This window comes from Carcharhinus amblyrhynchos, unplaced genomic scaffold, assembly GCF_965287045.1.
Source record: "Carcharhinus amblyrhynchos unplaced genomic scaffold, sCarAmb.v2.hapA scaffold_928, whole genome shotgun sequence".
NCBI classification, from domain to species: Eukaryota; Metazoa; Chordata; class Chondrichthyes; order Carcharhiniformes; family Carcharhinidae; genus Carcharhinus; species Carcharhinus amblyrhynchos.
The window spans coordinates 1-53,110 of NW_027650668.1; the positions used below are offsets into that span (position 1 = coordinate 1).

Here is a 53,110-nt window from a genome sequence, read left to right on the forward strand (position 1 = left end):
CCTATCCCCATCTCCCCCCCCCAAATCCAGGCCCTATCCCCATCTCCCCCCCAAATCCAGGCCCTATCCCCATCTCCTCCCCCCCAATCCAGGCCCTATCCCCGCCACTGTCCCTCCCTCCACCGCATCCTCCCCACCCCCGCACAAATCCAGGCCCTATCCCTGTAACCCCATATATTTACCCCACTAATCCCCCTAAACCTACACATCCCAGGACCCCACGGATCAATTTTAGCACGGCCAATGCACCCTAACCCACACGTCTTTCAGACTGTGGGAGGAAACCGGAGCACCCGGAGGAAACCCACGCAGACACGGGGAGAATGTGCAGACGGTGACCCAAGCCGGGAATTGAACCCAGGTCCCTGGAACTGCGAGGCAGCAGTGCTAACCACTGCGCTACCGTGCCACTCCATATATATGTATATATATATATAAAGTCCCTATGGTGTATACAGTCCCTATGTGGTATTTGTGTCTCCTGGGTGGGGGGTGTCACCATTTCTTTCGGGTACTTGGGCCTCGCTGGCTGGACGCACGCAGTATTTTTCCCAGATCCTAATTGCCTTCAGCGATGGTGGCAAACTGCTGCAGTCGTGCTGTAGGTACAGGGACACATGGACTGTATACATCATATAGAGTAACTACCATGTATATGGTATCAAATGGGTGAACATAGAAACTCAAAGCAGGAGGAGGCCATTTGGCCCTTTCTGCCTGCTCCCCCATTCATTTTGATCATGACTGACTGTCAAATTCAATATCCTGATTTCCCACCACCCTCTGTCAGTCCCATATCCCTTTAGCCCCAAGAGCGATATCTAATTTCTTCTCTGCTGCAGTATAGGTGGTATACATTCTGTGTACTAGTGGGGCGCAGTGTGGGTGTGAGGAATGGAAGTGAACTGAATATAATGTGTAATTCGGAAATGGAGTCGGTAATGGGAATGTGAAACTATCTGTTGTGTGCAGGAGTGGGAGACAGAATGGAGGAAATTGCTGCCCTCAAGGTAAAAAGCATTATCATCGGCCCAATCCATAAGAACACTGCTGACAACATCAATGAGACCAACCTCACGGAAATCGACAGCAAACTGGGCAACCTGGAGCAGCTGGAGAAGCTTCTGGAAACGGCAAGGAGGAAAGGTAATCAGAACACCCACTGGCTAGAGTGCCTAAAAACACACACAGACAGGAGGCAGACACCTACCAGAACTCCCTGTCAAACTGTACACCATCCTCCTGTAACCCCGGGTGATGTGTGACTGTCCTGACACTGTAACCATCCTGTAACCCAGGGCACTATGTGAATAACCTCACACTGTAACCATCCTGTAACCCAGGGCACTATGTGAATAACCTCACATTGTAACCATCCTGTAACCCAGAGCACTGTCTGAATAACCTCGCACTGTAACCATCCTGTAACCCAGGGCACTGTGTGAATAACCTCACACTGTAACCATCCTGTAACCCAGGGTAATAACCTCACACTAACCATCCTGTAACCCAGGGCACTGTGTGAATAACCTCACACTGTAACCATCCTGTAACCCAGGGCACTATCTGAATAACCTCGCACTGTAACCATCCTGTAACCCAGGGCACTATGTGAATAACCTCACACTGTAACCATCCTGTAACCCAGGGTAATAACCTCACACTAACCATCCTGTAACCCAGGGCACTATGTGAATAACCTCACACTGTAACCATCCTGTAACCCAGGGTAATAACTTCACACTAACCATCCTGTAACCCAGGGCACTATGTGAATAACCTCGCACTGTAACCATCCTGTAACCCAGAGCACTATGTGAATAACCTCACACTGTAACCATCCTGTAACCCAGGGTAATAACCTCACACTAACCATCCTGTAACCCAGGGCACTGTGTGAATAACCTCGCACTGTAACCATCCTGTAACCCAGGGTAATAACCTCACACTGTAACCATCCTGTAACCCAGGGCACTGTGTGAATAACTTCACATTGTAACTATCCTGTAACCCAGGATAATAACCTCACATTGTAACTATCCTGTAACCCAGGGTAATAACCTCACACTGTAACCGTCCTGTAACCAAGCATTCCCAGCCTGTGAAACTCAGTCAGTCTTTGTGTCCGAACAGGTATCAAGGTTATTCTGGATCTGACTCCCAATTACAAAGGAAACCAGGAGTGGTTTGGAATTAACTTCAACACAACTGCTGGCAGTGTGGATTTGTTACAGGTATGTGGCCCTCTCTGTCTGCGCAGTGAGGGATTGTCTTCTGTGTCCCAAGTCCCACCCCCCCGTGCGAGTGGATAGGGGGTCGCCTCCCATCCCTCAGAACGGTCTTCCCAGCAGGAGGGAGTTACCTGCTGTTCCGTGACACCTCCGCTGGGAAAAGTGCGTGTGCGCGCGTGGGAGCGTCCGGCTGGATCCGATGGTGGGTGGGAGCCTCTGTGCGTCGAATAGTCCCCCACAGGGCATTTGCAGGCAGAGGCGAGGGTTGCAGGCCAGAAGTGGCTTGCTGAGGTGCTGTCTGTGACTGGAGACTCTAAATAAGACCCAGTTCAGAGAATATTGGAGCTGGAGTGGGCTGCTCAGGCCCCGCTCCGCCATTCAATAAGATCACGGCTGATCTTTTTGTGGACGGACGCAGCTCCACTCAGCCGCCTGCTCCCTTAATTCCTCTACTGTTCAAAAATTTATCTATCCCTTGCCTTAAAAACATTCAGCGAGGGAGCCTCAACTGGGCAGGAACCACATCCTCTCCACATCCACAGTCCCATTGAACATCTTTCCGCTGGCTGCTTTCATTGTCAAAATAGCAGGAATTGTGAGCGAGCGCTTTGACAGGAAGGGCCCGGATGGGATGGGATGGGCTGGGTTTCCTGTTGGAGTGGGGTGGAGGTGGGGAAATGGACAGGAATTAACCTGTGTGTGTGTGTGTGTGTTTGACAGGAGAAGGAAGCATTTCGTTACTGGCTGCAGAAGGGTCTGGATGGACTGCGCCTGCGGGGGATTGAGCAAGTCCTGACCTCTGTGAGTACCCCACACACGTCTCTCCTGATTCAGGGGGAGTGGGGGTCTCTCCCTCGGAACCCCCCCTCTCCCCTTTCTCTTTCCCCCTTCCCCCCCCTCTCTCTTTCCCCCTTCCCCCCCCTCTCCCCTTTCCCCCGGTGCCCGTTGCTCTAGCTGGGAGTGTAGTTGAGTGCCAGGCTGGGTGTGAGATGGGAGTCACTGACTCGGTGATTTGTTTGGCAGGCTCCTGGCCGGGTTGTAGAGTGGCAGAACCTCACCAAGAACTTCTCGGTGGACGAGAAACCAAGGTAAGTGGAAACTGTGCCAGTCTGGGCCAAATCCCCCGCCCCGTGATCACCTTCAACTGAATATTAACCCCCCCCCTCCCCTGTTAAGTATATTTATTAGTCACAACTAAGGCTGACATTAACACTGCAATGAAGTTACTGTGACGTTCCCCCTAGGGCCCTGGTCATTGCAACAGTGGAGAAGAAGAGTGAGGAAGTTCTGAGGCTGTTGAACCAATCGGACGCCGACCTTCTGTTCAGTTACTACCTGCGGGAGACGCTCCTCGCGTCCAACCCTCCGAACGCCACGATCGTGCGGCGGGGTGTGGAGAGCTACATCCAGAGCTGCGGCCAAACCTGGCCCAGCTGGGCGGTAAGTGGACCGGGCAACGCGCGTGGTCTCTCCCTCCCTCCCCCGTCCTGTTCGGATTGCCCCTCAGCTCAACCTGGGGGGTAGGGGAGTGGGGATGAGTGAGTGGGAGTGGGCCGATGGAGGGGGAATTGGAGAGGGGGGGGGGTGTTGTGCTGGGGGAGTCAGAGTTGGGGGGGGTGTTGTGCTGGGGGAGTCGGAGTTGGGGGGGGGGGTGTTGTGCTGGGGGAGTCGGAGTTGGGGGGGGTGTTGTGCTGGGGGAGTCGGAGTTGGGGGGGGTGTTGTGCTGGGGGAGTCGGAGTTGGGGGGGGTGTTGTGCTGGGGGAGTCGGGGGGGGGGTGTTGTGCTGGGGGAGTCGGGGGGGGGTGTTGTGCTGGGGGAGTCGGAGTTGGGGGGGGGTGTTGTGCTGGGGGAGTCGGAGTTGGGGGGGGGTGTTGTGCTGGGGGAGTCGGAGTTGGGGGGGGGTGTTGTGCTGGGGGAGTCGGAGTTGGGGGGGGTGTTGTGCTGGGGGAGTCGGAGTTGGGGGGGGTGTTGTGCTGGGGGAGTCGGAGTTGGGGGGGGGTGTTGTGCTGGGGGAGTTGGAGTTGGGGGGGGGTGTTGTGCTGGGGGAGTTGGAGTTGGGGGGGGGGTGTTGTGCTGGGGGAGTCGGGGAAGAGGCCAGAGGGGAGGTTAAGGGGGGAGTCAGGGGGCGGGTGGTGCAAGTTGGGGACGGTCGGCGAGGGGAGACGGGAGGGGTGCTAGACGGGAGGGGTAGACGGCGGGGGGGGAGGTGCGAGTCGGGGAGGGGTAGACGGCGGGGGGGGGAGGTGCGAGTCGGGGAGGGGTAGACGGCGGGGGGGGGAGGTGCGAGTCGGGGAGGGGTAGACGGGGGGGGGAGTTGCGAGTCGGGGAGGGGTAGACGGGGGGGGAGGTGTGAGTCGGGGAGGGGTAGACGGGGGGGGAGGTGCGAGTCGGGGAGGGGTAGACGGGGGGTGGGGCGAGTCGGGGAGGGGTAGACGGGGGGTGGGGCGAGTCGGGGAGGGGTAGACGGGGGGGGAGGTGCGAGTCGGGGAGGGGTAGACGGGGGGTGGGGCGAGTCGGGGAGGGGTAGACGGGGGGTGGGGCGAGTCGGGGAGGGGTAGACGGGGGGTGGGGCGAGTCGGGGAGGGGTAGACGGGGGGGAGGTGCGAGTCGGGGAGGGGTAGACGTTGGGGGGGGGGAGGTGCGAGTCGGGGAGGGGTAGACGGGGGGAGGTGCGAGTCGGGGAGGGGTAGACGGGGGGAGGTGCGAGTCGGGGAGGGGTAGACGGGGGGAGGTGCGAGTCGGGGAGGGGTAGACGGGGGGAGGTGCGAGTCGGGGAGGGGTAGACGGGGGGGAGGTGCGAGTCGGGGAGGGGTAGACGGGGGGAGGTGCGAGTCGGGGAGGGGTAGACGGGGGGAGGTGCGAGTCGGGGAGGGGTAGACGGAGGGTGGGGGAGGTGCGAGTCGGGGAGGGGTAGACGGAGGGGGTGGGGTAGACGGAGGGGGTGGGGTGAGTCGGGGAGGGGTAGACGGAGGGGGGGGTGGGGTGAGTCGGGGAGGGGTGTTGACTGAGTGAACACAGTCACTGACTCAGAGCTTTCCTCCCTCTGTCTGTAGCTGAGTGGCTATGAGGTTGGACACATAGCCTCATCGCTGGAGCCCCATCTACACGGCCTGGTACACGTGATGCTCTTCACACTCCCCGGAACACCTTTCATTTATTACGGAGATGAGATCGGACTGCAGGACACCCAGGTATGGCCACTGCTTCCTGGTGATCTCGGCTGGACGAGGCGGGGGGGCGGAGTGGGGGGGGGGGGGGGCGTGGTGGGGGGGGGGCGGGGTGGGGGGGTGGGGGCGGTGGTGGGGGAGCTCCCTGGAGGAGAAAACATACTCAGGACTGGAGTTAAAACTCCCCCTTGGAGCTGGAAGAGAATCCCCTCCAACGCACTCTGCAGCTCATTGGCTTTGCTGCTGCTGCTGCTGCCTTCAGCATTGACGCCAACTCAGGGTTCAATCCCAATCTGACACCCAGTCCACCCCCAGGGGGTGCCGCGCTGCGGGCGGGTCGGTGCCGAGGGGGTGCCGCACTGCGGGCGGGTTGGTGCCGAGGGGGTGCCGTGCTGCTGGGGAGGTGCTGTCTTTCAGGCTGAGATGTTAAACTCTGGGGAACCTGCATTCTTGGGGTGGGTGTAAAAGGTTTCACAGCTGCTATTGACAGACGGTGGACCCCCCCCCCCCCCGAGTTCCCAGGGCCAATATCTACCCCTCAAACCAGCGTTGCTGAACACAGATGATCTGGGTCTTTTAGAGCATTGCTGGGTGTGGGGCCAGGCTGGGTGTAAATTGGAGACAAGAGTCGATCTGTGTGTTAGGCTGTTAAAATTTAGCTGACGTCCTCTTGCCTTGTGTTCCCTCTGCAGCCATTGCATCTTAAAACACCATGGATGAAGTGGAACACTTCAGCTAATGGAGGCTTCACCTCAAGAGCCAGCCATCAACCTGCACCACGTCTAAATGAGACAGTGGAGGTCAGTGTACAGATCCCCACACACACACACACACACTGACTCTCACTGGGGTACGGGTCCCACACACACACTGACTCTCACTGGGGTACGGGTCCCACACACACACTGACTCTCACTGGGGTACGGGTCCCACACACACACTGACTCTCACTGGGGTACGGGTCCCACACACACACTGACTCTCACTGGGGTACGGGTCCCACACACACACTGACTCTCACTGGGGTACGGGTCCCACACACACACTGACTCTCACTGGGGTACGGGTCCCACACACACACTGACTCTCACTGGGGTACGGGTCCCACACACACACTGACTCTCACTGGGGTACGGGTCCCACACACACTGACTCTCACTGGGGTACGGGTCACACACACACACTGACTCTCACTGGGGTACGGGTCCCACACACACACTGACTCTCACTGGGGTACGGGTCCCACACACACACACACTGACTCTCACTGGGGTACGGGTCCCACACACACAGTGACTCTCACTGGGGTACGGGTCCCAAACACACACACTGACTCTCACTGGGGTACGGGTCCCACACACACACACTGACTCTCACTGGGGTACGGGTCCCACACACATACTGACTCTCACTGGGGTACGGGTCCCACACACACACTGACTCTCACTGGGGTACGGGTCCCACACACACACACACTGACTCTCACTGGGGTACGGGTCCCACACACACAGTGACTCTCACTGGGGTACGGGTCCCAAACACACACACTGACTCTCACTGGGGTACGGGTCCCACACACACACTGACTCTCACTGGGGTACGGGTCCCACACACACTGACTCTCACTGGGGTACGGGTCCCACACACACACTGACTCTCACTGGGGTACGGGTCCCACACACACACTGACTCTCACTGGGGTACGGGTCCCACACACACTGACTCTCACTGGGGTACGGGTCCCACACACACACTGACTCTCACTGGGGTACGGGTGCCCCACACACTCTGACTCTCACTGGGGTACGGGTCCCACACACACACTGACTCTCACTGGGGTACGGGTCCCACACACACACTGGACATCGCGGGAGTTTATCTTGATGAAAACGGCTGCCGTTTCTCCTATACCGGGACGGAATTTGTGCTTTTTAAGTTGATGAATTGGGAAGAGGCTGTGAATGGAGGGTTAGGGTATTGACTGTGTCTTTCCTTCCCCCTCGGTGTAGGGTCAGAGGTCTGCGCCATCTCTCCTGTCTCTGCTGAAGGAGCTCAGCTTGATGAAAATTAAAGAACGTTCCCTGCTGTACGGCGAATTTGAATCGGTGTACGGCAATGAAGAGGTGTACGTCTACACTCGCATATGGGACCAAAGCGACCGCTTTTTAGTGCTCCTGAACTTCAGTAAGCTTCCCCAGAAGGTCTTGCTGACAGACACGAACCTGCCAGCAGAAGCCACAGTGGAACTCAGCTCTTCGAACGAGAGGCAGAAGACAACAGTTAGCCTGGCCGAAATCCAGCTGGCCGGGGGGGAGGGATTAGTACTGAAATTCCGCTTTGTTGGTTGAGGAGCCGGGGATCCCCTTCCCCGGCCGACCCCTGACAGATACAGCGTGTTTCTGCCTGTCGAGAGTTCTGGCATCCGGTCGTTAGCTTTTCACATTCCGTCGTTCATTGGGTTAACAAGCCGTGCTTTGTCTCTAGTGGGATCATTGTCTTCTTTCTCTACGGTGACGCTCTCGCTGAGGTTGGGGGGGGGGAGGGTGCCTAAGGTGTCACAACGCTTCCAGGTTTCCTGGGGAGAATCTTGCTGGTGATTGCCGAGGGGCTGGGAGCCGCTTTGGGTGGGGTGGGGTGGGGGGGTTACTGAATCCGCTTTTCGAAGGAGTTGGTGGGGTCCGTGGGGATTGGGGAGGGGTGGTGAAATCTGGATAAGGTGTTCCACAGCTCTCCCCCCCAACCCCCCTGCCCCGCCACAGTTTGCCGAGTGTTTTTAGACTGGGGAATGGTGCTACTGAGGCCCAGTGGCCGTTACTCGGGCAGTGACTGTGGTGGGTCCCCCCAGAGTCCTGGGCAGTGACTGTGGTGGGACCCGTACCCTCTCCCCCAGAGTCCTGAGCAGTGACTGTGGTGGGACCCGTACCCTCTTCCCCCAGAGTCCTGAGCAGTGACTGTGGTGGGACCCGTACCCTCTCCCCCAGAGACCTGAGCAGTGACTGTGGTGGGACCCGTACCCTCTCCCCCAGAGTCCTGAGCAGTGACTGTGGTGGGACCCGTACCCTCTCCCCCAGAGTCCTGAGCAGTGACTGTGGTGGGACCCGTACCCCCTCCCCCAGAGTCCTGGGCAGTGACTGTGGTGGGACCCGTACCCCCTCCCCCAGAGTCCTGAGCAGTGACTGTGGTGGGACCCGTACCCTCTTCCCCCAGAGTCCTGAGCAGTGACTGTGGTGGGACCCCCACCCCTGGTACGTTTGCCCCCAGGTTGTCGGATCAGCTTCTGGCAGCACCCTGCGGCGCAGAAGGCATCTGAAATCTTTGCCGTCCTGCAAACTCTTTCACCAGCACCTCCCAAAATCGCTCCCGTTTCCTCTTTGTGTGCCATGATTAAGAACCACGATGTATTGTAACATTCTACTGGCAGTGTTGGGCAACTTGGGAATCCTCCACTCTGGCAGAGCTGTGAGTCAATGTGTATTAGGTCTGCTCGAATTCTCGCGTGGTGTTTTCTTTTTAACCAGATTTTCACAGTCCTTTTTAATCTTTTATTTCATTAAAAAAAACCATTTTGAAAGCAATTCCGTTTTTATTCTCCTCTTCTGAGTCTTGGTGTTGGGGGCCAGAGCTGAGAGACTAAAGGCGGTTAGGATTATATTCACTGGAGTTTAGAAGAGTGAGAGGGGATTTCAGAGAAACTTATAAAATTCTAACAGGGTTAGACAGGGTAGATTCAGAAAGAATGTTTCCGATGGTGGGGGAGTCCAGAACTAGGGGGTGATAGTTTGAGGATAAGGGGTAAACCTTTTAGAACTGAGGTGAGGAGAAATTTCTTCACCCAGAGAGCAGTGGAATTCACTCCCACAGAAAGTAGTTGAGGCCAAAACATTATCTAATTTCTTCCTGAAATCACACATCGCTCTTGGGGCTAAAAGGATACGAGGGGGAAGCGGGGGAATCAGGATGTTGAATTTGAATGATCAGCCATGATCAATATGAATGGACTTTGGAATCCATGTGCATAGATCCCTGAAAGTTGGCACCCAGGGTTGTTAAGAAGGCTTTTATTGGTAGAGGGATTGAACTTCAGAGCCGTGAGGTCATGTTGCAGCTGTACAAAACTCTGGTGTGGCCGCACTTGGGGTATTGTGTCCAGTTCTGGTCGCCGCATTGTAGGAAGGACGTGGAGGCGTTGGAAAGGGTGCAGAGGAGGTTTACCAGGATGTTGCCTGGTACGGTGGGAAGGTCCTATGAGGAAAGGCTGAGGGACTTGAGGCTGTTTTCCTTAGAGAGAAGGAGGTTAAAAGGTGACTTAGTCGAGGCATACAAGATGATCAGAGGGTTAGATAGGGTGGACAGTGAGAGCCTTTTTCCTCGGATGGAGATGGCAAGCATGAGGGAACATAGCTTTAAATTGAGGGGTGATAGATAGAGATGTCAGGGTAGGTTCTTTACTCAGTTGTAAGGGTGTGGAATGCCCTGCCTGCAACAGTAGTGGACTCGCCAACGTTAAGGGCATTTAAATGGTCATTCTATAAAGATATGGATGATATTGGAATAGTGTAGGTTAGATGGGCTTTAGATTGGTTTCACAGGTCGGCGCAACATCGAGGGGTCAAAGGACCTGTACTGCGCTGTAATGTTCTACGATCAAAATGAATGGTGGAACAGGCTCGAATGGCCACCTCCTGTTTCTATCACATCAGATCCATTATCTGGTCCCTTGCCTCCCTGCTGCTTGTGGGAGGAATTTACTTGTGTGCCCTACAATAACACTTCACACAGGTACTTCTGCTAAATCTAAAGTGCATTAGGACAGAGTTTGAACGTGGAATGATCTGCTCGAGCGTGTGTGTGTGTGTGGGGTGGAAGCGGATTAAATTGTGGTTTTTCGAGCTGACGTTGCATAAGCCAGTGTTGGGAGACGTTTGCCAGGGTTTACGCAAGTTCCTCGTGCGGAGATCAGGCCCTGTGACACAGCGCAAACAGCTCCCCCCCCCGTGCTGTGTAAGCGTTAGTTCGAAGAGCAGCAGTCCAACGTTCCCTGCAAATAGATTGCCGGATGCTGGTGACGTTCCAGGATATGGGGATCGTGCAGGAATATGGTGGATCGCTGGCCGTGGATCCAGCTGAGCTGGTTCGATCAGCCGCGTGGCTTTCTCCTGCTCCAAATGAACCTCTCAGTTAACAGGATGATGCAACGGGGAAATGACACAGCAAATGCCAAGTTACCCTTTTTTTGCAAGAGAGTTACGGTTGAGAGAAATGTTTGCAGCAATGTTACAGGCTTTGGATTATGGGGATGCTCTGCATGGTTTGGGGAGTCTTTACCTAAAGGATAGAACTTCCATGAGAGGGAGCACAGGCTGATTACTGGGGTGGGGGGGCTGTTCTGTCAGTAGAAGGGGTCCAGGGTTTAGAAGAATGGCGTGTAATCTGAGTGAGAGATTTAAAATTTGTCACTGCTACGATAAGATCCAAACTGCAGTCTTTGTAAACAGAACTGTGACAGGCTTTTATCTCGGTGAGAACCGGGGTTAAACCATAGTGCACCAACCCTTCTCCACTTGCCTTGCTGTGTATCTCATGTCAAAACTTCAACTCACAATGCCATCACTCCAACCTCAAGTCATTGAGCTTCAAGGTGGCCACGGTTTGAGTATTGGTTCTGGGACTGAGATCTGTGTCAACGCTCGGGAACAGGAGGAGGCCATTCAGCCCCTCAGGGCCACTCTGCTGTTCAATGAGACCACGGCCGATCTCCAAGAACCTGCCCTAGGCCCATATCCCTGCTCAATAAAAGGGGTGTCTCAGGCTTAAACCTAGCATTGGAACCAGCATCTGCTGTTGTCTGAGGAACAGAGTTCCACTCTCTGCGTGTGGGAGTATTTCTAACAACTCTCCTGAACGCTTGGCCTGAATTTTTACATCATGGGGCCCTGGTTCTAGAGCCTTCAGCTGATGAAAACATTTTATCCTTATCTACCCTGCCCTTCCCTGTAAATATCCTGTAGAGGATCATAGAACACTACAGTGCAGAAAGAGGCCCTTCAGCCCATTGAGTCTCCACCGACCCCATATCCCTACGTGTTTTACCCGCTAATCCCTCTAACCTACGCATCCTAGTACACTAAGGGGCAATTTTAGCGTAGCCAATCAACCTAACCCGCACATCTTTGGACTGTGGGAGGAAACTGGAGCACCTGAAGGAAACCCACGCAGACACGGGGAGAATGTGCAAACTCCACACAGACAGTGACCCGAGCTGGGAATGGAACCTGAGTCCCTGGAGCTGTGAGGCAGCAGTGCTAATCCACTATGCTATCTGTAGATTTCTATCAGATCACCCCTCTGAAACGTAGGGTCTTCCACTAAATATCTGGAGAATGAAATCTTCCCGTCAGCTCACAGCAAACTGCCTCCCTCATTGATTGAAGTGGACAGTGAAATCCTGGCAAACCTGAACCATTTTCCATATCTCGGAACCTCCTGATGGCATAAATAGGGCGACACAGTGGGTTAGCACTGCTGCTTCACAGCTCCGGGGACCCAGGTTCGATTCCTGGCTCAGGTCGCTGTCTGTGTGGAGTTTGCACATTCTCCTCGTGTCTGCGTGGGTTTCCTCCGGGTGCTCCGGTTTCCTCCCAAAGATTTGCTGGGTTAGGTTGATTGGCCATCCCAAAGATTGTCTCTTAGAGTCCCGAGATGCGTAGGTTAGAGGGATTAGCGGGTAAAATATGTAGGGATATGGGGGTAGGACCTGGGTGGGATTGCGGTCAGTGCAGACTCGATGGGCCGAATGGCCTCCTGCACTGTAGGGATTCTATGACAAAAACCCCCAGTGTGGCAGATCAGTCTTCGCCTAACTGAGGAAAAGTGTGTTTGAGCAGCAAGATTTAGGGTTATAATACTTGCCCAGTAGGCCTGTAAATTCCTGGAAGGTTCTGGAACCTCTGGGAAAGTTAAGCTGTGGATAACGGCAAATGCTGATGGTCCACAGTGATTACAGGAATAACTCTTTGCTTTTCATCTGCCACAATGTCAATAGCCCCCAAAAAAGTGACGTTTGCGTTCCACGTATTAGGCCGAGTCCTCCACAGGCGGTTTAGAAAAGTCTCATTTCCCAAACAGAGATGTGATACCTGACAATGGCCTAACCCCCCCAAGTTAAGCTGGCTGTTAGCAAGTTTCTTGGTGTCATTTTTTCCCTCGTTGCCACCGAAATAACTCCTCAGAAGTCAGCGTCCCTTCACCAGAGGTCATTAACCCACCTCCTGGTGGTTCACGCCCCTCACTCAGGTCAGTATGCCCCTCGCCGAGGTGATTACTCCCCTCACAGAGGTAATTACGCCACTCCCTGCGGTCATTATGCACCTCACTGAGGCCATTACACCCCTTGTTGAGGACATTACACGCCTTGCTAAGGTTATTACACCCCTCACTGGGGTCATTACGCACCTTGCTGGGGTCATTATAGTCCTCTCTGATTATGCCCGTTGTTCATGTTATTTCGGCCTTGGTGGGGTGATTACAACCTTGCTGAGGTGGTTACAGCCATTCTGGTGTCATTACACCCCTCACTGGGGTGATTAAACCTTCGCTGTGTCATTACACTCCTTATTGGGGCGATTACACCCTCACTGGGATCATTACACTCCTTATTGGGGTGATTACACCCTCACAGGGATCATTACACTCCTCACTGGGGTGATTACACCCTCACTGGGATCATTACACTCCTCATTGGTATGATTACCCTCGCTGGGGTAATTAGACTCCTCATGGGGGAGATTACACCTTTGGGGTCATTGCATTCCTTACTGGGGTGATTGCACCCTCATTGGAGGTCATTACACCCTCATTGGGGGTCATTACACTCCTCACTGCAGTGATTACACTCTCACTGGGGTGATTGCACCCTCATTGGGATCATTACACCCTCACTGAGGTCATTACACTCCTTATTGGGGTGATTACACCCTCACTGGGGTCATTAACCTCCTTTCTTGGGGTGATTACACCCTCACTGGGGTCATTACCCTCCTTTCTTGGGGTGATTACACCCTCATTGGGGGTCATTACACTCCTCATTGCAGTGATTACACTCTTGCTGGGGTCATTACATTCCTCACTGGGATCATTACACTCTTCACTGGGGTGATTACACTCCTTATTGGGGGGATTACAATTCGATCCCAGATTCTCAGTGTTTGAGATTTGCTGAGTGTTGATCCTGCAAGCAGCAGCGATCACATGACCGGTCACATGGCCCATAGAGCTGGCTGATCACATGCGCCAGCCCAGTCGTGTCACGTGACAGTGACGCTATTTCCGCTGACGCCTGTCCGGCGGCGCCATTTCCGGCGGGGTCACGTGTGCCGCTGCATTTCCGCTCTCCTCACCTTGTCGCTGTCGCTGCCGCCGCCGCCGCCATTATGTCGCTTCTCCGGGGGATTGTCCGCCTGTCCGGCCTGACCGGCCCGTTCCGCTCCGGCCTGGGCCCGCGGGCCCGGCTCAGCAGCAAGGTGTCCGGGACGGAGATCGGCACCGCGGTGAGAGACCCTCCGACAGTGCGGCGCTCCCTCAGCACTGACCCTCCGACAGTGCGGCGCTCCCTCAGCACTGACCCTCCGACAGTGCGGCGCTCCCTCAGCACTGACCCTCCGACAGTGCGGCGCTCCCTCAGCACTGACCCTCCGACAGTGCGGCGCTCCCTGGGCACTGACCCTCCGGCAGTGCGGCGCTCCCTGGGCACTGGCGCTCCCTGGGCACTGACCCTCCGGCAGTGCGGCGCTCCCTGGGCACTGACCCTCTCCCTGTACACCCACGCTCTGGTTGGTGTTGTGCCGAGTGTGTCTGCAGTGAGGCTCCGACCGCCTTGTTCTGCTCTGTACTGAGACCTCTGCTGGGAACGGGTCCCTTCATCCCAGCCCTGCTTGGGCTTATTGTGCATCACAGTGTGATTGTGAGCTGCTGTCCCTTGGTGGCTGTGTAACTGTGCTGTCTGTCTGAACACTATTCCCATTAATGACACTAGCAGATCAGCAGTGGTTAGCACTCCTGCCCCACAGTGCCAGGGACCTGGGTTTGAATCCTGGACTTGGGTTACTGTTTGCGCACAGAGTCTGCACCTTCTCCCTGTGTCTGTGTCAGTCCGAAAGATGTGCAGGTTAGGTGGTGCTAAATTGCCCCTTACTGTCAGGAAGATTAATGTATTAGCTTACGGAGATGGGGCCTGGGTGGGACTGTTGTTGGTGCAGGCTTGATGGGCTGAATGGCCTCTCCCCCTACTGCAGGGCGTCTATGATTCTGTCTCTTTCTTTTTAAACAGGAGTCAGTGATTGGACTCAGTGTCATGTCAGCTGTGATCCTGTTGCCAGCAGCCTGGTTTCTGGCTCACATCGAGAAATACAAAAAGCGGGAATGATGGAATGTCGGAGCCTGGGAGCAGGGACTGAGAAACCAAACTTTAACACTCCCTCCTTTTATCTCCCTGACTGCGTCGCTGGAGATCAACATTCCACGTTTGCTGTGTCATTCACAGCCATTCTTTATCACAATGTTAAACATTTTCTGTGTTAATTTGAGCTGATGTCAGTTACAATAAACCTTATTTAAAATGGAGCTTATTTGACATGCCTGGTTCCTTGGGGAAGGGACTAGAGGGGGTAAGTGTATTCAGCCTTATGGTGAGTGTATATGGCAGTGTACTGCAGTATTCACAGCTGTGTACACTGCTGAGGCTTGTCTCTCAGTGAGTGCAATGTGCACCCAAGCTACTGTGTGTAAGAGGCCTGATCCACCATCGCTCCCTTGGATTAGATTTCCAGTTCTGCCCTCAAACAGATGTGCGTTTGGATCTGACCTGGATTTTTGCAGTTACGGACCAGCTGCAGGAGTCTCTCAAACCAGCCTCCTCGATACAACGAGGAACGACTCTCCACAGCCACTCTCTCTCATGACCCCACATGCAACCAGAGATTGTTAACCAACATCAGGGAAGGACAAAGTGGAGGGAGGCGCCAGATTCAGGAGGGATTGAGGGGATGGCAAGGAGACACAGCACAGTGAAGGGCCATGAGCTAGACCTGGTGAGTGGACAAGAACACTGCAAATAAATGTGGAGAGGAAATCCACTTTGGGAGAAGAAACAGATGTGCAGAGTATTTACTAAATGGTAAGAAATAAAGTGCCGCTGTACAAAAGGACCTGGGTGTCCTTGTGCATAAGTCACTGAAGGCCAGTGTGCGGGTGCAGAAAATTCTGAAGGCGGCTAATTTTTTTATTCATTTGTGGGACACGGGCATCGCTGGCTAGACCAGCATTTATTGCCCATCCCTAGTCACCCTTGAAGTGAGTGGCTTGCTGGGCCATTTCAGAGGGCAGTTAAGAGTCAACCATTGCTGAGTCTCTGGAGTCACATGTAGGCCAGACCAGGTAAGGATGGCAGATTTCCTTCCCTAAAGGGCATTAGTGAACCAGATGGGTCTTTCCAACAATGGTTTCATGGTCATCCGTAGATTTTTAATTCCAGATATTTTTGAATTCTGTGGCTGGAATCGAACCTGGGTCCCCAGGACATTAGCTGAGTTTCTAAATTAATAGTCTACCGATAATACCACTTGGCCATCGCTACCCCAATGAAATGTTAGCCTTGATTGTGAGAGGATTTGAGGAGTAGTGAGGTCTTGCTTCAGTTGGATAGGATCTTGGTTAGACCGCAGCTGGAGTACTGTGTGCAGTTTTGGTTGCCTGACCTCAGGATGTTATTGCCTTGGAGGGAATGCAACAAAGGTTCATGGGGTTTGTTCCAGGGATGGCAGGACTGTCCCATAAAGAGAGATTGAGTAAACTGGGCCTGAGATAAAGGAATAAACAGGGCAGATGAAGGTAAGATATTTCCCTTGGTTAGGGAGACTAGAAGCAGGAGCACAATTTTAGTGAGCTGGAGAATGGGATAGAACGTGAGAAGATAATGGAGAGGACAGGAGAGCAGGGAAAGCTTTCAAGCCTGTTCCACAACTTGATGAGAACATGGCTGTTCTGTAATCCTATACCCAGCATTGGTTAACAAATCCATCAAAGATATAAAATGAACAATTAACACAAAACCACATTTTACAGAGAACATAGATAATGTTTTCAATAGCAGAGTGGTTAGCACTGCTGCCTCAGTGCCGTGGACCCAGGTTCAAATCCGGCCTTGGGTCACTGTTTGTGGAGTCTACATGTTCTCCCTGCGTTTGTGGGGGTTTCTTCCCGCACTCCAAAGATGTGCAGATTGGGTGGATTGGCCAAGGTATAGGTATGGGGCAGGCATGGGTGGAATGCTCTCTGCACTGTTGGGATTTTATGATTCCATTTTACTTCCCACCCCACTGGAGGCTGTGGTGTGAGACCAGAGCCTGAGCACTGGGCCAGCATGCAACAGCCTTGTGGTATTATTGCTAGACTATTAATCCAGAAACTCAGCCAATGTTCTGGGGACTGGGGTTTGGATCCCACCACGCCAGATACTGGAATTGGAGTTCAGTAAAATATATCTGGAATTAAGAATCTACTGATGACCCGTTGTGAGAAAAACCCATCTGGTTCACTAATGTTCTTTAGGGAAGGAAATCTGCCGTCCTTATCCGGTCTGCTCTATGTGTGATTCCAGAGCCACAGCAATGTGGTTGACTCTGAACAAGGGCAACTAGGGATGGGCAATAAATGTTGGCCCAGCCAGTGACGCCCTTGTCCCAGGAATGAATGAAAAACTGGGATGGGGTTGTGAGAACGGGTTAGGTTGCAAAAGCCCTGAGGACGAGGAACCAGGGCTGGGGTTATTTTTTTTGGTCAGTGCTGGGGGTTGGGGTTACTCAGCATCAGTGCTGGGGATTGGGGTCACACAGGGTCAGTGCTGGGGGTTGGGGTCACACAGGGTCAGTGCTGGGGCTTGGGGTTACTCAGGGTTGGTGCTGGGGCTTGGGGGTCACACAGGGTCAGTGCTGGGGGTTGGGGTCACACATGGTCAGTGCTGGGGGTTGGGGTCACACAGGATCAGTGCTGGGGGTTGGGGGTCACACAGGGTCAGTGCTGGGGGTTGGGGTCACACAGGGTCAGTGCTGGGAGTTGGGGGTCACACAGGGTCGGTGCTGGGGGTTGGGGGTCACACAGGGTCGGTGCTGGGGGTTGGGGGTCACACAGGGTCGGTGCTGGGGATTGGGGTCACACAGGGTCAGTGCTGGGGGTTGGGGTCACACAGGGTCAGTGCTGGGGGTTGGGGGTCACACAGGGTCAGTGCTGGGGGTTGGGGTCACACAGGGTCAGTGCTGGGGGTTGGGGGTCACACAGGGTCAGTGCTGGGGGTTGGGGGTCACACAGGGTCAGTGCTGGGGGTTGGGGGTCACACAGGGTCAGTGCTGGGTGCAGGTGGTGATGCCCCCCGTAGTTGACCAGCCTCCCATGGGGGAACCGGAAGTGGGTTTGAGGGAACCGGAAATGCTCTGCCGGAAGTGGCCGCGGGCTCCCAGCACCTCCTGCGCGAGAGGAAAATGGCGGCGGAGCAGCAGGAGCCGGCGGTGCTGGATGTGGAAGGTACCGGGGGGAGAGGAGCGGGGGAAGCCCGGGGAAAGCGGGGAGGGAGGCCGGGGAAAGGGGGAAGGTACCGGGGGGAGGGAGCCCAGAGAGAGGGGAGAAGAGAAGAAGTTGTGGGGGGGGGGAGGAAGAGGGGAAGGTATCGGGGAGAGAACCCCGGGGTGGAGGGAGGGGAGAGAGGGGGAGGACTTGGGGGAAAGAGGCTGGAGAGAGTGGGGAGGATCCCGGGGAAAGGGGGGGGGGAGAGGGGAGGAAGAGGGGGAGATACCAGGGGGGAACTTGGGGAGGAGAGGGAGTGAGGGTGAGGGGAGAGGGAGTGAGGGTGAGGGGAGAGGGAGTGAGGGTGAGGGGAGAGGGAGTGAGGGTGAGGGGAGAGAGAAAGAGGGGAGGGAAACCTGGGGTGGGGGAGGTACTGGGGGGTAGCGGGAGTGAGGGGAGAGGCAGGGGGCAGGAAGAGGGGGAGATACCAGGCAGAGGTACCGGGAGGGGGGGGGGAGTGAGGGTGAGGGGGAGGGAGACTTGAGAGAACCCGGGGAGGGGGGAGGTGGGTGGAGGGAGATGGGGAGGTACTGGGGGGAGTGAGGGGAGAGGCAGGGGGCAGGAAGAGGGGGAGATACCAAGGGGAGAGAGAGAGGGAGTACTTGGGGGAAAGAGGCTGGAGAGAGCGGGGAGGATCCCAGGGAAAGGGGAGAGAGAGAGATGGGGGGAGATACCAGGCAGAGGTACCGGGGGGGGGGACGCCGGAGGGAGTGAGGGGGAGGGGGAGGGAGGCTGGAGAGAACCCGGGGGGGGGGGGGGGCAAGGGAGATGGGGAGGTACTGGGGAGAGGGGGTAGGAAGCAGGGGAGATAGCAAGGGGAGAGAGGGGGAGGTACTGGGGTGGAGAGGCCAGAGGGAGTGTGGGTGTGGGGGGAGGGAGGCTGGAGGAACCTGGGGAGGGGCGGGGGGCGCGGGGTGGAGGGGGGGAGATGAGAAAACAGGAGAGGGGGTGGAGAGAGAGGGAGGGGAGTAACACCGGGAGCAGGGGAGAGAGAGAGAGGGGGAAACCTGGGTAAGAGAGGCTGGAGAGGGGAGGGACAGGAGAGGTAAGCTACTGGGGGAAGAGAGAGAGGGAAGCTGTGAGGGGTAGGAGAGGGAGGGTATTGGGGAAGATGGAGCGGGTTGGGTCAATATGGCGGGGGGTGTGGGGGAATGGACTGAATGGGGGATGGAGAGGGAGGGTGATTTGAGGTGGGAGATCTGGGGAGGGGGTGGGTGGGATGGGGGCAGTGAGGGGTGTGAATGGGGTGGACTCCCAGGTGGGCACTCAGCTTCATTCTCCCCATCTCCATGACAATGGACATCTTTGGACCAAAAAAGCATCACTCTGGGAATCTGCTGTTGGTAAATGTCTTCTCTCTGGTTCACTCCTGGTTTCTCAGCTCCATGTCTGACCAGCTGGGCTTTGACAAAGAGTCATCTGGACTTGAAACGTCAGCTCTTTTCTCTCCTTACAGATGCTGCCAGACCTGCTGAGATTTTCCAGCCTTTTTTTCTTTGGTTTCAGATTCCAACGTCGACAGTAATTTGCTTTTAGCCACTAGCCAGTCTCCTTTCAAACTCGGCAAGCTGGCCCTGTCCGGGATGGAATAACGTGTACCGGTGGTTAATGTTTGTGCTGTGTAGTTATCTCCCCTCAATCCACTTGTGGGGCCAGGTTGTCATGGTGATGTGTCCCTCTCCTAAGATCATTTCAGACAAGTGACCCTGACACCAGTAAATCACCAAGCAGAGCTGTGGATTGTCAAAACGCTGTTGGGGGTTTGCGGAGTCAATTGAAAATGACAAAACTGAAGTTGAGAGATTTTGTTGGGTGGGTGGGTTAAGGATGACATAACCGAAACAAGGTGGTGTAGTTAAGATACTTGCGAACTAGGAGCATGTGACCCCTTGAGCCTGTGCCGCGCCATTCAATAAGATCACAGCTGATCTTTTTGTGGACTTAGCTCCACTTACCCGCCCGCTCACCATAACCCTTAATTCCTTTACTGTTCAAAAATCTATCTATCCTTGCCTTAAAAACATCGTGAGGGAGCCTCAACTGGGCAGGGAATTCCACAGATTCACAACCCTTTGTGTGAAGAAGTTCCTCCTCAACTCAGTCCTAAATCTGCTCCCCCTAATTTTGAGGCCATGCCTCCTAGTTCTCGTTTCACCCGCCAGTGGAAACAGCCTCCCTGCTTTTATCTTATCTATTCCCTTCAGAATCTTATATGTTTCTACAAGATCTCCCCTCATTCTTCTGAATTCCAATGAGTATAGCCCCAGTCTACTCAGTCTCTCCTCATAAGTGAACCCTCTCAACTCTGGAATGAACCTAGTGAATCTCCACCCCATCCAGTGCCAGTATATCCTTTCTCAAGTAAGGAGACCTGTACATGACTACAGATCAGCTGTGATCTAATTGGAATAGTGGAACTGGATTGAAGGGCTGAATGGTCTCCTATTCCTTGTCAGGCGATGGAGTGAAATGGAAGCACTTTATAAATTTCGGAAAAAATATGAGTGAAGGAATATATTCAGCACAAAAGTTCACATGCTCCCAAGAAACCTGTTTTTGCCATCTTGCAGAGACCCCAGACCATGTCTATGTTCAGTGTTATTGGCTACACTTCCTTCTTAGTTTCCTTAAAAATCCTTTATTGATGTTTCGTTTGCACTTCAGCCCCACGCTCCTGATCTACGGACACCTGGTGTGGAGAGGGGGTGGGGAAGGAGGAGAACCTCCTTGTGACCCTGGTCCTGGCCAGACTCGCCATAACGGGTGGTCTAGGGCAGTGGGCAACCGAGGAGGGTCTTCCAACCTGACTGCATGCCCCTCTACCACGATTACATTTGGGCTGGGCGTCCCTGGAAAGGGAGCATGTGGTGTCCATGAGCACCACTGCGGTCCTCCGTGCTCGTTGGGCACCGCAGGGGCTGGGGTGTGTTATTCGACCCCTTTAATCACGTTTTAGTTTGACGTTTTGAGTTTCCTTTCCGCTTTGTTTTCTGTTTCGAGAGGTTCCTTTTTTTTGGGGGGGTGGGGGGGAGCTGCCCCTTTTAATTTGTCCCTCAGTTAGTTTAATTGGTTAGTCAAAAAGATTAACTGGAATGTTCAGACAAGCTGTTCACAAATCCTTTGGAACAGAACGTGGCGATGGGAGATCAGAATGGCATTTTCTGGGGCTGTGGACAATTCAGGTGGTTTGGTTCCTGAACCTGTAACACTCTGTCCCCACTGGAGGCTGTGGCATGAGATCGGATCCTGAGAACTGGGTCAGGATGCAATGGCCAAGTGGTATTGTGTGGCTTCAGTTCTTTTTCCAAGCTGAGAGAGAATCAGATAGTATTCCTGCTTGCGGTACGTGACTCCTGCTGCAAGGTGTATGAATGTCGTGTGTGTGTAAATGTGATCCTGTCAGTGCTGGTGAATGGCTCTGTGGAATGAGATGTCTGTAGAGGGCAGAGATCAGGACTACAGAAAATGAAGCTTCCTTTTTGCCAGTCGTACTTCCAAAGCAAAGGCAATATTTGAGCATAATGATTGCGTATCAGATTTCAAAGCAAGGCAATGAATTCCTTCCAGATCACAGTGCTTGGTTGTGTGGGAAAACACAGATGGATAACTGACCACATCTGTGTCACAATCAGAGGGGCTGTTATTTCTGTTTTGTTGGTGGGGAGGTGGCCGCCTGGGGAGAGTTAACTTTGAATAGTGAGTGCTGTGGCCTATTTTAACCTAGCCTCCATTTAACTCAATCCTTCCCTTAACACTGTGATGACCAGGAGTAGATTATTAGAGAAGTTATAGCTAGACCATAGCCCAAGGGACTTGGGAAGAGTCAGCATGGTTTATGAAAGGGAAATCGTGTTTAACCAATGTTCTCGTTTTTTGAAAAAGTAACATATTGTGGATAGAGGGTAACTTGTAGATGTACAGTACTTGGATTTTCAGAAAGCATTTGATGAGGTGCCATATCAAAGCTTATTGCAAAATTAGGAGCCAGTGGTGTAGCTGGTTACATGTCAGCGTGGATAGATGATTGGCTGATTAGGAGAAAGCAGGAAGTATGCAGCAATGGGTCTTTCTCTGGCTTGATGTGACATATGGTGTCTGGCAGAGTTTGTCCATGGGCCTCAACCCTTTACAATTTACATCAGTAACTTAGATGAAGAGAACAAAGGCATGGTCGCTAAATTAACAGATGACTCAAAGATAGGTAGGAAAGTATGTTAATAGAGTGCAGTGCAGAAAGAGGCCATTTGGCCCATTGAGTCACCATTTCATTACTGTACTCAGGCCCCACATATTTACCCTGCTAATCCCCTTAACCTGCACATCTTTGGACACTAAGGGGCAATCCACCTAACCTGCGCATCTGTGGATGCTGAGGGGCAATTTACCATGGCCAATCCGCCTAACCTACACACCTTTGGACTGTGGAAGGAAACCGGAGCAACTATAATGGTAGCAATGTTTGTGGCACATGGTGTAAAGCTTCCACAGCTTTCTGAGGTAAAGAGTTCCCCAGACTCACCACTTTCTGAGAGGAAAAAAAAATCTTCTCATCTCCGTCTTAACTGGGAGGCAAATCCCTTATTTTTAAACTGTGTCCCTCTAGTTCCAGTCCCTCCCACAAGGGGAGCTCCTTCTCCCAGCATCCACCTTGTCAAGCTCCCTCAGGATTTTATATGTTTTAGTAAGATTAGCTCTCAATTAACTAAACTCCAGTGGATTCAGGCCCAGTCTTTCCAACCTTTCATCGTAAGATAAACAACTCCATCCCAGTTATCAATCGCGTGACCCCTCTCTGAGCTGCGTCTAACACATTTCTATCCTTAAAGAAGGAGACCAAATTTTTACACTACTCCAGATATGGTCTTACCAACACCCTATCCAATTGTAGCAAACCATCCCTTTTATATTCCATTTCTGTCGTAATAAACAGCAACATTTCATTTTCCTATCTAATCACTGGCTGTATCTCTAGACTAACTTTTTCTGATTCATGTACAGGACACCCAGATCCCCCTCTACAAAGAACAGTACAGCACAGGAAACAGGCCCTACAAGCCCGCGCCGCCCATACTTCAGAGCTCTGTACACCCGGATCCCTCTGTACCTCAGAGCTCTGTATGCCCGGATCCCTCTGTACCTCAGAGCTCTGTACCTCAGAACTCTGTACACCCAGATCCCTCTGTACCTCAGAGCTCTGTACCTCAGAACTCTGTACACCCAGATTCCTCTGTACCTCAGAGCTCCGCAATTTCTCTCCAACTTAAAGTTTATTTATTAGTCACAAGTAAGTCTTACATTAACACTGCAATGAAGTTACTGTGAAAATTCCCTAGTCACCCCACTCTGGCGTCTGGTCAGGTACACTGAGGGAGAATTTAGTATGGCCGATCCCCCTAACCAGCAAGTCTTTCAGACTGTGGGAGGAAACCGGAGCACCCAGAGGAAACCCACGCAGACACAGGGAGAATGTGCAGACTCTGCACAGACGGTGACCCAAGCTGGGAATTGAACCTGGGTCTCTGGCGCTGAGAGGCAGCAGTGCTAACCACTGTGCTACCGTGTCATGAATTATTTCAATCAGTTGCTGTTTTTCTGTTCTCCCTGAGTAAAATTCACTTTACACTCGATCTGCAAAATGTTCACTCACTTAACCTATCTCCATTCTTTTGTGGACTCTGTATGTCCTGTTTGCAGCTTACTTTCCCCCCCGTCTTAGTGTCATCAGCAAATTTAGCAACCATGCATACAGTCCCTTCATCCAAGTCATTGATATAAACTGTACAAAATTGAGGTCCCAGCACTCATCCCTGTGGCTCTCCACTTGTTAACATCTTGCCAACCTGAAAATGATCCGTTTATTCCTACTCTCTGTTTTCTGTTAGTTAACCAATCATCTATCCATGGTGATAATTTTTGATTTTATTATTGTCACATGTATTAACGTACAGTGAAAAGTATTGTTTCTTGCACGCCATTACAGACAAAGCATACCATTCCTAGAGAAGGAAAGGAGACAGTGCAGAACGTAGTGTTACAGTCATAGCTAGGGTGTAGAAGGTCAACTTAATGCGAGGTAGGTCTGATGGCAGCAGGGAAGAAACTGTTCTTGAGATGGTTATAGAAAATCATACAGTACAGAAACAGGCCATTCGGTCCATCGAGTCTGCACCAACCACAATCCCACCCACATATCTTTACATATTCACCCACTAATCTCTCTAACCTACACATCTCGGGACACTAAGGGCAATTTTTGGCATGGCCAATCAACCTCACCCACACATCCGTGAGAGGAAACCGGAGCACCCGGAGGAAACCCACGCAGACACGAGGAGAATGTGCAGACTCCACACAGACAGTGACCCAAGCTGGAATCAAACCCGGGTCCTGGAGCTGTGAAGCAGCAGTGCTAACCCACTGTGCTACCGTGTCGCCCTGATAAATAACCTCGGGTACTACAAGAATTGAACTCGCGCTGTTCGTGTCACTCTGCATCACAAACCAGCCACCCAGCTAACTGACTCAGTTATGTTTATCCCAAATGCCATCAACTCTTCATTTGTGTAGTAACTTTTGATGCGGCACCTTTTAAATACCCAATGATAGCACGTTTACAGCCTCCTCGTTCTCCGTGTTGCTTGTTACTGCAAAGATCTCCAGTACGTTAGTCAAGCTTGACTTTTATTTCTTAACCCTCAGCTAGTTTGCACTGAGATTTTCTAAATGCTCTGCTACAATCTCAGTAATAGGTAGTGTTTTCCCTGTGGCAGATGTTAAGTTAACTGGCCTGTAGTTTCCTGCTTTGTGGAATAGTGGAATCACGTTCACTATTTCCCGTTCTAATGGAGTTGTTCCAGAGTATAGACAGTTTGGAAAGTTAAAATCGATGTAGCCTACAATTTCAGCACTTAGTTCATTTCAGACTTGAGGACAAAATCTATCAAGACTTGGCAGGACTTGTTATCCTAGTAAATCTTTCCTGCGCTCTTTCTAGTTTAATAATATCCTTTCTATAATAGGGTGACCAGAACTGCACACAAGTGTGTCCTTACCAATGTCTTGTACAACTTCAACAAGATGCCCCAACTCCCGTATTCAATGTTCTGACTGATGAGACCAAGCATTTAGTTCAGGTTATTTTTCAGGACCCTTTCCCCTGTCAATGTTATTGTTTCTCCCTTTTACTTCCTGATTTACAATTATTTCTGGAATGTTCTTCTTATCCTTTACAGTGAAGACAGGTGCAAAATACCTGTTCAATTAATTTCCTTATTTTTCACTAATTCCCCAGACTCTCTGTAAAGGACCAACGTTCACCCTGTATTTATGTTGCTAACTAGCTTTCTCAAATGTGAGGTGATGCATTTTGGTAGATTGAGACAGGGCAGGATGTACTCAGTTAATGGTAGGGTGTTGGGGAGAGTTACAGAACAAAGAGATCTAGGGGTACAGGTTCATAGCTGCTTGAAAGTGGAGTCACAGGTGGACAGAGTGGTGAAGAAGGCATTCGGCATGCTTGGTTTCATCGGTCAGAACATTGAATACAGGAGCTGGGACGTCTTGTTAAAGTTGTACAAGACATTAGTAAGGCCACACTTGGAATACTGGGTTCAGTTCTGATCACCCTATTATAGAAAAAATATTATTAAACTAGAAAGAGTGCAGAAGAGATTTACTAGGATGCTACCAGGACTTGATGGATTGAGTTATAAGGAGAAGCTGGATAGACTGGGACTTTTTTCTCTGGAACGTCAGGGACTGAGGGGTGATCTTATAGAGGTCTATAAAATAATGAGGGGTGTAGACAAGGTAGATAGTCAATATCTTTTCCCAATTTTAGGAGAGTCTAAAACTAGAGGGCATAGGTTTAAGGTGAGAGGGGAGAGATACAAAAGTGTCCAGAGGGGCAATTTTTTCTCTGAGGGTGGTGAGTGTCTGGAACAAGCTGCCAGAGGTAGTAGTAGAGGCGGGTACAGTTTTGTCTTTTAAAAAGCATTTAGACAGTTACATGAGTGAGATGGGTATAGAGGGAAATGGGCCAAATGTGGGCAATTGGGACTAGCTTAGGAGTTTTTAAAAAGAAGGGCAGCATTGGACAAGTTGGGCCAAAGGGCCTATTTCCATGCTGTAAACCTCTGACTCTCATACTATAATTTCACCCTCCTTATTAATCTTTTAGTCATTCTTTGCTGTTAAGAACATAAAACAGCAGAGCGTGTGAACAGGCCCTTTGGCTGAATATGACTCTAAATTAAACTAATTCCTTCTCCCTGCCCTTGCTCCATATCTCCCTAATCCTTATATATTCATGTGATTATCTAAAAGCCCCTTAAATGCCTCCATCGTATCTGCCTCCACCACCATCCTTGGCAGCGGGCTCCAGACCTACCACTCCCTCTGTAAAAAATTTGCCCCTCACATCTCCTTTGAACTTCCCCCTCTCACCTTAAGCGATCGCCTCCTGGTATTAGACATTTCATCCATGGGTGAAAAAAAGTTCTCCTTTGAGTGAAGACCAGTGAGAAGACCATTTAACACTCTTCCAATATCCTGTGGCTTCACAGATTGCCCCCTTGCTTTCTAATGGGCCTCATCCTTTCCCTGGTTAACCTCTTTCCCTTAATGTATTTATAGAATATCTCAGGATTCTTCCTAATCTTATTCGCAAGTCCTTTCTCATGCTCCCTTTTTGCTCTTCTGATTTATTTCTCGAGTTCTCTCTTGCACTTCCTATATTCCTCTAGGACCACAACTGAATTGCTCCCTTTGGACTTCACAGAATCCCTACAGTGCAGAAGGAGGCCACTCAGCACATCACACCTGCACCGACAACAATCCCACCCAGGCCCTATCCCCGTAACTCCATGTATTTACCCTGCCAATCCCCCTGACACAATGGCCATACTAAACTGCCCCAATCAATCTAACTCGCTCATCTTTGAAGTGTAGGAGGAAACCCACGCAGACACGGGGAGAAGGTGCAAACTCCACGCAGACAGCGGCCTGAAGCCGGGAATTGAACCCGGGTCCCTGGAGCTGTGAGGCAGCAGTGCTAACCGCTCTGCCACCGTACCACCCTGACTTCCTCTTCCTCGTCCAGTCCTGAATTATCTTAGACCCAGGGTTCCCTGAACTTATTGCCCCTACATTTCCCCTTAAAGGATATTGGTTGGACCTGTACTCTCCCCAGTTCCTTAGCAAATGTCCCCCACTGCTCTGCTATAGACTTTCCTGCAACAAACTCTTCCCAGTCAAGGTTGGCCAAAGCCATCTTTTGCAGGCCATCTTTGTCCTTGTCCATGACAAATTTAAGCTGGACCATGTTGTGATCGCTGTCACCAAAATGCTCCCCACTGCCACATTGAAATCTTGACTGGCTTTGACCCCAGAAGCAGATCCAGCACTGCTCCATCCCTTGTTGGCCCTTCAACATATTGATGCAAAAACTGCCCTGTCCTTCCTGAAAGATTCAAGCACTAATCTTAAGACCCGCTCTCCCAAGCTGAATGTGAAAGTCCATCGTTTTATGGTCACTGCTGCCTAGCGGGGGGCCCCTAGTCTGAGCTGCCTGATAATGAGCTGGCTCTGAGCACAGACACAGCCCCCAGCTGATTCACAAGGCCCACTCATTGTGATGGATTTTCTTCACTTGGCAGCCGTCCACATGAGTGACGTCAGTCAGCCCAGCGCCTCGAGTCAAGAGAGTTTCCAGGCAGGCTCCGTTCACGCAACCCCTGGGTTAACAGGTGAGCTAGCGGGACCTGTCTCCGACTTCACAGTGTCTGCTCCGAGCTGGAAGCCAGCAGGAAGTAGTGTGGCTTCGCTCTCCGGGGGGGAGGGGGGGGGGGGGTCACGTTGAGTTAATGAATTTTGGAGTGAAGCCCGAGGCCAGCACGCATGTCCCTGTTGGTGTGAAGGGCAAGGCTGGCAGGTGTAGGGAGCACCGGATAAAGAGAGATACTGAGGCCCTGGTCAATAAAAAGAGGTAAGCAGATGACAGGAATAGGCAGCCCAAGGGGTGAAGTGAACCCCTTGTGCATAAGGGGGTGTCGGCGTACAGTTTGGAGGCAAATCAGGAGGGCCAAAAGGGGACATGTGGTAGCTCTGATGTGGAGGTGCCGGCTTTGGACTGGGGTGGGCACGTTAAAGAGGTCTCACAACACCAGGTTTGTTCAGAATCACGAGCTTTTGGAGCACTGCCCCTTTATCAGGCGAGTGGAGAAGGGGGCAGTTTAGATCAGAGTTGAGGAGGAACTTCTTCACTCAAAGGGTGGTGAATCTCTGGAATTCTCTGCCTATTGATGTGGTGGAGGCTACCTCGCTGAATATATTTAACTCACGGGTAGATAGGTTTCTGATAGATGAGGGAATTAAGGGTTATGGGGAGAGAGCGGGAAAGTGGAACTGATCCACTATCAGATCAGCCATGATCTTATTGAATGGTGGGGCAGGCTCGAAGGGCTAGATGACCTACTCCTGCTCCTATTTCTTACAAGAGGTAGGCCTCACAAACACGGCATATATAGACAAATTGCAATTATGTCTCAGCCTATATAGGATGTGTCTGTGAAACCATCCCAGCGCTCTGAAAGCTCATGATCCCAAATAAACCTGTTGGACTTTAATCCGGTGTTGTGAGACTTCTTACTGTGAGGTAGCTCTGGCAGATAATGTAAAGGAGAATCCAAAGAGATCCTATAGTGATATTCAGAGCAAAAGAGTAACTAGGGAGAGAATAGACCTCCTTAAAGATCAGCAAAGTTGTTTCTATGTGGAGCCACAGGAGGTGGGTGAGATCGTAAATGAATGTTCCTCGTTAGTATTTACTGTGGAGAAAGACATGGAAGCTAGGGAACCCAGGGAAATAAATAGTGAGAAGCGAATAGAAGAGGATATGCAGGAGGTCCTAAAATGCATAAAGGTAGATAAATCTCTGGAATCTGATCATGTGTATCCCAGGATACCATGGGAAGCTTAAAGAAATTGCAGGGATCCTAGCGGAGATCCTTGTACCATCACCTGCCATGGCAAATGGTGTGCCTTTGTTTAAGAAGGTACAGGGAAAAGCCTGGGAACTACAGGCCAGTGAGCCTCACATCTGTGGCTGGTAAATTGTTGGAAGGTATTTTGAGAGACGGGATCTACAGGCATTTAGAGATGCAAGGACTGATCAGGGACAGTCAACATGGCTTTGAGTGGAAAATCATGTCTCACAAATTTGATTGAGTTTTTTGAAGGGGTAATCAAGAAGGTGGATGAGGGCAGTGCAGTCGATGTTGTCTACATGGATTTTAGCAAGGACTTTGACAAAGTATTGCATGGTAGACTTGTCAGTAAGGTTAGAGGTTTATAAAATCATGGGGGACATGGAATAACCAAGGTCTTTTCCCAGGGTGGGGAGTCTAAATCTAGAGGGCAGAGGTTTACAGTGAGAGGGGAAAGATTTAACAGGGTCCTGAGAGGCAGCTTCACACAGAGGGTGATGCGGGTATGTAATGAGCTGCCAGAGGGTGTGGTAGAGGCGGATACTACACAAAGTTTGGGACAGGTGGGAAAGATTTAGAGGGGTATGGGCCAAATGCAGGCAAGTGGGATCAGTTCACTTTAGGAAACCTGGTCAGCATGGATGAGTTGGGCCGAAGGGCCTGTTTCTGTGCTGTGTATCTCTACGACTCTATAGACAGTTCTAGGTTTGGAACCAGAACTTGACAAGACGTTGCCTGGATGCTGACTTTCACTGGACTGCCAGCGCTTAAGGGAGTTTGCACCCGGACTGCGCTCGTGCCAGCCTGTTGGCCTGCGCTGGTGACAGCCTGTGTGTACGTGTGCTGGTGCCGGTGTGCGTGCGCGGCACTCCCTCAGTACTGCATCAGAGTGTCAACCCTGGCTTTTCAGCTCAAACCCTGATCCCAAAAGCTTGTGATTCGGAGGTGAGAGATCCACCTGAGCTTGGAGCAGGCGGACACGCCGGGTTTGGAGAGAGTGTAGCACTGACCCCGGGGTTAAATGATGCAGGCTGACTGCACTGATGGCGTTAGCAAGGTGAAGGGGTGACGTAAGTTTGGGGTTTATCTGATAATTAAAGGATTTGGTAGGGTCGACAGAGAGAAACTGTTTCCTCTGGCGTGGGGACGGAGTGCAGAACGAGGGAGGGACAGAATGTTAAAATTCGGAGCCAGGTCACTCAGGCGGGAAGTCAGGAAGTAATTCCTCACACGAGGTGGGGGTTGAAATTGGAAACCCCTGCCCTGTCGAGGATGTGGGGGGAGATCCATTAGAAATTTGGGAAAGAGAGACCGGCAGGTTTTAGTGGGGCGAAGGTTGCAGGATAACAGAACCGAGGTGAGAAATACAGATTAACCATGATCTAATTGAATGGCAGGACAGGCTCAATGGGCTAAATGGCCTCCTGCTGGCCCATTGTTGCTAATATAATGCCTATTTTTCACAATCAGGTGTCAGACACAAGAGGCAACAGACACGTGGGGGGGGGCACGACCACCTGCAAGTTCCCTCCCCCCAAGTCACTCACTATCCTGACTTGGAAATATATCACTGTGGCTGGGGTCAAAATCCTGGAACTCCCTCCCTAACAGCACTGTGGGTGTACCTACACCACACACACGGGGGACTGACTGATATCCAATCACAATCCTGGAACTCCCTCCCTAACAGCACTGTGGGTGTACCTACACCATAGGGACTGCAGCAGGATCAAGAAGGCAGCTCACCACCGCCTTCTCAAGAGGCAATAAGGGATGGACAATAAATAGTGGCCTAGCCAGCGACTCAGCATCCCCTCTTGTTCCTTGCTCCTGGCAAGCGTTTTTTGCGATGGTAACGGTGGTAACTGAGTACAAACGGTAGTTTGCTGCTCGGATTTGTGTGTGTGCTGTTGGAGTGACGGATTGTGGTGTGAGTGAAGGAGTGCTGTATGCTTTACTCATCTGCTATTCACCCTGAGAAGGCCTCGCAGCCACCCCCAGTTTTACACTGACATTCAGTGTGGTAGAATGTGGAAATGGATCAGTGCAACGCCCCCCAGCCCAACCTCAATCCAGTCAGGGTTAGAGAAGAGAACGGAGTGTGTTTTTTTTTTGTGTGAAGGGGCGGAGGGGACAGGTGTGGTGTTTCAACACAGGGGGATGGGTGGGTTTGTATTATATTCTCACTCTCCCATTTGTCTTCCTGCAGCCATTAACTACCTGGCTTACGATGAAGCTATTATGGCTCAACAAGACCGCATTCAGCAAGAGGTGAGTCTTTGAGCCAAGAGGGCGGCGAATGGTGATGTCTGAATGAGCGTAGCCGTCCCCATCCTGGAGCCTGAATCACTGGACAGATAACTGACCCCGCGGGAGTGTCGGGTCTGGCCGCGACCCCACGGGGGTGTTGGGTGTGGCCGCGGCGCTGCGGGGGTGTCAGGTGTGGCCGCGGGGGTGTCGGGTGTGGCCATGGTGCCGCAGGGGTGTCGGGTGTGGCCGCGGGGGTGTCCAGTCTCAGTTACAGAGTGGAAACTGTAAATATTCTCACCCCTGTGCCCTTTCGCCCTATCCTGACCATTCCCCCACTCTCTCCACCCCACTCACCCTGCTCTCCGCCTGCCCCTTTGTACCCCAACACAGGTCATCGGGCAGTTGTCCATCTAGTCAGAGGTGAGCGTACAGCTCCCTCCCCAGTTGGACATCATTGTGACTAAAGGGGAAATGGGGTTGTGACTGGGGATCCCGCTCGGCTGTGTGGATCTGCCGTCTGTCACACTGTGTCTGTCTCTCCATCCCACAGATTGCCACAACAAACCCACTGGTATCAGAGAAGTTAGACCTGTCCGTGCTTTATAAAGAATATGCAGAGGATGACGAGGTCTATCAGTTAAAAGTCAAGGTAAGGGTATTTTCTGCATGGAAAGTCCAGTTTGTGCGTGCGTGCGGTAACTGGGAGTCTGTGACTGAAGAGTGCTGCCCACACGGGCCAAGAGTTCACGTTCACATTGGTTTCCATCACCCTGTGTCCTCTTGGTGTGTTTCACCTGTAATTTCTGATCGTCTGGATGTTGGATGTGACAGTGCGGCACTCCCTCAGCACTGCCCCTCTGACAGTGCCTCACTCCCTCAGCACTGCCCCTCTGACAGTGCCTCACTCCCTCGGCACTGACCCTCCGACAGTGCGGCGCTCCCTCGGCACTGACCCTCCGACAGTGCGGCAGTCCCTCAGCACTGCCCCTCTGACAGTGCGGCACTCCCTCAGCACTGCCCCTCTGACAGTGCCTCACTCCCTCAGCACTGACCCTCTGACAGTGCAGCGCTCCCTCAGCACTGCCCCTCTGACAGTGCGGCAGTCCCTCAGCACTGCCCCTCTGACAGTGCCTCACTCCCTCGGCACTGCCCCTCTGACAGTGCGGCGCTCCCTCGGCACTGCCCCTCTGACAGTGCGGCGCTCCCTCGGCACTGACCCTCCGACAGTGCGGCGCTCCCTCGGCACTGACCCTCCGACAGTGCGGCGCTCCCTCGGCACTGACCCTCCGACAGTGCGGCGCTCCCTCGGCACTGACCCTCCGACAGTGCGGCGCTCCCTCGGCACTGACCCTCCGACAGTGCGGCGCTCCCTCGGCACTGACCCTCCGACAGTGCGGCGCTCCCTCGGCACTGACCCTCCGACAGTGCGGCGCTCCCTCGGCACTGACCCTCCGACAGTGCGGCGCTCCCTCGGCACTGACCCTCCGACAGTGCGGCGCTCCCTCGGCACTGACCCTCCGACAGTGCGGCGCTCCCTCGGCACTGACCCTCCGACAGTGCGGCGCTCCCTCGGCACTGACCCTCCGACAGTGCGGCGCTCCCTCGGCACTGACCCTCCGACAGTGCGGCGCTCCCTCGGCACTGACCCTCCGACAGTGCGGCGCTCCCTCGGCACTGACCCTCCGACAGTGCGGCGCTCCCTCGGCACTGACCCTCCGACAGTGCGGCGCTCCCTCGGCACTGACCCTCCGACAGTGCGGCGCTCCCTCGGCACTGACCCTCCGACAGTGCGGCGCTCCCTCGGCACTGACCCTCCGACAGTGCGGCGCTCCCTCGGCACTGACCCTCCGACAGTGCGGCGCTCCCTCGGCACTGACCCTCCGACAGTGCGGCGCACCCTCGGCACTGACCCTCCGACAGTGCGGCGCTCCCTCGGCACTGACCCTCCGACAGTGCGGCGCTCCCTCGGCACTGACCCTCCGACAGTGCGGCGCTCCCTCGGCACTGACCCTCCGACAGTGCGGCGCTCCCTCGGCACTGACCCTCCGACAGTGCGGCGCTCCCTCGGCACTGACCCTCCGACAGTGCGGCGCTCCCTCGGCACTGACCCTCCGACAGTGCGGCGCTCCCTCGGCACTGACCCTCCGACAGTGCGGCGCTCCCTCGGCACTGCCCCTCCGACAGTGCGGCGCTCCCTCGGCACTGACCCTCCGACAGTGCGGCGCTCCCTCGGCACTGACCCTCCGACAGTGCGGCGCTCCCTCGGCACTGACCCTCCGACAGTGCGGCGCTCCCTCGGCACTGACCCTCCGACAGTGCGGCGCTCCCTCGGCACTGCCCCTCCGACAGTGCGGCGCTCCCTCGGCACTGCCCCTCCGACAGTGCGGCGCTCCCTCGGCACTGCCCCTCCGACAGTGCGGCGCTCCCTCGGCACTGCCCCTCCGACAGTGCGGCGCTCCCTCGGCACTGACCCTCCGACAGTGCGGCGCTCCCTCGGCACTGACCCTCCGACAGTGCGGCGCTCCCTCGGCACTGACCCTCCGACAGTGCGGCGCTCCCTCGGCACTGACCCTCCGACAGTGCGGCGCTCCCTCGGCACTGACCCTCCGACAGTGCGGCGCTCCCTCGGCACTGCCCCTCCGACAGTGCGGCGCTCCCTCGGCACTGCCCCTCCGACAGTGCGGCGCTCCCTCGGCACTGCCCCTCCGACAGTGCGGCGCTCCCTCGGCACTGCCCCTCCGACAGTGCGGCGCTCCCTCGGCACTGCCCCTCCGACAGTGCGGCGCTCCCTCGGCACTGCCCCTCCGACAGTGCGGCGCTCCCTCGGCACTGCCCCTCCGACAGTGCGGCGCTCCCTCGGCACTGCCCCTCCGACAGTGCGGCGCTCCCTCGGCACTGCCCCTCCGACAGTGCGGCGCTCCCTCGGCACTGCCCCTCCGACAGTGCGGCGCTCCCTCGGCACTGCCCCTCCGACAGTGCGGCGCTCCCTCGGCACTGCCCCTCCGACAGTGCGGCGCTCCCTCGGCACTGCCCCTCCGACAGTGCGGCGCTCCCTCGGCACTGCCCCTCCGACAGTGCGGCGCTCCCTCGGCACTGCCCCTCCGACAGTGCGGCGCTCCCTCGGCACTGCCCCTCCGACAGTGCGGCGCTCCCTCGGCACTGCCCCTCCGACAGTGCGGCGCTCCCTCGGCACTGCCCCTCCGACAGTGCGGCGCTCCCTCGGCACTGCCCCTCCGACAGTGCGGCGCTCCCTCGGCACTGCCCCTCCGACAGTGCGGCGCTCCCTCGGCACTGACCCTCCGACAGTGCGGCGCTCCCTCGGCACTGCCCCTCCGACAGTGCGGCGCTCCCTCGGCACTGCCCCTCCGACAGTGCGGCGCTCCCTCGGCACTGCCCCTCCGACAGTGCGGCGCTCCCTCGGCACTGCCCCTCCGACAGTGCGGCGCTCCCTCGGCACTGCCCCTCCGACAGTGCGGCGCTCCCTCGGCACTGCCCCTCCGACAGTGCGGCGCTCCCTCGGCACTGCCCCTCCGACAGTGCGGCGCTCCCTCGGCACTGCCCCTCCGACAGTGCGGCGCTCCCTCGGCACTGCCCCTCCGACAGTGCGGCGCTCCCTCGGCACTGCCCCTCCGACAGTGCGGCGCTCCCTCGGCACTGCCCCTCCGACAGTGCGGCGCTCCCTCGGCACTGCCCCTCCGACAGTGCGGCGCTCCCTCGGCACTGCCCCTCCGACAGTGCGGCGCTCCCTCGGCACTGCCCCTCCGACAGTGCGGCGCTCCCTCGGCACTGACCCTCCGACAGTGCGGCGCTCCCTCGGCACTGACCCTCCGACAGTGCGGCGCTCCCTCGGCACTGACCCTCCGACAGTGCGGCGCTCCCTCGGCACTGCCCCTCCGACAGTGCGGCGCTCCCTCGGCACTGCCCCTCCGACAGTGCGGCGCTCCCTCGGCACTGCCCCTCCGACAGTGCGGCGCTCCCTCGGCACTGCCCCTCCGACAGTGCGGCGCTCCCTCGGCACTGACCCTCCGACAGTGCGGCGCTCCCTCGGCACTGCCCCTCCGACAGTGCGGCGCTCCCTCGGCACTGACCCTCCGACAGTGCGGCGCTCCCTCGGCACTGACCCTCCGACAGTGCGGCGCTCCCTCGGCACTGCCCCTCCGACAGTGCGGCGCTCCCTCGGCACTGCCCCTCCGACAGTGCGGCGCTCCCTCGGCACTGCCCCTCCGACAGTGCGGCGCTCCCTCGGCACTGCCCCTCCGACAGTGCGGCGCTCCCTCGGCACTGCCCCTCCGACAGTGCGGCGCTCCCTCGGCACTGACCCTCCGACAGTGCGGCGCTCCCTCGGCACTGGCCCTCCGACAGTGCGGCGCTCCCTCGGCACTGGCCCTCCGACAGTGCGGCGCTCCCTCGGCACTGGCCCTCCGACAGTGCGGCGCTCCCTCGGCACTGACCCTCCGACAGTGCGGCGCTCCCTCGGCACTGACCCTCCGACAGTGCGGCGCTCCCTCGGCACTGACCCTCCGACAGTGCGGCGCTCCCTCGGCACTGACCCTCCGACAGTGCGGCGCTCCCTCGGCACTGACAGTTTGGGAATGTCAGCCAGGATGATGAATGTAATTTCTGGACTGTTGAATCATACTCCCGACCCGCTGAACACAGGGATGAAGTGTAGCTGAGTATTTAATGTCACACCCAACACCACTGCCCCTGTCCATGGCACCTTCCCCCAGCATCATCGAAGGTGTAACACCTGCCCCTTTCGCCCCTCCCTGCTCACCGTCCCGGGTCCCAAACACCTCTTCCAGGTCAAGCAGCGCCTCTCATGCAGCTCCTTCAATCTGGTCTATTGCATTCACCGCTCCCAGTGCTGTCTACTCTGCATCAGACACCAAACGCAGACTGGGCGACAGCTTTGCTGAACACCTTTGTCCCGTCCGCAAGCCAGGAGCCAGACCTTGCCGTCGCTTTCCTCTTCACCACACCACCCTGTCCCCCTGTCCACGTGTCTGTGCTGAGCCAGTGAACCCCTCAAACACAAACTGGAGGAACATCACCTCATCTTCCGACTGGGCACTTAACAGCCCTCCGAACTGATCATTGAGTTCGACAACTTCAGAGCTCGGAACTGACACCCCCTCCCCTCTGGTCCCCCCACCCCCTTTCTATGGGGTGTCTGTAAAAGTTGGTGAGAGTCATAGCAGATATGCAAAATTCCTTAGTCTTCTGAGAGAGGCATTGGTGGGACTTTCTTACCTATAGTGTCGGCATGGAGCGGGGGGGGAACCAGGACAGGTTGTTGGTGATCTGGACACCTGAAAACCTGAAGCTCTCGACCCTTTCTACTTGGTCCCTGTTGACGTAGACAGGGGCATGTTCTCCTTTACACTTCCTGAAGTCGATGACAATCTCCTTCGTTTTGTTGACATTGAGGGAGAGATTATTATCACCGTACCAGTTCACCAGATTCTCCGTCTCATTCCTGTGCTCTGTCTGGTCACTGTTTGAGATCCGACCCAGCCTGCCTCCTGTTGATTTCTCCCTTCTTGTTTCCTTCCCGCAGGATCTGCACAATCGGTATTGCTGCATTCGGAAGACCAGACCAGATGGTAACTGTTTCTACCGAGCTTTTGGTTTTGCACATCTGGAGGCGCTCCTTGAAGACAGCAAAGAGTTACAGAAGTACGAAACCCCTACCCCCAGGGAGCTCAGCCCTGACACACTCAGGCCCTGCAGCCTGCCCCACGCCAGCTCATCACTGACCAGTCATTCAGCTCTGAGGGTTGGGCGGTCTGTTACGCGGTGACGGGCGATTCTGTCAGAGAGAATTTGATGAGTCCTTGTTTCTTCGGTGAGAAAGCGAACCGACTTCTCCCCTTTGTGTTTCAGATTTAAAGCCATCGCCTCCAAAAGCAAAGAGGACCTGGTAACCCAAGGATTCACTGAATTCACAATCGAGGATTTCCACAACACAGTTAGTATAGCTTCTTTGACTCCACAGCTAGATATTAATCTTGGCCAGCTGCCGTGGGCTCAGGGTGGAGATGGGTTCCAGCACTCTCCCGTCAGGGATCTTCAGCCATTGCGGAGACTCAGAAAACACAAGGACACAAGCAATAGGAACAGGAGTGGACCATTCAGCCCATCGAACCATTCAGTACAATCAGGACTTCAACTCTACTTTCCTGCCTCTTCCCCTTGGTTATCTGAGACATCTCTTATAGACTCATAGAGGGTTTACAGCATGAAAACAGGCCCTTCGGCCCAACTTGTCCATGCCACCCTTTTTTTAAACCCCTAAGCTAGTCCCAATTGCCCGCATTTGGCCCATATCCCTCTATACCCATCGTATCCATGTAACTGTCTAAATGTGTTTTAAAAGCCAAGCCTCAGTTGAGTTTACAGTAATGATTTAGGCTTAAATGTGGGAGGTATGTTTGGGAAGTTTGCAGATGACACAAAAAATGACTCTGTAGTTGATAATGAAGAGGATAGCTGTCGACATAGAACCGTGAAGAAGGCCCATGGTGTGTTAGCGTTTATTAACAGGGGGTTTGAGTTTAAGAGCCGTGGGGTTATGCTGCAACTATACAGGACCTTGGTGAGACCACGTTTGGAATATTGTGTTCAGTTCTGGTCCCCTCACTGTGGATGTGGAAGCATTGGAAAGAGCGCAGAGGAGATTTACCAGGATGCTGCCTGGTTTGGAGGGTAGGTCTTATGAGGAAAGGTTGAGGGAGCTGGAGCTTTTCTCTTTAGAGCGGAGGAGGATGAGAGGCAACTTAATAGAGGGGGATAGATAGAGTGGATGTGCAGAGACTATTTCCTCGGCTGGATGTAGCTGTTACTAGGGGGCATAACTGTAAGGTTCATGGTGGGAGATATAGGAGGGATGTCCGAGGTAGATTCTTTACTCAGAGAGTGGTTGGGGTGTGGAATGGACTGCCTGCTGTGATAGTGGAGTCGGACACTTTAGGAACTTTCAAGCGGTTATTGGATAGGCACATGGAGCACACCAGAATGATAGGGAGTGGGATAGCTTGATCTTGGGTTTGGACAAAGCTCGGCACAGCCCCTGCTGTGCTGTACTGTTCGATGTTCTTTGACATCAGAGTGAAATCAATGGTTTGCTTGATGGACAGAGAAGTGGCAAACGATCTGGAAAAGTGTGAGGTAATGCATCTGGGAGCGCAAACAAAGCAGAGAATACTCAATAAATGGGAAGATATTGAGAAGGGTGGAGATAGTGAGAGACCTTGGAGTGCATGTCCACAGATCCCGGGCAGGCCAGGTGGACAAGGAAGCAAATGGAATGTTTTCCTGTGTTGGGCAGTGATGTAATGATGGAACTGTATGAGATACTGGTTAGGCCACCGCTGGAGTTCTGGTCACCACGTTACAGGAGAGACTCAGTGCCGGTCAAAGACAACCATTCCAATCCCATTTTCCGGCATTTGGTCCATTGCCTTGTCTGCCTTGGCATCACAAGTGCACATCTAGATACTTCAATGGCACAAAGGCCTCTGTCTCCACCACCACCACCTCAGGCGGTGAGTTCCAGACTCCCAGCAGAAAGGTTTACCCTCGCACCATCTCTCTCTCCTGCCCCTTCCCTGAAGGCTGCTGTTCTTCAATGCCAGGATTGCATTTTCTTTGACATTATTTGGTAACAATAATAAAGGATCTGCCTTCCAGACTGCAAGGACTTTTTACACAGGCAGGCTTCCACGTAGCTGAATGAAATTTCACTGGCTGTAAGTTTTCATAGAAACCCTACAGTGCAACAGGAGGCCATTCGGCCCACTGAGACTGCACTGACCACAATCCCACCCAGGCCCTTATCCCCGTAATCTACATATTGACCCCACTCATCCCTCTATGCATCTTGGGACACTGAGGGGCAATTTAGCATGGCCAGTGCACCTAACCCGCACATCTTCAGACTGTGGGGAGGAAACTGGAGCACCCGGGGGGGGGGGAAACCCACGCAGACACGGGGAGAATGTGCAGACTCCGCACAGACAGTGACTCAAGCTGGGAATTGAACCCAGGCTCCTGGAGCTGTGAGGCAGCAGTGCTAACCATCGTGCCGCCCCTAAAGTGGCAGTGGGATCCGATGTTTAGGATTTGAAGACTGCTTTGTGGGAGGGGTGGGTGTGAGAGGGGCAGGAAGGTGGTGCGGGGGAGGAGGGTGGTTGTGTTACCTGCGACAGCGATGGTTCCCTGGTTGGATTTTACAGCCTGTTTTCCTGTCCGGTTTAGTTTATGGATGTGATTGAGCTGGTGGAGAAACAGGGATCGTTGGTTAACCTGATGACGGCGTTTAATGATCAAAGCACATCCGACTACCTGGTGGTTTACCTGCGACTCCTGACCTCAGGCTACCTTCAGCGAGAGTCAACCTTCTTCGAACACTTCATTGAGGGGGGCCGCACTGTTAAAGAGTTCTGTCAGCAGGTGAGGATTGGCCTGTACGCCAGAGCCCCTTCCCACTCTACCCCCCACCCCCAACACTTAGAGGTTTACGTGGAAACAGGCCCTTCGGCCCAACTTGTCCATGCTGCCCTTTTTTTTTAAACTCCTAAGCTAGTCCCTATTGCCCACATTTGGCCCATATCCCTCTATACCCATGTAACTGTCTAAATGCTTTTTAAAAGACAAAATTGTACCCACCTCTACTACTACCTCTGGCAGCTCATTCCAGACACTCGCCACCATCTCCGTGCTGAGTGTCTGGACACGTTTGTATCTCTCCCCTCCCACCTTAAACCTATGCCCTCTAGTTTTAGACTCCCCTACCTTTGGGAAAAGATATTGACTATCTAGCTGATCTGTGCCCCTCATTATTTTATAGGCCTCTATAAGATCACCCCTCAGCCTCCTACACTCCAGAGAAAAAAGTCCCAGTCTATCCAGCCTCTCCTTTATAACTCAGTCCATCAAATCCCGGTAGCATCCTAGTAAATCTTTTCTGCACTCTTTCTATTTAATAATATACTTTCTATAATGGGGTTTTTGTAATCCCAATGGACTGTTAAGCACCAGAGCAGAAACTCCAAGATATTTTATGAAATTAGCCTAGATCCTAATTATTACATTACATAAGGCGTTTCACTCCAGATATCAGTCAAGCTTTATCAAAACAAACTTTATTTAAGAGCACAGAATATAACAAAAAGAATTCGCATAACTTTTATCAATTAAAATATTACATGATAAAATCCAATTCCTAACAGCTAGCTATCTCTGTTGTTCCAATTCAGCAGTATCCTCCACAAACATGGATCCCTTCTTTAGACACTTCTGGAGAGTGATCCAGACAGCCACCTGTCTTCCAATTCTCAAGCAGCAAATTCCAGAGACAGTTTCGCCTCCCCCTAGTCAGTAGATTTTCAGAGGAAAAGGTTTATTTCTGGGCAGATTTGAGTCTCCACTTCAAACGGAGCAAGAAGTACAGAGATAGTAACCTTCTCTAGAAATCCCAAGAGTAGACTGCCTTGAGTTCTCTGTGTAAGCCTAGTTTACACCCAGTCAGTTGGCCTTACCTGTCAGTCAACCCAATCATGCCCTACTCTGAAATATCCCAGGGGAAAACACAAACCAACAAATGAATTCAGATCAAGGTGCACTCCCATCAGTTAGTATCAATTATGTTGCTGCAGTAACAGTGCAGAGCTGCTGGAGTCAGATAAAACAGCTTGGGTAAAATGGAAGGGACCAGTAAACACATTCAGCACAATGGGAAGTGGGGGGAAGGGGTACAGTGTGAAGTGGGGGAGGAAGTACAGTCTGAAGGGGGGGGCACAGAGGGTGTACAGTCTGAAGCGAGGCATGGGGCAGGGTACAGTCTGAAGCGGGGACGGGGTACAGTCTGAAGGGGGGCACGGAAGGGGGGGGTCCAGTCTGAAGGGGGGGCACAGAGGGGGGGTCCAGTCTGAAGGGGGGGCACGGAGGGGGAATTATTTACAGTTTATTTGCTATTCCCTGTTCCTTTCCCCAGGAGGTTGAACCAATGGCCAAGGAAAGTGACCACATCCACATCATCGCGTTAGCCCAGGCACTGGATACCTGTATCCGAGTGGAATACATGGATCGAGGAGAGGGAAACTCCACCAACCAGCATATTTTCCCCGAGGGATCAGAACCCCGCGTTTTCCTGTTGTACCGACCGGGACATTATGACATTCTCTATAAATAGATGTACAGATCAAAGCGTACAGAAAAAAGACACAAACAGTTCTTGTACAGAGTTATGTGGTTGTAAATGATAGTCATTCTCTTTCTCTTTGTTACAATGAGCCGCTGTGTTATTAAAGGGAACCAGACTCCGAGCACAATTCCTCATCACTTCCTTCATCCGCTTCAGAATTCCACTGTGCAGCCTCTCAAAAACCCCCACACCCAGACCCTTCCCCGTAAATCAAAGCTCCCCCCCGTCCCCCCCTCCCTCCGCTTGCCTCTGTCCCCCCCTCCCTCCGCTTGCCTCTGTCCCCCCCCTCCCTCCACTCCGCTCGCCTCTGTCCCCCCCTCCCTCCGCTTGCCTCTGTCCCCCCCTCCCTCCACTCCGCTCGCCTCTGCCCCCCCTCCCTCCGCTTGCCTCTGTCCCCCCCTTCCCTCCCTCCGCTTGCCTCTGTCCCCCCCTCCCTCCCTCCGCTTGCCTCTGTCCCCCCCTTCCCTCCCTCCGCTTGCCTCTGTCCCCCCCTTCCCTCCCTCCGCTTGCCTCTGTTCCCCCCCCCCCTCCCCTCCACCCTGGGCCTTCCCAGCCCCCCAATCTGCCCCAACCCTCTTTCATTTTGTGTCTGTCTGTCTCTCCCTCGCCTCTCTCTCTCCCCCACCCCGCTTCTCTCTCTCTCTCTCTCCCCGTCTCTTCTCCTTCTCCTGTCTCTCTCCCTCTCCACCCCCCCGCTCTCTCTCCCTCTCTCTCTCTCCCCTGTCTCTTCCCCCCCCTCCCCCCGTATCTCTCGCTCTGTCCCAATGTTTAGTACAGTCCTGTGATGGGTATCTCGCTGTGAGTTTGAGCTGATAGTACCTGACTGTAGTTTGGGATTTCTAAGTGCTCAGAGCTTGGTGTCTGTGTTCGCTGTTCAGACAGGACACCAGCTTTGGGGCAGGCCTGGTTTGCAGCAAGACCCCCAGGCAGAGAGAGAGGAAACTGGTGCTGATAAAAGAGGAGAAGCTGGGGCAGTGAATAGACCCTCAATAGTGGGCAGCTGGTAATATTTTCATGGTGAATTAGACTGAGGACGACTCTGCCTACACCAGATCTGACACATGAACCATGTCCAGGCCTGGGTAGAGAACAAGTTTTGTCCAGATCCAGTTTGATAAGACCTGAACTACGCCCCACTTGAGCAGAGATTTCACCCCCCCCTCCCCCCACCACCACTCCACTCCACTCCTTGGCAAGGCTTTAGGTGACACCCCCCTGCCCACTAGGCTCTGGGTGAGCCCCTGCGCACCCCCCACCAGGCTCTGGGTGACCTCTCCAGCCCCGTCAGGCTCTGGGTGAACCCCCACCCCTGCTCCAGGGTCTGGGTGACGACGACCGACACCCACCCCCCTCCACTCCACCCCCCCCCCCCCCCCCCCCAAAGCCAGGATCTCCGAACTCCCATGCCAGGCTCTGGGTGACACCCTGCCCCCCCCCCCCCCCCCGCAACACCAGGCTCTGGGCGACCTCCCACACCCTCCATGCCAGGGTCTGGGTGACACCCCCGCTTACCAGGGCCTGGGTGACCCTCCACGCCCCGCTCCAGAGTCCGAGTGACCTGCCCTGCCCCATTGCCAAGGTCAGGAACACACCAGGGAGTGTTTGTTTCCTTGGGGGGGGGGGGGGGTGGTGGTTACTTGGAGCTCACCACATGGACATTGCAGATGTTGGTCAGTTGTTGCAGAATATTCTGTCCCATAGATCAGGAGCTGGGCACTCCCCCCCCCCCCCCACCCCTCCTCTCTCTCTCTCTCACACACACACACATGCACTGGGATCTCCCTCCTCCTGGGATCAATCTCCCCTCACCTCAGGTCCTGAGGGCTGCACGTTTTGGGTATCTCCCCCTCTGTCCTTCCATAGGCCCCCCCCCCACCATCCATTTCCACTTCTGTCTGCTGTGAGGGGAAGCTGTATGGTGGGCGCTGGGCCCAGGACTCCCCCCCCCCCCCCCCCATGGTGCCTGCGGCGTGGCTGCAGTGAAGGCTCCTCTCTCAGGTGAGCTGGCGGCTTGAGTGAGGGAGGCTGCCGTCACTAAGCAGTTCCTGAGGAGTGATTCGAGCACCTCGTTCCTCTGAGGCGGAGAGAGAGAGAGATCATCGCAGGAATGGTGTTGACGCTGAGGGAAGAACGGGGGACGGTTTCAGAATCCACTTGCTCCTTCTGTCAATCTTACAACTGAAGGCCCAATCCAACCCCTGACCCCTGACCTCTGACCCTAACGTACAGCCTTTTGGTCAATTCTGTGTACTGTGTGAATCAGGGTCCGAAATTTCAGGATAGGGTCTAGGATGCTGTCCCAGGCCGGGGTCTGGGGTCCCAGGCTGGGCTGTCAGGATCTGGGGTCCCAGGCCGGGCTGTGAGGGTCCGGGGTCCAGACCAGGGTCTGGGGTCCCAGGCCGGGCTGTGAGGGTCTGGGGGGTCCCAGGCCGGGCTGTGAGGGTCTGGGGTCCAGACCGGGCTGTGAGGGTCTGGGGGTCCAGGGGTCTCAGACTAGGCTGTGAGGGTCTGGGGGTCCAGGGGTCTCAGACTAGGCTGTGAGGGTCTGGGGGGTCCCAGGCCGGGCTGTGAGGGTCTGGGGTCCAGACCAGGGTCTGGGGTCCCAGGCCGGGCTGTGAGGGTCTGGGGGTCCCAGACTAGGCTGTGAGGGTCTGGGGGGTCCCAGGCCGGGCTGTGAGGGTCTGGGGTCCAGACCAGGGTCTGGGGTCCCAGGCCGGGCTGTGAGGGTCTGGGGGTCCCAGACTAGGCTGTGAGGGTCTGGGGGGTCCCAGGCCGGGCTGTGAGGGTCTGGGGTCCAGACCAGGGTCTGGGGTCCCAGGCCGGGCTGTGAGGGTCTGGGGGTCCCAGACTAGGCTGTGAGGGTCTGGGGGTCCCAGGCCGGGCTGTGAGGGTCTGGGGGTCCCAGGCCGGGCTGTGAGGGTCTGGGGGTCCCAGACTAGGCTGTGAGGGTCTGGGGGTCCCAGACTAGGCTGTGAGGGTCTGGGGGTCCCAGGCCGGGCTGTGAGGGTCTGGGGGTCCCGGGCTGTGAGGGTCTGGGGGGTCTCAGGCCAGACTGTGAGGGTCTGGGGGTCTCAGGCCAGACTGTGAGGGTCTCGGGTCCCAGGCCAGACTGTGAGGGTCTGGGGTCCCAGGCCGGGCTGTGAGGGTCTGGGGGTCCCAGGCCGGGCTGTGAGGGTCTGGGGGTCCCAGACTAGGCTGTGAGGGTCTGGGGGTCCCAGGCCGGGCTGTGAGGGTCTGGGGGGTCTCAGGCCAGACTGTGAGGGTCTGGGGGTCTCAGGCCAGACTGTGAGGGTCTCGGGTCCCAGGCCAGACTGTGAGGGTCTGGGGTCCCAGGCCGGGCTGTGAGGGTCTGGGGTCCCAGGCCAGACTGTGAGGGTCTGGGGTCCCAGGCCGGGCTGTGAGGGTCTGGGGTCCCAGGCCGGGCTGTGAGGGTCTGGGGTCCCAGGCCGGACTGTGAGGGTCTGGGGTCCCAGGCCGGGCTGTGAGGGTCTGGGGGTCCCGGGCTGTGAGGGTCTGGGGGGTCTCAGGCCAGACTGTGAGGGTCTGGGGTCCCAGGCCAGACTGTGAGGGTCTGGGGTCCCAGGCCAGACTGTGAGGGTCTGGGGTCCCAGGCCAGGCTGTGAGGGTCTGGGGGTCCCAGGCCGGGTTGTGAGGGTCCGGGGGTCCCGGGTTGTGAGGGTCCGGGGGTCCCGGGTTGTGAGGGTCCGGGGGTCCCGGGCTGTGAGGGTCTGGGGTCCCAGGCCGGGTTGTGAGGGTCCGGGGGTCCCGGGCTGTGAGGGTCCGGGGGTCCCGGGCTGTGAGGGTCTGGGGTCCCAGGCCGGGTTGTGAGGGTCCGGGGGTCCCGGGTTGTGAGGGTCCGGGGGTCCCGGGCTGTGAGGGTCTGGGGTCCCAGGCCGGGTTGTGAGGGTCCGGGGGTCCCGGGCTGTGAGGGTCTGGGGGTCCCGGGCCGGGGATTTCAGTGCAAGCTGTGGTTTCTCCCACTGCCGACCAGCCAAGTGGCTCCAATGATGAGAACGGCAGCATCTAATCACATTAACCAGCCGGGGGTGGATGTTCAGGAAGGGAATGGGCCTCGATCAGACCCCCTGTGTGTGTGTGTGTGTGTGTGTGTGTGTATTTTGTTTTCGGGAATGTGTTAAATAGAATGGGCTTTGAACCCAGCTCCCAGAGCATTTCTCTGGGTCTCTGTATTACTAAAGCACTGATAATACCAGTACACCACCACCACCGTCAGTGCGAGGAGGAGTCTTAGTGTGAGGGGTCTCAGCATGAGGGAGGGTCACTCAGTGTGGGAGAGGGTCACTCAGTGTGAGGGAGGGTCTGTTAGGGTGGGGGGTCGGTCAAATTGCGGGACTGTCAGTAGGAGGAAGTGTTTCTCAGTGTGGGGGTCTCAGTGTGAGGGAAGGTCTCGGTGTGAGTGTGGGTTTCGGTGTGGTGGTCTCTCAGTGTGGGGGGGTCTCTCAGTGTGGGGGGGGTGTCTCAGTGTGAGGGTCTCTCAGTTTGGGGGTCTCTCAGTGTGGGGGTCTCTCAGTGTGGGGGGGGTGTCTCAGTGTGAGGGTCTCTCAGTGTGAGGGTCTCAGTCTGGGGGTCTCTCAGTGTGGGGGTCTCAGTGTGAGGGAGGGGTTTGGTGTGTGGGGGGGTGTCTCAGTGTGAGGGTCTCTCAGTTTGGGGGTCTCAGTCTGGGGGTCTCTCAGTGTGGGGGTCTCAGTGTGAGGGAGGGGTTCGGTGTGTGGGGGGGGTTCTCTCAGTCTGGGGGTCTCAGTGTGAGGGAGGGGTTCGGTGTGTGGGGGGGTGTCTCAGTGTGAGGGTCTCTCAGTGTGGGGGTCTCAGTGTGAGGGAGGGGTTCGGTGTGTGGGGGGGTGTCTCAGTGTGAGGGTCTCTCAGTGTGGGGGTCTCAGTGTGAGGGAGGGGTTCGGTGTGTGGGGGGGGTTCTCTCAGTCTGGGGGTCCAGCGCTGAACCCGACAGTCTGCAGTTTTTAGTTGAGCCGCTGGGGGAGGCGGGAGCTGAATCCTGAAGCAAACTCTGAATGGAATCGAAAATTCCCCAGAGATAAATCAGCATTTCCAAACCATGGGATGTTTTGAAATAAAAACCACAGATTCTTCCGCTGTCCCTGAGTCACTTGTTTTCACACGGTGAACATTTGTTAAAGTTTAGTGGAAACTCTGTATGGGGTGACTGTTACAGTCCAAGTGTGACCTTGTGCGAGGGTTACCTGGAGCTGGACATTCTGGACCTTATCTACTCCCCTGTGGATCTGTCGCAACAAGCTGTGTTATCGTGGTCTAGTGCACCATCACACGGTGGGGTGTAACAGCACCATCAGACGGTCTAACATTGTTTCCAAGTCTGAGAGCCCCTGCGCCCAGAGACCCGCGTGCTGGGCGACCCCTGAGCCCAGGGACTGCCGCGTCCAAGGACCCCCCCCCACTGACAGGCCTTCACCCTCACACCGACGGACCCCCGCACCGAGAGTTAGCATCATCAGACTGTCTAACGTTGCTCCAAGTCTGAGAGACCCTCTGAATGGCTTCTGTTCTTTCCCTTACCCAAAAATCCTCAGTTAAATTTCCAGTGAAGATTTCTATGTCCATTATAAAACGGAAACTACTTTTGTAAACCTGACACACTGTACCATAGAATCCCTACGGTGCAGAATGAGGCCATTTGGCCCATTGAGTCTGCACCAACCACAATCGCACCCAGGCCCCTAACTTGCACATCTTTGGACACTAAGGGACAATTTAGCATGGCCAATCCACCTAACCTGCACATCTTTGGACACTGAGGGACAATTTAGCATGGCCAGTCCACCTAACCTGCACATCTTTGGACATTAAGGGACAATTTAGCATGGCCAATCCCCCTAACCTGCACATCTTTGGACACTAAGGGACAATTTAGCATGGCCAATCCACCTAACCCGCACATCTTTGGACACTAAGGGACAATTTAGCATGGCCAATCCACCTAACCCGCACATCTTTGGACACTAAGGGACAATTTAGCACGGCCAATCCACCTAACCTACACATCTTTGGATACTAAGGGGCAATTTAGCATGGCCAATCCACCTAACCCGCACATCTTTGGACACTAAGGGACAATTTAGCACGGCCAATCCACCTAACCTACACATCTTTGGATACTAAGGGGCACTTTAGCATGGCCAATCCACCTAACCTACACATCTCTAGACACTAAGGGACAATTTAGCATAGCCAATCCACCTAACCTGCACATCTTTGGACACTAAGAGGCAATTTAGCATGGCCAATCCACCTAACCTGCACATCTTTGGACACTAAGGGACAATTTAGCATAGCCAATCTACCTAACCTGCACATCTTTGGACACTAAGAGGCAATTTAGCATGGCCAATCCACCTAACCTGCACATCTTTGGACACAGTAAAAAGTCTGACAACACCAGGTTTTAGTCCAACCTATTTATTTGATAATATACTCACAAGCTTTCGAGGGGACTGCCTCTTCGTCAGGTGAATGGAGAGAACTCTCCATTCACCTGACGAAGAGGCAGTCCCCTCGAAAGCTTGTGAGTATATTATCAAATAAATAGGTTGGACTAAAACCTGGTGTTGTCAGACTTTTTACTGTGTTTACGCCAGTCCAACGCCGGCATACCCACATCATCTTTGGACACTAAGGGGCAATTTAGCATGGCCAATCCATCTAACCTGCACATCTTTGAACACTAAGGGACAATTTAGCATGGCCAATCCACCTAACCTACATATCTTTGAACACTAAGGGGACAATTTAACATGGCCAATCCACCTAACCTGCACATCTTTGGACACTAAGGGACAATTTAGCATGGCCAATCCACCTAACCTGCACATCTTTGGACACTAAGGGACAATTTAGCATGGCCAATCCACCTAACCTGCACATCTTTGGACACTAAGGGACAATTTAGCATGGCCAATCCACCTAACCTGCACATCTTTGGACACTAAGGGTCAGTTTAGCATGGCCAATCCACCTAACCTGCACATCTTTGGACACTAAGGGACAATTTAGCATGGCCAATCCACCTAACCTGCACATCTTTGGACACTAAGGGACAATTTAGCATGGCCAATCCACCTAACCTACATATCTTTGAACACTAAGGGTCAGTTTAGCATGGCCAATCCACCTAACCTGCACATCTTTGGACACTAAGGGGACAATTTAGCATGGCCAATCCACCTAACCTGCACATCTTTGGACACTAAGGGGACAATTTAGCATGGCCAATCCACCTAACCTGCACATCTTTGGACATTATGGGACAATTTAGCATGGCCAATCCACCTAACCTGCACATCTTTGGACATTATGGGACAATTTAGCATGGCCAATCCATCTAACCTACACATCTTTGGACATTATGGGACAATTTAGCATGGCCAATCCACCTAACCTGCACATCTTTGGACACTAAGGGACAATTTAGCATAGCCAATCTACCTAACCTGCACATCTTTGGACACTAAGAGGCAATTTAGCATGGCCAATCCACCTAACCTGCACATCTTTGGACACAGTAAAAAGTCTGACAACACCAGGTTTTAGTCCAACCTATTTATTTGATAATATACTCACAAGCTTTCGAGGGGACTGCCTCTTCGTCAGGTGAATGGAGAGTTCTCTCCATTCACCTGACGAAGAGGCAGTCCCCTCGAAAGCTTGTGAGTATATTATCAAATAAATAGGTTGGACTAAAACCTGGTGTTGTCAGACTTTTTACTGTGTTTACGCCAGTCCAACGCCGGCATACCCACATCATCTTTGGACACTAAGGGACAATTTAGCATGGCCAATCCACCTAACCTGCACATCTTTGGACACTAAGGGACAATTTAGCATGGCCAATCCACCTAACCTGCACATCTTTGGACACTAAGGGACAATTTAGCATGGCCAATCCACCTAACCTGCACATCTTTGGACACTAAGGGACAATTTAGCATGGCCAATCCACCTAACCTGCACATCTTTGGACACTAAGGGACAATTTAGCATGGCCAATCCACCTAACCTGCACATCTTTGGACACTAAGGGACAATTTAGCATGGCCAATCCACCTAACCTGCACATCTTTGGACACTAAGGGTCAGTTTAGCATGGCCAATCCACCTAACCTGCACATCTTTGGACACTAAGGGACAATTTAGCATGGCCAATCCACCTAACCTGCACATCTTTGGACACTAAGGGACAATTTAGCATGGCCAATCCACCTAACCTACATATCTTTGAACACTAAGGGTCAGTTTAGCATGGCCAATCCACCTAACCTGCACATCTTTGGACACTAAGGGGACAATTTAGCATGGCCAATCCACCTAACCTGCACATCTTTGGACACTAAGGGGACAATTTAGCATGGCCAATCCACCTAACCTGCACATCTTTGGACATTATGGGACAATTTAGCATGGCCAATCCACCTAACCTGCACATCTTTGGACATTATGGGACAATTTAGCATGGCCAATCCATCTAACCTACACATCTTTGGACATTATGGGACAATTTAGCATGGCCAATCCACCTAACCTGCACATCTTTGGACACTAAGGGGACAATTTAGCATGGCCAATCCACCTAACCTACACATCTTTGGACACTAAGGGTCAGTTTAGCATGGCCAATCCACCTAACCTGCACATCTTTGGACACTAAGGGGACAATTTAGCATGGCCAATCCACCTAACCTGCACATCTTTGGACACTAAGGGGACAATTTAGCATGGCCAATCCACCTAACCTACACATCTTTGGACATTATGGGACAATTTAGCATGGCCAATCCATCTAACTTGCACCTCTGTGGAGTGTGAGAGGAAGCCGGAGCACCCGGAGGAAACCCACGCAGACACGGGGAGAACGTGCAGTCTCCACACAGACATGACCCGAGACTGGAATCGAACCCGAGTCCCTGGCACCGTGAGGCAGCAGCGCCAACTACTCTGATACCCCTGGCGGAGCAGTGTAAAGGGTGCCAAGAGCCTACTCCTGTAACTAATTGATACGTTGGTCTGTAGCTGCACTGTAACATTCTCACCAGCGGTAACTGCCGTGTAATTAAAGTCAGACAGTTTTATAACCACAGGAAATGTTTTCTGGGGACAGATTTTTGATGGGCTGGGAATCAGTACACTTTTAGCTGAGTTATCCGGGTGTTAAGTGGTGCTGGTAAGCAGTGAGAAAATGGTTCAGGAGATAGGGACTCGTTTCACTTTGCCGTCTTAATTATTCTCTGCTTTGGCTATTTTCTGCTGTTTGAGTTCCTACATTTCAGAGTGTTTATTTTTAAATGTTTTTTTTCCACGGTCTATATATATACATGAGAGAAATCTGGTGCAGACGTTAATCACAAGATCCACTCAGCTCGCCTTGGGGAAGGTTTCATTCACATCTTTGCTCTTAATTGAAAACTCTTGAACCAGCAAATTGCTTCCTCCAATATTCTTCTCTCTCCCTTCTCTCGGTTCCCCTCCCCACCCATTCCCAACTCACCTTCCTCTCTTCCCCCACCATCCCCCCCAGAAATAACTCTACATTTCAGCACAAACCAGAGTTCAGACTGAAAGGTTTTAATGTTCTGTCCCCCCAGGGTCCCCCTTACAGTGAGAGTTGGCAGGACGTTCTCCCCTGGGGGTCGGTGGCTTCTATTTCTGTGTGACTGCATTTGCAAACTGAGAAACAAAGTCACTGGGACAGGAATCAAGATCAGAACCTCATGAGGATCCTCTGCTCTTTCCATCCCCCCCCCAACAACGCAGAGGGAATCTCAGACCATGTCTAAAATCCCTGCCCCCCCCCTCAGCTGGTTGAGGTTAACAGAATTCTGTCTGATCTTGTCCAGGGTTTGTAGCTAAAGCATTGCCAAGTCTGGCCCTGTTACATACTCTCAATGCCTGAGGTTGATGCTTTAACCTCTGGTAGCCACGGGAAACAGCCACTGGGGTAATGGGGTCAGGATAAGTAATTTTAGTTCGGCAAGATGAAATCTGAAGAATATTGGGAGGCTGGAGATTTCTTTGTCTCGTGGCCTTTACAATCAGACACTGAACAGCAGGCCTCAGGAAACCCATACTCTGTGACACTTGGCAATCAACCTTAGCCACTAGACAGATCTCTATTCAGATTCTTCTGCAGGGCAAAAGGTATTCTACACACCACTACTTCACAGTTAGGGGTTTGGGTCCATTGGGATTGTGCACAGTGGGGATGAATGGGAAGGGATATGGGTCCATTGGGATTGTATAGAACGGGAGTGAATGGGAAGGGGTTTGGGTCCAATGGGATTGTGTACAGTGGGAGTGAACGGGAAGGGATTGGGATCCATTGGGATTGCATACAGTGGGAATGAACGGGAAGGGGTTGGGGTCTATTGGGATTGTGTAGAGTGGGAGTGAACGGGAAGGGGTTGGGGTCCATTGGGATTGTGAAGAGTGGGAGTGAACGGGAAGGGGTTGGGGTCCATTGGGATTGTGTAGAGTGGGAGTGAAAGGGAAGGGGTTGGGGTCCATTGGGATTGTGTAGAGTGGGAGTGAACGGGAAGGGGTTGGGGTCCATTGGGATTGTGTAGAGTGGGAGTGAAAGGGAAGGGGTTGGGGTCCATTGGGATTGTGTAGAGTGGGAGTGAACGGGAAGGGGTTGGGGTCCATTGGGATTGTGTAGAGTGGGAGTGAACGGGAAGGGGTTGGGGTCCATTGGGATTGTGTAGAGTGGGAGTGAACGGGAAGGGGTTGGGGTCCATTGGGATTGTGTAGAGTGGGAGTGAACGGGAAGGGGTTGGGGTCCATTGGGATTGTGTAGAGTGGGAGTGAACGGGAAGGGGTTGGGGTCCATTGGGATTGTGTAGAGTGGGAGTGAACGGGAAGGGGTTGGGGTCCATTGGGATTGTGTAGAGTGGGAGTGAACGGGAAGGGGTTGGGGTCCATTGGGATTGTGTAGAGTGGGAGTGAACGGGAAGGGGTTGGGGTCCATTGGGATTGTGTAGAGTGGGAGTGAACGGGAAGGGGTTGGGGTCCATTGGGATTGTGTAGAGTGGGAGTGAACGGGAAGGGGTTGGGGTCCATTGGGATTGTGTAGAGTGGGAGTGAACGGGAAGGGGTTGGGGTCCATTGGGATTGTGTAGAGTGGGAGTGAACGGGAAGGGGTTGGGGTCCATTGGGATTGTGTAGAGTGGGAGTGAACGGGAAGGGGTTGGGGTCCATTGGGATTGTGTAGAGTGGGAGTGAACGGGAAGGGGTTGGGGTCCATTGGGATTGTGTAGAGTGGGAGTGAACGGGAAGGGGTTGGGGTCCATTGGGATTGTGTAGAGTGGGAGTGAACGGGAAGGGGTTGGGGTCCATTGGGATTGTGTAGAGTGGGAGTGAACGGGAAGGGGTTGGGGTCCATTGGGATTGTGTAGAGTGGGAGTGAACGGGAAGGGGTTGGGGTCCATTGGGATTGTGTAGAGTGGGAGTGAACGGGAAGGGGTTGGGGTCCATTGGGATTGTGTAGAGTGGGAGTGAACGGGAAGGGGTTGGGTCCATTGGGATTGTGTAGAGTGGGAGTGAAAGGGAAGGGGTTGGGGTCCATTGGGATTTGTGTAGAGTGGAGTGAACGGGAAGGGGTTGGGGTCCATTGGGATT

At 54.0% G+C, this 53,110-nt stretch overlaps 2 protein-coding genes across 3 annotated transcripts; both read left to right on the top strand.

The window, feature by feature from the left end:
- Nucleotides 1-949: 949 nt before the first annotated feature.
- LOC145340322 (amino acid transporter heavy chain SLC3A2-like) lies at nucleotides 950-8,973 on the top strand. The gene is made up of 8 exons (XM_080184775.1): nucleotides 950-1,146; nucleotides 2,134-2,234; nucleotides 2,952-3,032; nucleotides 3,255-3,319; nucleotides 3,476-3,671; nucleotides 5,285-5,422; nucleotides 6,091-6,198; nucleotides 7,408-8,973. The coding sequence occupies exons 1-8, from the start codon at nucleotides 987-989 to the stop codon at nucleotides 7,744-7,746; spliced, it is 1,188 nt and encodes a 395-aa protein (XP_080040901.1). The 5' UTR covers nucleotides 950-986; the 3' UTR covers nucleotides 7,747-8,973.
- Nucleotides 8,974-17,903: 8,930 nt separating this feature from the next.
- On the top strand, nucleotides 17,904-41,573 carry LOC145340321 (ubiquitin thioesterase OTUB1-like). Of its 2 annotated transcripts, XM_080184772.1 has the most exons (8): nucleotides 17,924-17,971; nucleotides 27,667-27,756; nucleotides 31,205-31,266; nucleotides 31,796-31,894; nucleotides 36,806-36,924; nucleotides 37,132-37,216; nucleotides 39,505-39,699; nucleotides 41,243-41,573. In XM_080184772.1, the coding sequence occupies exons 1-8, from the start codon at nucleotides 17,929-17,931 to the stop codon at nucleotides 41,438-41,440; spliced, it is 891 nt and encodes a 296-aa protein (XP_080040898.1). In that variant the 5' UTR covers nucleotides 17,924-17,928; the 3' UTR covers nucleotides 41,441-41,573. The 2 variants fall into 2 exon arrangements, with proteins under 2 accessions (XP_080040899.1, XP_080040898.1); XM_080184773.1 differs by lacking the exon at nucleotides 27,667-27,756 and having other exon boundaries at nucleotides 17,904-17,971.
- Nucleotides 41,574-53,110: the final 11,537 nt, after the last annotated feature.

What these genes read in the sequence shown, in the direction of transcription:
- LOC145340321 (XM_080184772.1), top strand. Translation starts at nt 17,929, where the DNA reads ATGGCGGCGGAGCAGCAGGAGCCGGCGGTGCTGGATGTGGAAG. An exon ending in GGCGGTGCTGGATGTGGAAG is followed by an intron (nt 17,972 to 27,666) that starts GTACCGGGGGGA and finishes TTCACTTGGCAG; the next exon opens with CCGTCCACATGAGTGACGTC. An exon ending in TTAAAGAGTTCTGTCAGCAG is followed by an intron (nt 39,700 to 41,242) that starts GTGAGGATTGGC and finishes TCCTTTCCCCAG; the next exon opens with GAGGTTGAACCAATGGCCAA.
- LOC145340322 (XM_080184775.1), top strand. Translation starts at nt 987, where the DNA reads ATGGAGGAAATTGCTGCCCTCAAGGTAAAAAGCATTATCATCGGCCCA. An exon ending in TCGGTGGACGAGAAACCAAG is followed by an intron (nt 3,320 to 3,475) that starts GTAAGTGGAAAC and finishes CGTTCCCCCTAG; the next exon opens with GGCCCTGGTCATTGCAACAG. An exon ending in TCGGACTGCAGGACACCCAG is followed by an intron (nt 5,423 to 6,090) that starts GTATGGCCACTG and finishes TTCCCTCTGCAG; the next exon opens with CCATTGCATCTTAAAACACC.